A 72,089-nucleotide genomic window follows, 5' to 3' on the forward strand; every position below is an offset into this window, starting at 1 on the left:
AGGTGGATTTTACATCCATCTGAAACACAGGCCAACTTTCCTGTGCTGCTAAAACCAAAACACTGTGAATTGTGGTTAGTCGAGCTATGGGAGCAAAAGTATACTGATAATCAAAACCATGTACCTATGTGAATCCTTTTGCCATGAGCCGAGCCTTGTACTTATCCAACGTGCCATCAGACTTGTACACCCACTTTGTGCCGATTACCTTGCATTTTGGTGGTCGATCTACAAGGTCCCAAGTATTTTTCTTCATTATGGAGCCATACTCTGACTACATAGCCTCCATCCACCTATCATCATCCTGTGCTTCTTCAAGACACGGGTTCTTTAGCACAGATTACCTCTGTCATCAAAGCATAGTTGACCAAGTGTTTCTGCATCCTTCTTTGCTCCTCTAATCTCTCGAACTAGCGGTGTTCGGATGATTCCTCCTCAATGGTTGGAGGTTCTCTATTGTCCAAAAGCTGCTTTACCCACTTCGGGAATGGCCGTTGCCGTTGTGGTTCTACAGAATCTTCTTCCTCTTCTTTATCTTGAATCCTCCCAAGCACCGTTGGGGGAGTTCGGTCCACTGTTGGTGGTGGTACTGGATGGATATCCTGGTCTTGGTTGTCTGGGAGGGAAACATCCTCCTCCAATTGATGCGGCTATTCTGAGAAGACCACATCGGACTTACTATTACCTTCTTGGTAATAGGATTATAGAGACGGTAACCCTTTGCCTCTTCACTGTAGCCCAAGAAAATACACTTCCGGCTCTTCAATTCCCATTTGCTCATGTTAGCATCAGGAACATGCACAAAACAATCACATCCAAAAACTCTAAAATGTGCAGCTAAAGGTTTCTTACTAGAAAAGGCCTATAGTGGAGTCATCCTGTTCACAGCCTTTGTGTAGCTATGATTTAGAATGTAAACTGTCGTGTTACATGCTTCAGCCCAGAAAGTCTTTGGCAAATCTTTCCCTTTCATCATACTCCTGCCCATTTTGCAGATGACATGCATCTTGCACTCTACTACTCCATTTTGTTGTGATGTATGTGGTGGGGGTTTTTGCCTCTTGATCCCGTGACTTTTGCAGTAACTTTCGAATTCACTTGATGTGAACTCGCCACCTCTTTTTGATCTCAACTTCTTCACCTTCCTCCCCATTTCTTTCTCGACCATTACATGCCATTCTTTGAACTTACTAAAAGCCTCATCTTTAGTCTTCAGGAAGTATATCCATATCCTTCTACTGTAGTCGTCAATCAACATCATGAAGTAGTAGGAACCACCCAAAGCTTCCGTCTCCATCTTTTCGCAGAGGTCTGTGTGAACGAGTTCTAGAGGAGCCTTTGCCTTGTTGGCCTCTTTAGGAAAGGGCTGTCGATGCTACTTGCCCATCATACAAGCTTCACATACATCAGGCAAATTTGTAATTTCTTGTAGGTCTACAATCATTCCACTTTTCTACTGGTACTGCTTGCGCACTATTGCTGGACTCTTTCTTTACTTTGTTCTTCTCATTTGTTCTTCTCATCTGCAATCTTCTTCCAGCACTCATTCTGCTTGTGCCCTGCCTTGTTGCAATAGAAGCACTTGATCTTCTTCTTTATCTTTTTATCATCAGAAGAAGATAGATTACCAGAGTCCTTACCCTTACCTTTCTTTGATCTAGTGGAGAAAGCTGAATCTTCTCCAATCCTCATCTTTTGACGCAGCTCCTCCTCCAAAAGCATTGCGCTGAAATCCTCAAAGTTGAGGGGTGGATTTATGTTCTGCGTATTTAGCACCATAACAAGACCATCGTAGTTTGGTGGGAGAATTCATATGCACCTTTGTGCTAGATTCTCGCTGGTGATGGTGATGCCAATTGCAATCATCTGATCGTGCAGATTCTTTACCCTAGTGATGAACTTCTCCGTCGTTTCAAACTCAAACAGTTTCTCGTTCGCGAGTTGAGTCTCCAGATTCTAAATTCGCGTCTAATTTGTGGTCTCGTACTGATTTTTCAAGACCGTCCATGCCTCCTCCGCTGTGGTGACATGTTGAATTAATGCCATGACAAAATCACTTACACTGCAGACAATAGAACACAGTGCATCTACATTTCTTCTTGTCCACACGAGAATCTGATCCGCAGTTGGTAAGATCTGTTGTCTTGCATTGGCTAGATTTGGTCTCACAACCGGCTTCACATCCACCCTAGTAGCAGTATCCTAAAGGTCGTATGAGCTTAGGATGGTCTTCATCTTGAACTTCCAGAGTGGATAGTTAGTGTCGTCCAACTTTATGCTTTCGTCGAACGGTGGGATTCGCAGTCTTGCGGACTGGGCCATCTCTCACAATCTGCTCACAAACAGAAACGCACTACAAATCTTCTTGCTAGAACCCAAGCTCTGATAACATGTAAGAAAACAATACGTATGTGCTCAACAGATAACAAGATCTTGTATGCAAGAGAGAAAAGTAGATAATATGGAGAATCAAAATTTTGATTACTGTAAAACTGATACAATAGATGGCGCTACCTCCCAGCCATGTGTTCCTGTGTGCAAAGCTGCGATGGCATGCTGGAAACATTAGAGGATGGAGGATGGATGGTAAGGAATCAAGGTTGCTATAGCCAGTGATAAATATGGGCTTCACGGGCTTGCTCTTATATAGCCACCAGTCGTAGTCGATTAGACCCAATTGGGAGACCAACCCATTTGGCATAAAACGGTCGACTAAAGGTCTATCTTGAAATAAGCCATTGACCACACATTAGAACCGTGACACAGAATAGAGCAACTAACCTATGGTTACCATTTAGCCTAGAGCCATCCGGGATCATCTAGGGCTCCAAACGGGCCTCGCAACCTGAGAGTGGTGGGCTGCTCAGGAAATGCTCCATCTACCCTCAGTGCGGTTAGTCATGGGATGCCTTCTCTCACTTGCATGTAGCCTAGTTGGCAGTGTGCCAACTCAATCTGAAGCCATCCAACCATTAGGCCACACATGGCCCCCATCTAGTGTCCAAACCAAGACCTACCGGATAACCGAGCTACTCAAATGCCTTCTCCTCATATGGGGGGGCTTACAAGTAGAGTTAGTTGGTTCCCACATAGTTACATAGGAGTGGAGCATTGATATCTAACATGCTCTTCCAAGCTATAGCATAAGCCCATACTTTCCAAGTTGCATCATCAATGAATGTCACATAGTATTTAGCCCCGCCTAATGACCATGTAGGCATGGGACCACATAGTTTGAATGCATGAAATCAAGCTTTTTAGGCTCTTTCTTCCCATAGAGACAATTCTCACAAAATTCAAAGTAAAAAAAACTCAAATGCAATACATAATCCAAATAGCATAAGAGTTTCATTCCATTCTGGCTCATGTGCAATGCCACAAAGAAGAACTTGGCTACTCAATTATTGCAACAACATGATTAGACACATCCCTGATACATGTAAGGGATAGAATGTCCCACACTTGGCACCCATTGCTAAAACCATAGAGCACTTTTGAATTTTCCAACTCTAAAAGCAAAAGGTGGTTTGAAAACCAACATCATCTAGCTAACCCACTGATAGCTTAGGCACATGTCTCACACTTTTCAAAACAAAAGCAGACCCATTTGCAAAAGAAAACTTTGTCACCTACTCCCACTATGTCACATGCATAGTTATTTCCAAGCACTTGTCTTTCCACTGTCATAAGTGGAGAACCATTCCCTATGGGAAGTAAACATTCCAAGCTTGAACATGAAACCAAAAACTATGTGAGCTTATCCTCAACCCAAGGACACATCTAAATGAGAACATTAGGCATGGATTAAAGGGACTTCAGTGTTGTTCTAAAGTGATGCACACCCATTTGAGGGCAAGCTCCATAACTTTTAAATGATTGTTGTTGAATCTTCATCTCTATATGCAATGCTATAAGAAACCATTACTTGCACTATCATTCCAATATTATAGTGTCAATATTACACTTTGTATCCTCAGAGAAGTGATTAACAGGTTTTTCAAACAAAAGTATGTACAATGTCTGTCCAAATACTAGCTAATGTGTACGAGGGATGAACCTGAGTACCCTCCAAAGCCTCTGTGCATCTGGCTCTCCAAATATGCCAAGATGCTATGCTTGCTAGAATCTCCCAAGAAGTATCCACAGAGGCATGTACAACTATAAAAGGAAGGTGTGGTACCACATCCAATGAATAAGACTCAGTCTGATGATGTCGAACCGTGCTATAGAAATATTGATATACATTGATATTCCAATTAGAGGGCCTTACAACTATTAAATTGCATTTCTATTGCATTTCTATGCTAGCACACAACCTTACTATTATACTAGTATTCTTTTTGTTACCACTCAAGCCTTTGCATGGAATCGGTTCCTACTAAAAAAATACTTCAATTCACTACTACAAGAAAGAATTACTTGCATACCAGTAGTATAAATATTAGCATTACACGTTGCATCCTACCACTCATGTATCCTACTAGGATAAGACAAGTATACAATCACATTCCCATTGGAAGACCTTATAATGATCATACGAGCACACGACCTTACCATTATACTAGTATTCTTGTGCTACTACTGTAACCTTAGTAAGGAACTAGTTCTTGATGATGAGTTAAAAAAACTTAAGCTCATGTCACAAGATATACTTACTTGCATGGAGCTAGTATACTGCTATTACACATTGCATCCTACCACCAAAATATCCTACCAACACAGTACTGCTAGAAAACCACTTTTCTAATACACCCCATTCTATTGGAAAGCCACTACTACTGGAAAAATATACCCCATTCTACTATGCAAGTATCCAACCAATACAATAATTTTCTAGAAAATGCTATTGTGCAATTGGGGTGTATGATTGGCTCACACCTTCTTGGATGGAATGGATGGCATGTGAAATGGGATCCTTCTTGTCACCTGTGATGATGGTCCACAGGTTCTTTTCCATAAGAACCATGCAGAACTTTCATTTCTAGAGTCCATAGTTTGGACCTTCAAGTCTTTCAAGGATATGGGAGTTTAGTAGGGCTATAGGGTCTAGGGCCATTGTGAGCAAGGAGATGAATGAGATGTGAGTTGCATGAAGGTCTAGCGAGTGACTGGTTCTAAGAAGACATGTGCAGTAGGGAGGATGAAGGCGATTCATTGGAGGTAGTGGAGTGGGCCCATAACCACTGAGAATGGAATGCGAACATGCAATGGAGGAATGGAGAAAAGGACTCAATGCAAAAGTAGAGAAAACTCAACGAGTGGATGCAGACGCAAGGGTGATCAAGAATTCGATGGATATGCATTATTGATCAAACAGCTAAATAGCTACTTCAAGTACATGATAAAAACAAGGCAGAAGGTGTCTTGGCATCCAAGAGAGCTAAAGAATGGAAGATTCTATAAGAGACGTGTCCCTAGATTGTGCTGAGTCATGAATGAGGCTTGAATTAAAGACACACACACCCCACATCAATTATCAATACACTCCATAGAAGTTAGAACAAGGTGAAGGATATATCAGGCCTGCCCCACTTCACTTTCAAAGTGTTGTGTCTATCCTCAAGGCTATGGAGCTTGGGCATCCTCATCATGGGCTGAGAAAAGTGAAATTGCATAGTGATACAGCTCAACCCAAAACTAGGCAAGTTAGAGCTCCCTAAGATCTGATTCACACAAGGCATCTCAATGTTGGCCTATGAGCACCAATTTGAGAGGCACGATTCAGGTGCATCCTACATGTGATTCATGGATCAGCTGATCACAACAAGGCCGAGAAGAACAAAATGAAAAGAGAAACTAGTTGAATGACTAAGAAGAAGTTCAAACATAGGATTGAATACATTAGTGCCACTCCTATTAAAACTAGATGAACTACAATTATGAGACAGGCTCTCGAAACAGTGTCAAATGCTTTGCGGAAGTCCACAAAGTAATAGTAAACCCTCTGCTTCCGTACCCTCACCTCCTCGAGAATACATCTAAGCGCGAGAATGTGGTCCATGGTCCCATGATCCCACCTAAAACCGACCTGTCCCGCTGCTCTAAGTCGACACTCCACAAATTTGCTGACCTCAGAATCAAGTACTGATGCATAAATATTGGACATGACATGTCCAATCATAATGGTCCTATAGTTCTCCGAGTTCATGGGATCCCCTGCCTTGTGGATGGGTGAGATAGTGTTGATGGTCCAGGTGCATGGAAACCCCAAGCAAACGGCTTCATTAAATAGCTCGGGGCTAGGAGGTTAATCGCATATGCAATGAACTCAGTGCATAGTCCCTCATGATCCTTCACTCGACCATTATGAAGTTTCATTACGGTATCCTTTACCCCCCCTTGTGAAGAGGATGCAGGATGTGGGGCGTGGCATATGTGATACGTTAGGTGCTAGCTGATTTGGGATATCATAGAGCATGCGTGCATAATCAGACCACACATGAGTGTCAGTGAGTGGTGGGGGGGACCGTCCCTCTAGAAATCTCTACCAGAAGTCCTTAGAGTTGTTACTGAATAGAATGTTCAGTAGCTCCTCCTCGTTCCGACACACAAAATCAAGTTTTTTCTTGCGTACCAGATGCGGTACTCGTGTAGCATTGCTAATTCACTCTCGGAAGTCTGTTTTTTGTTTCAAATCTGAGCTGAAGGCATAAAGCCTTAAACTCATCATTGTACCAGCTATTACAAGGTATTGTCCCAGGAGGTCATGGACGGGTGGAGCGGGTGGTGTGGAGAAAGGCGTGAAGAGCAGCCTCGTGTAGTGAGCGTGACTAGGGCAGCATGGTCTTCTAGTAAGGGTATAAAGTTAATGTATGCGAGAAGAATGTACAGATGACCAGAGTAAGTAGGTGAGTGATCGCGATCAAAGCATATATCATGGTAAGTGGAGTAAGAGCTCAACAGGGTAGAAAGTGCTGTGCAGCTGGGGGTAGAAATGCTAAAGAAAAGTTAGGTATGGTCAGCCCCTAGAGGGAGAGGTGCTACGGTAAAGTCAACGATGCGAGATGTGAAGGTAGGGGATCCCATGATGTAGTCCACAACAGTGAAGCCTCCCCCATGTGGAAAGCAAGTGAAGCCACCTGATGCAGGCCATCTATCAAGACCATTATAGATAATGAGATCATGCATCCTGCCAATGTCTAATAGGGCAAGATGTAAGCGGTCCTCATCTATATGCCAAAACTCGTAGCATACTTGCCTCCACAAGGTCAATGTCTGGAAGAGTGGAATCATCCCTGAAGTCGAGGAGTGGTGCCTGACGAGCGCCTGTTCTTGCATTGAAGTCCCCAACTAGGAGGACTTCCTCGTGGCTAGAGAAGTCAATGATGGACTAATAAAGAGCAGCAAATGGGGATGTCTCATCCTCCCCTCGAATATCTCTGGCAAAGTGGGAGGTCTCGGGGGGGAAGTAGCAAACTACAATAAACAAATCTCGGCTATCCATATGTCAGATCCGAATCCAGAGAAACCTGGAGTGTGGATCTCTTTGCTCCACTGAGATGGTCCCCAAAAGTGTGGATCTGTAAAGGATTGCAACTCCTGATCCTCGAACCCATCCTGTATCCCTCGTCTCATCTTTATAGGCAGACTCCCATGTATACCCGCTGACTGCTGGTAGTGGGCGCGTTGGACTCTGATGTGTCTCTGTGTAAAAGACTATGTCGTGATGTGTATAGGATTTCGAGAAGTTCCCTGGTTCTGACCATAAGGTACCATTACAGTTCTAGATGGTACAGGATAGGGTCTCGGATGTCTGAGTCTCATAGGCCCCGCCTCCCTATGCGGGAGGAGAGGTGGGTGCCTGACAGGGGCCTATAAGGAGTCGTCCATCTCATACTACTGCCCACTTCCCCTCTTTGCGGGCCTGATCCCACTGCTATAATAGGAAATTCCTCTCCTCAACCTGTAGTGGAGTGAGGTCCTCGTCCATGGAGATCGTTGGCTAGTCTCATAAGATGAGAAGGGGCTACTCTCGGTTGGGGTCCCTCCCAACCCACCATGCTCTCTCAATCCTATGCTTAGTCACCCCTAGGGTAGTGGTCATGAAGACCTGCGCATCTGTCATTAGGGTAGCCTCAGTGCGAGGAATCCCATGTACTCTGATGTTGAGAGCCTTGCTGGCTCTCTACTGCTGCTCTAGGAGGTTAGCTGAAACGATTACCCTTGCAGGTTCCCGTTTGGCTACATCAACCCATCTGGACGTCTACTCGATGGTAGATTGCATGTTCGCAATCTGTGCCTCCACAACTAGGGAGCTCCCTTGGACTGTATGTACAGTAGCGACCTCCTGTCGAAGCTGTGAGATCTCTTGTCTAAGCCCCTGAATAAGATCACAGATAGCCCCTGACTGCTCCTATATGAGTCGTGCCTACTCTTGGGTGAAGTGTGTCTACTCCTGTGCAAAGTGTGACAGCTCCCTCTCATGCTCTCGAATGCCCTGGACCTCCATCAGCAATACTCCCAAGCCTCTAATGGGTCCTGATAGGATTGTGGCCTGAAAGTGTGAGGAAGAGACTGGAGGCTGGGTGATGACTAGGTAAGATGGGTGCCATATGGGGATGATGAGGCAATCCCAACAGGGTGAGGGAGTGTGGGTTGACTAAGAGGCAGAGGGGAGAGAAAGGTCAAGTACTACGGAACAGTGTACGGCCCCTCCAAAGTAGGTGTCATAATCGGGGAGAGAACTGTAGTGGGAGAAGAAGGGAGAGATGGAAGAGATGGTGTCAGTGACAACCCCTCTATCCTAGGGGAGGATGGGGCAATCGATGTCATGGGTAGGGGTATATCAGAGCCAGTAGCTATAACAATAGCAGCTGTGGGTAGAAGTGGAGGTAAAAGTGGAGCTGGAACTTGAACTGGAGCTGACGCTAAGGTTGGCGCTGAGGCTGAGTATGAGGATGTAGCTAATGTAGCTGAAATCGAAGCTGAGACTGGAACTAGAGCTAAAGCTGAGGCTGTGGTTGAAGCTGAGGCAGAAGTGGGCCCCGTCTTTGCTTTGATGTCCACTCCAAGTCCACTACAATTGTATCGTGTGTTCACATCTTTGAGTTTCAACTGTGTCTATTTTTTCTTGGCGGCTTTATTTGTATCCTTGCCACCTTTTCCCATTTCGTTTTGATTAATCCGTGTTTGGTGCAGGTCTTATTGCAAGAGCGAGAGCAAGAGTGGGAGCAAGAGCACCTCCCCATGATGGGAGTTACCCCCAGGGGGGCTGAAAAGAGGTTGAGGGGTGGTGGGGGGGCTGTAGGCAACAGGCTCAGGCAAGAAGACTAGTAGGGAAAGGGGGGGGTGGCTGAGTGGTAGAGGGAGTAGTTGAGGGGTCACGAGGGGGATGTGGGGCGGGTGGCTGGAGTGGAGGCGGCGGAGTGGAAGGGGAGGAGGGGGCACAGAAGAGGGAGCTATAGTACGCAGGGGGAGCAACAACATGCAGTGGGTGGTTGAGTGGAGGAGGCGGGGTAGAAGGGAGGAGGAGGCTGCGCAGAGGGAGCTACAGCAATCGGGGCAGGAGGGGCGGAGCAAGAGAGGAGGAGGCGATGCAACGAGGAGGAAGCAGGCAGAGGAGGGAGCTAAGGGGAGGAGGCAGCAGGCAGAGGAGGGAGCTGCATGGAGGGGGCTACGCGGAGGGGGGAGCTGAGGGCAGAGGAGGCAGCACAGGGCTGCAGAGTGGAGCAGGGCGGATGTGTGGAGTGGGAGAGGAGGATAACGGGTGGAGCTGTGAGAGGAGGGGGTGGCGCTACAAGCGGCAAGGGCAGAGCAGCCAGGCAGCAGGAGGAGCAGCGAGAGAATGGTGTGTTCTTGTGGAAAATGAGAGAGAGAGAGAGAGAGAGAGAGAGAGAGAGAGAGAGAGAGAGAGGGGGGGGGGGGGGAGGGGGAGAAAATGACGGGACCAAAACACCAACAAGAGAGAAAGGGGAAGGAGAAGAAGGAGAAGAAGAGGAGAGAGAGAGAGAGAGAGAGAGAGAGAGAGAGAGAGAGAGAGAGAGAGAAAATGATGGGATCAAAATAGCAACAAGAGAGAAAGGGGAATGAACAAGCAAAACAACATGAATTTCATTCATGTGGCCTACCTGCTATAGATGTGTGTGGAAAAGGGGTGAATTGCAAGCTAAGAGAGAGAGAGAAGGAGAAGAAGAAGCAAGAGAGAGAGAGAGAAAGGGGGGAGAAAAAAGTGGAGGATTTGAAGTGATGAAGGGGGGGGAGAGAGAGAGAGAGAGAGAGAGAGAGAGAGAGAGAGAGAGAGAGAGAGAGCTAGAAAAATGTGGAGAATTTCATGGGATTCTCATAATGCCAAAAAAAAGTGAACATAAAACAACAAGTTGAATTACGTTCATAAGGCCTGCCTTGTAGGTGAATCTATGTTTGTGTAAATAAAGGAGTGGTTGGACCAGTAGGTGAAGTTAGTTCCTGAAATAGTGTGTGATCTATAATTGAACCATGTACTATTGTTGGTTCTTGGATTAATTGTGTCATGTTGATTTCTTTCATGAATGTTTGGAGTTGTTTGGTTTTATTGTTGAAGTTGTTGTAGTTAATGTTGAAGTCTCCTATCATTGTTGTTGGTGTGTTTGGTTGTATTATGCTTATAACATGTTGTAGGGAATATATTAATGTAGAAGTGGATGTGGAAGGTGAATTGTATATATTGATGATTGCAAAATTGCCCATGTTTTCGTTTGTGAATATTGTTAGCAAGCATTCACAACCTTTGTTTTGTATGTATTTTTCCTTTGACAATTTCATATCTTGTTTATAACATGTAGCAATCCCTATGCCGTTTGTTTTTTGTAGACATGTGAAGTTAGGTAAGGAGAGTTTGTTGTTTGTGTTATGTAATTCTTGCAAACAAAGTATTGTTGCACTTAATAGACTTTGGTCATGGAGTATATTTTGTAAATGTGAGTTTAATGCTTTAGTGTTAAGTGATTGTAGTGTTTTTTGTTGTGTATTTCGATTGGATTCTAATAGATAGCAAGCATGCTTCTATGTCATTAAGATTTGCTGTGTACGTTGTGTGATCTACCATCTTCATGTTTCTAGAAGATAGCAGTGGTAGTTTGTTATTGTTGATGTCTTTATAGCAAATCTAGCAAAGGGACTTACTTAATGTGAGTGAGATTTGCTTATGTTTACACCATTGGTGTGAAGAAATATAAACATTTCTTCTTTGGGTTTTCGTAATTTGGATTTGAATTTCAATGAACCACAACAAACACATGGATAGCTTGGAGTGTCTAAAATCTTTTGTGCATATTGTTGTTGATGGCTCATTTCATTTCTCTTACGCTTGCATTTAGATGTTTGACCATGTAATGCTGAAATTGATGTTGCTATTGTTGTTGGTATAGTAGTACTTGAAAAAACTATCCTCCTCATCTTGTATATTTTGTTTAGAGTAGCTTGCATTTCGTAAGTTTTTTCTAGAACATTAGTATTAAATAACAATGCAATGTCTTTTGTTGATTGAGTTGGATTTTGTAAAACAAGTTTTTCTAATACTTTCTCATCTTTACTTTTCCAAACATTGTATGCACGTTTTTGGTTCAAATGAATCAATAGAATAATAGTAGAAACATCATTCGACTCATCCAAGAGTATGGTTTTTGTAAGAGTTTTCTTTGCTTTGCCTACAATGATTTTATTACACAACTTCATGCCATCATAGCATAGAAAAGTGAATGATGTTCCAAAGAATGCATGGAATCGTTGAAGCATATCTATTGTGAGTGCACAAGAACTTGAGGAATTTTGCACTAAGTTTTCTATGTTATGATTTTTCAACATTGCATCAGAATGGTCTATGGTCAACATATGCCTTGGTGTTTTAATTTCTTTTGGTGTGGATAGAATATTGTCATACATGGTGCTTAGCAATTGTTCATAATTTAGAGAAGGAAAAAAATGGAATATCTGCTAAGTGAATCAATTGCGTGCCCACTTACCAAATCTTCCCCAATCAATAGAAAATCCTCACAGCACACACAAAAATCCGCCGCTGTAACTGACAACAAACCCAACGATGCGCTCGAGGAATTTCCTCCTAAAGACTCCAGAGGATTGAAGTGGTGCATCCTTTAAATGTAGTAATTGCAATACATACTAGGTCACAACTCAGCATTCGTTGCACCAACAGTCCATGCTGAGATCGAATTAGCGAGAAATGGCTTTTCCTTCAAATTTGTATGGATGAGCTCTTTCGTCTAAAAACGTCGAAATCGTTCAACGCTATTCCCTCAGATAAACAAGAAGGTTTTGCTAATATCCGACTGTCAACGCTCGGGCTGGAAAATCAAGGGCTTCACTTGCTCCTCAAAATAGTGTTCGTCTGAAGCGAATAGCGCGGGAAGGGAGGGTGGGAGCGTAGGGGAATGCATGCATGGACTTCAATGAACTGCACACATGGATTTAATACAATACAATCACCACTCGAGGCGTGGCCAACAACTAACGTGCAATGCATATCAACCACAACGATTATATTTGTCATTTTAAGATCAATAAAACTGCATTTTCTGCTTTGCCAAATCTGTGATGATGCTAAGGCTACCTAGAGGGGAAGGCCAAAAATGTAAGCAGAGCGCTACCTGGACGGCAGTGCTAAAAAACTAAATATCTGATTTTTCTCGTTGGAAGCCAAACGACTACTAAGGCCTAAGCATTGAAAAAGTGGAGCCTCAACGAATCAAATTACAAATCTAATTTCGCTACGAACCATCAATAAGGGCAGAGTTGAATAACCAAATCCGCGTTTTGTTTTACAAGTCGAATGTATATTCGGGCGCAAAAAATCCAATCGAAGACCAAACGTACACGGAATCCAAGAAATCCAATCGAAGACCAAACGTACACGGAATCCAAGGGAATCCTAAGGCAGATCTGCTACATGAGGGAAGTATTTTAAGTGCGCGATGAAGACGGTCAGAGTAATGGTCGAGGCTGAACGATGATCTCGATGAAATGCTCGAATTACAACTCAAAATCTGAACTCCCATCAAGTTCTCCATAGCCCCAAAAAAATCTCGTAGATTCTTGGTGTTTAGGAGCTCAATCTAGTTTTTAGAATCCAAGAACCAGCCATGGGAGGAGCTGGTCCTTATTACATCTTCTCCATCCTCCGTAACCAAAGGTGCTTGGATTGCAAATCCAACTTCTACTGTCCCTTGAAAATCACAGTTTTCTGCTTTCTGCTTTCCGCCCTGCTGCTCTACCTCTTCTCTTACTTCTTCTTCTCCTCCTCTATAGACCTTTCTTATCTCGAGGATATCGATGAGATTGTAAGTAGTTTCCTCCAACCTCGGACACTTCTATGCTTTGAGCCAGGTTGTTTGTTTTAACAAGTAGATCATCCTCGCCTACCTTCGCTGCATATCTCCTACCCACAATGACTTACAATCTGAAATGTTTTCTTCCTATTGAAAGCATACTGTTTGACTGAACGGAGCTGATGAAAATTATATATATTGACTCTCAGGAGCCACATGAAGTTGGTCTAGACAGGATCTTGAAGGAGGCTGCCACGCCCAACAAAACTGTCATTATAACAAGCGTAAACGCAGGCTGGACAGGCCAGCCCAATTCACTTCTGGAGCTGTTCTTGGAGAGCTTCCGCATTCTCGATAAAAACACAACGGCACAAGGAGGAGACAGGTTGATGCAGCACTTGGTAATTGCTGCAATGGATGAGACGGCTTATCAACGTTGCTTAGAGCTCCATAGGCATTGCTATGAAGTGAAAACTGAAGGCGTCGACTTCTCTGCGACAAAAGCTTTCATGAGTGAAGACTACAAGAAGATGATGTGGAGGCGCATCCGGTTCCTACGATCAGTTCTGCAAATGGGATACAGCTTTATCTTCACTGTAAGTTTCACATTGTGCTCTATCTCACACAAATGCGTAATACTTTTTTTGGGGGGGGGGGGTAAAATGCCGACTTGTATTAAGGGTTGGCCAGACCCAAACAAAAAGAACCTCCTTTACAAAGGTGGGATTTCTTCCCAGAAAGCTCTGCCTAGCAGTAAAATTCACTCCTAACTTGGCAGAGCCAAAAAAGGTGGGGCATAGACTCAATAGCTCCTCTACAAAGAGAGCAAGCTTCCCAAGCTTGCTATGTACTGATAACTATTGCGTCAGAACTTTCCACATCAGGAAACGGAATCATGGGAAACACTAGCCCTGCCAAAGCCTGATGCATCTCATCCTCCCCGAAATGAGTGGACACCTTAGGAAAGGCATAGAGTCCTGCATAAAACTTTAATAACAGTCGGAAACCCATAATTTACGGAGTTTTTTTCCTTTCCCTACTCTCTGGAATTAATAGCAGTATTCAAAAGCCAGCTGTCTGGGACAGTGAACAAGACCTTATCCAAGAAGATTTGTCAGCAAATGATAGCCTATATCTATCATTCCTTTGTTTTCTAGAGAGCTATGCTACTGCATGTAGGTTGACCCATCTTCTTGTGCCCTTGTTATGCAGGCATCGCTAAAATGCATAGAGTTAGTGGTTCTCCGTTGTAGATGATTACTGAGTTCCACCAAATAGGCATACAAGGCTTGTAACCCCCGCTAAGCCCTGTTCTTCCTTTCCACTTTTACCATGATACAAGTTTTTTCTAAGCCTGGCAGAGGCATGTCATACACTTTCACAAGAAAAGGAGAGGAAAGCTTAAGCTGCCTACTCAAAGCATGTCATCTGCCAACCCCTCTTCCTAAACTTTGATCCAAGAACCATGTGTTTTGGAGAAGAGTAGGCTAATCAGCCATTTGCAAACCCATGAAGCAGATTTCACACCAAAGAGGGGACTCCTAATCCTCCTTTTTCCTTGCTGTTATACCCTTCCATGGCACATAGTGGATCTTCCTGCAACCTGGTTCTTCCATCCACATGAATCTGCTGAACACTTTTTTCCAGCTTGGCCCAATGACCACAAGCTGCCCACATGGACCGTAGAAGAGGCCCGTGCATGTCTCACCACAACAGCCCTTGCATTCCAGCCTAACATCTTCCTGTCCATTTAACCAGGTTCTGATTTACTTTGGACTAGAACCTTTCAAAGTGTTGGGATAGGCAGACATCTACTCCCAGTGGGGCACCCAAATCTCAAAAGTCTGCTAGCAAGGTCGAGCATCTCTGCCCAACCAAGCAGCATTGCTTTTGGAAAGGCTACAAACTGAGCCTGAAGCTGAGCAGAACTTGTTGATTCCCTGCAGAAATTGAAGGCCTTCCATTTCAGATGCAGAGATCTTGAGCCTAGCTGAGCAAAGTAGACATTATGTTGCTCTTTTCAAGTCAAAGTGTCCAACAATACTGCCATTTACCATAACTGCAACTGCAGCATTAGAGAAAAGAGGCCTAATACCATCTAGAAGTCTGCTAGCACATCCCACAGCCTTTAACTTCTGTTCTATGAGGCTCATCTAACCTTGCCATAAGTCTTTGTCTACGCCAAGGTTCAGCAGAAGCCAATGACCTGGTTGGCTGAGAGCAAAATCCATTGCTAATGTGAGGTTTAGAACATTCTTGAACATATCCCTGACCTAAATAAACACATGTTGTTCGGGGCATACAAGTATAGGAATGATCCATTTGAGCCCTGATGCCACCACTTTGGCCATGATGGCCGTGGTCAGCATAGTGAGAGGCCTCCAGTCTCTGACAGACATTTTGTTTGGCCTTTTGGGAATAACTCAAATCACCGCAGATTGACATTACTTTGTGAGCATGCCTCTCTCTGAAGCCGCATTGACCATCTTTGTGAAATCAGTAGGTCTGTCCCAAAGGTGCAGGAAGAACTCCTTAGGTAGGCTGTCTATTCTAGGAATCCAACTTGGTGCGTGTCTGTGAAGGCACATGAGCATAGGCCAAGCATCCAAAAGTCCTCATGTGAGAAATGCGAGGCTTACGACCTATCCAAGCCTCATAAGGTGTGATAGTCTGCAATGCCTTTGTGGGACATCTGTTCAAAATGTAATTAGCACACATGATGGCATCCAACCACAACTTGTTAGGCAAATGTTTGCCTTTAAACATGCACCTGGCCATCTCCATCACTGACCTATTCTTCTGCTCAGCCACGGGATTCTATTGAGGAGTAGAAGGCACCGTGCATCGAGGTCTATGGGCAGGTCTATGGCTTGCAAGCAGGGCTGGCAGGTGGCAGGACAGCAGCAAAGGAGCTGGACCCTGCATGGAACAAAGGGCCAGCAAAGGGCCCTTATATAGGGATGGTTGGGCTGAGCCAACCAGGTCGGTTGGGCCAGCCAACCTCGTCTGTCCAGTCGGCCCAGTCAGGGCAGACTGGTCGGTATTTTTGCCAGGCCTCAGGGCCTATAAAAGGAGAGGCTTCAGGCCTCATTTCTTATCCAGCCTAGCAGCACTTCAGGGAGCAGGAAGGAGCAACAGAGCAGCAGCAGTTGGGCCTATGACCAGGAGGTGAACTGTGCTGAGGTGCTGCAGACTTAGCTCAGGGAGAGGCTGAACCTAGACTGTGTTCTAGGGCAGAAGGTTGCTGAGATCATCATCACTTGGAGCAGCACAAGTACCAGCAGAAAGGAGCAGCAGGAAGCTTGTCTTGGGCCTCATCACTGGAAGAGAAGAGAGCATACAGTAGCTGCAGACTTAGCTGAGGGTGCTGCCCACCTCGGCTGGTGCAAAGACAGCAAGGTGGAAGGGATCTAGACGGAAAGTCTACTTATGCTCGAGGTGGAGCACGCGGGCTCGAGTCTAGAGATAGCCAGCAGATAGGAGAAGGACCTTGTGGTAAGATCAGAGGACCACATCATTGGTGGGACTCTGGATCTGTCTCTTTTGTATTGTGTCCATATTTGAGGACGGAAATATATATTTTGGTGGTTTCTCTATCTGGTTGGTTCATTGTCTATTGATGAGTCTGCACACCTATTGTATGCACATAAGTAAATAAGTTTGTGATTCCACACCCACACCGCACACTGTGTGAGCTCCTGGGCATTACTATAAGTCTTCCGCTGCGTGTACCCTCTGTTGGGTCATTTCTAACAGTTCAAGCTTTAAGTCCTTCAACTGCTTGCGGAGATAGGCAACCCTTGCCTCATTCCGCACCTGATACAAGGACGCAAGCTGATCCCATGCTTGCTTAGCTGTCTTGCAAGATGGGATGTGAGGGATAATAACCCGTTTCACTAAAAGAGCAATCAGGGCATGTGCTTTGGCATCATGACCATCCCACTGAATCTGCTCCTATGTAGGAGGCAAAGTACCTATAATAGTAGCTGCAGGTGCTCTAGAAATAGCATCAGAACCATCGCCTGAAGATCCATCACCGGAAGTAGCACTAGAGACGGCAGGTGTAGCACCAGAAGCGGTATTACGTGGTGGCGTGCATGATGAAGAAGATTGGATCCTGCCTAGAGAACTCATAACCAAATGCGAGGACTTGAGCTCGGGGAGGCTGCTAATGGCTGTAGGGTGAAACCCTGACCTCCTCTGATACCACTGTTGGCTATGGTAGACAATGGAAGTTCAGAAATGAGTGATAGAAGAGCAAAAACGAGCTGCTGTATTGAAAATGCTGTTACAATGAGTGAAGGCTCAAGAGGGAGCCAATATGACAAAACCCTAGGGCTAAATGCCCTTAGTGGACTAAGTGTCCTAATTGACGTAGGTGGTACATGTACTAACTGTACCAATAGTCTGTGGTACATGTACTAACTGTACCAATAGTCCTAACTGACTATAACTAGGCCTACAAGGCACATACCAAGGAACAAGTGGCAGCTATGGATAGCCCATAGAATGGCCTACAATTGTTTCTCTTCAACCTCTTGAAAAAGGTACCAAAAGGAAATCTCTGACTCTAAGCCTTTGCAGCCTCTATCTGGCCCAAAAAGCGTGAGCCTTCTTTAATACTATATCCCTTAATATTTCTTCTGTTTTTCTCAGGAAACGGTCTGATGGGGTTTCTCTAACAGCCATGAGGCAAGAGTGCCAACATCACATCATTGCAGAGGGTCCTCTCTTCCTTGAGTGGGTATCTTCCACTCTTGCTTTATGCCCTCATCGAAATCGGAGTTACCTAAGTGGGAAATGCTGAGTCAAAAGGGGGATGCTAGAGGGCTTGCAAAGCCTCCCCGAAAGACAAAACTGCCAGTAGATGGGCAGGTGATTAGAGATAGCTGTACATGAGGGACTCAATTTTTCAGATTCTGCAGATTGCTGATATTTGTCAGTGATTGGAACATGTGGAGCAATATGCTGATCCCTCCCATCCCAGGAGACAAATCTCTTACTGAATCAGAAGCTTGGCATCAACTTCCTGACAGACTCGATTTCTTTAGGAGTGTTACTTGAAAAGTTTAACCTGGACCAATAAGTAGGATCCTCCCCTTTTCAGAGCTGCCTACATTGACAAATTTTATGTCACTGGAGCAGACTGTTGGATCCACCCCCTGTTTTTGGTTCTACTATTTCTCAGAGCTGATGCCGAGCTTCTGATTCAATGAGAGTTTTGTCTCCCCTTTCAATTAAAAAAAAAAAGAGTTGAGATTGCCCTTGAGACAGGAGCAGGAGCTTCTCAACTATGAGTTGGCTGATGACACTGCTATTTTTATTCAGGCCTCTTCGCAGTCACTTGATTCTTTCCGGACAGCCTTGGATACTTTTTGCTCAGCTGCAGGGGCACACATTAGTTGGCATAAATCCTTTGGCTTTTGGATCAGTGATGAGGACACTCCAGGCTGGGGAGTTGACATTGGCTTTTCTTGGATTCAGAGGGGTGTTCCTATCAGATATTTGGGATGCCAGGTAGGATTGGGCATCTCTCCAGCATAGTAGTTTGCCCCAGTACTAGAAAGTATAATGAAAAAGCTCCTTTTTTGGAGCTCAGCCAAACTTGACCTTGCCTCTAGAGTTGTGGTAGTGAACCAGGTTCTCTTGGCCATCGCCTGGTTTGTGTGTTCTTGCTGGTGCTGGTCTAGGGATTGCATCACTCAACTAATTAGACCAGTCAGGAATTTTTTATGGAGTAGACTTGATGGCACGGTGATACACTAAAACTTGTTTGCTCCTAGCTTGTTACGTTGAATCACGGGCACAGGCACAAGCATTTTCCTCCCAGCCTACCTCGGTGGTAGCAAGCTCTCAAAAAAGATCCCCTTACGTGAAAGCTTCAGCTTGCTTATTCCCAACGAGCCCCAAAATTCCCTAGATGGATCTAGTATGCCACATGTCTTCATTTTAGGGTCCTTCCTTAATGCATCACTTACCCCTCTCTTGGGATATCATTAAAACCATTTGTCCCTTGGCACATTTCATGCATTTAGGTCCCTTAGCCTTAGATCCACCTAGTCTAGTGCCATGTCACCCTCACTAAGGACCTTGACCTTTATTCCTTTTTGATCATTTACATAAAGCCCAAACAAATATAATACAAACATTGATTCTTTAAAGGAAAATGTCGACTGACCCTTCCGAGGTCATGTTACCTTGACTTGAGCGTTAACATTCCTTCCCTCTTCAGGTATCAGCGTCCTCGATGATAAAGTCTGGGAATACTCTCCGTAACTGGTATACGGATTCCCAGGTAGCTTCTGATAGAGGTAGACCATGCCATGCAACCAACACCGTGGGTATCTTCCGATTGCGTACTTGCATTGTTCCTCGGTCCAAGATTCTTGTTGGTTTGCGTCTTGCATTATTCTCTATCTCCTGAAACAAAACAACACTCTCGACTAGTGAGTGGCCTGTATGCAAAAATTTCTTTAAACGAGAAACATGAAACACTGGGTGCACCTTACAACGCTGTGGTAATTCTAATTTATAGACTACCTTGCCTATTCTTTTTAGAATTAACCATGGCCCACAATATCGAGGTGATAACTTAGCACACTCTCCTGCAGTCAAAGAGAGTGCGAAGGAACTCTGAGAAAAACTTTCTCTAGCGGATCAGTTTTCATCCGCATACGCCTTAGCTCTATCCATAGCTTGGCGGATGTTAGCTCTCGCAAGTGCTAGCATCTTCCGCATCTGAACCACAAAGTTCGCGGCACTAGGCACTCTCTAAGGTACTCCAACTGTAGTTGGATTCGCTGGTCTATAACCATAGTTCAGCTCAAAAGGACTGAACCTTGCAGAGGAATGTTTTCTATCATTGTAGGTAAACTCTAACAATGGCAACCACTTGTCCCATGTATGTTGTCTCAATGACACATATGCTCTAAGCATATCCTCTAAAATTTGGTTGATTCTTTCCGTCTGACCATCCGTTTTTGGATGATCCCCACTACTTATTCCCAGCTCAGTCCTTAGTGTCTCAAACACCGCCGTCCAAAAATGACCGGTAAATTTGACATCTCTGTCTGACACTATGGATTTGGGTAATCCATGCAAACGAAATATATGTCTAATAAACAAATCCACCACTTGCAGGGCACTAACTGACTCTCTAGTTGGAATGAAGTGAGCCATCTTGGTAAGACGATCAACCACCACAAGGATAGAACCATATCCCCCTTGTGTCGTAGGCAGACCAACAATAAAGTTCATGGAAATGCTCTCCCACCTACCTAGTGGTATTTCCAAGGGCTGTAAAAGTCCGAGTGGCTTCACCCGCTCCGCCTTACTTACCTGACACGAAAAACAACGTGTTACATATTCATGAATATGCTGTTTCATCTTCGGCCAAAAGAAATCTCGTCTCACGGCATTGTTGAATGACTCTCTGCCTGAGATCATTCTGATTAGATACTACTACCTTGCCATTTCTTTTCAGCATACCATCCCTTATGGCATATCTTGCATAAGTTTGGCCTTTTCTGGATGCCAGGTCATCCTTTTCCCCGGGTTTGAATACATAAGGCTTAGGCCAAAGGCTCTGGACGAACTCGTCCACCTTTTGAGTTTCTCTAATCTCGGTCATTAGAGCACTCTCTAATACCGTGAAACTCATGTTATGCATAATGCGTGACAACGCATCAGCAACTTTATTATCCTTCCCTCTTCGGTACCGAATCGTAAAGTTAAACTGCTGCATGAGTTCTGCCCACCTAGCTTGGCGGCCTCTCAAGTCAGGTTGTTTACAAAAATGTTTCAGAGTATCATGATTAACATCAACATAAAACTCTAACCCATACAAGTAATGTCTCCATGTTTTCAGAGCATGGACAACAGCATACAACTCTAATTCATGAGTTGGCCAATTTCGTTGAGAGGGAGAAAGCTTCTTGCTTTCAAAGGCTACTGGCCTTCCCTCTTGGAGGAGAACTGCTCCTACCGCAATGCCACTTGCATCGGTTTCAAGAAAAAACGGTTTCTGGGGATCAACTATTTTTAACACCGGTCCTGAGACCACAGCTTGTTTTATGGTGTGAAAACTTTTGTCCCCATATAAAATGTACTTTATTTGAGGTCAGATCAGTCAATGGCGATACTATTTCGGAATATCCTTTGATATGCCTTTGATAAAATTGGACAAATCGCAAGAATGATCGCAAAGCGGTCAAACTCTGAGGGATTGGCCAAGTCAGTATCGCAGCCACTTTCTTTGGATCCAATTCTACCCCCTCAGGAGTAATTATGAATCCTAAATATTCAAGTCTTACCATACACAGTATAGTTTTCTTTTTATTTACATAAAGACCAGCTTTCCTCAAAGTACCGAACACTATTCTTAAGTGTTCGTGATGCTCAGTAATACTTTTACTGAATATCAGAATATCGTCAATAAAGTGTACTACAAACTTTCCGATATACGGACGTAGTAAATCGTTCATAAGCATTACGAATGTAGCTGGAGCATTACCAAAAACTTATAATGTCCAAATCTGCTTCTAAAAGCGGTTTTATGCACATCCTCGGCCCTAATACGGATCTGATGGTAGCCACATTTAAGATCTATCTTACTAAAAATTACGGCCCCATGTAATGCATCTAGCAAATCATCGATCCGAGCCATCGGATACCTGTGCTTAATAGTGATATTATTCAATGCTCTGTAATCTATACAGAGGGCGAAGAGTATTATCTTTCTTCTTCTTTAATATCACTGGCGAAGCAAAAGGTGAAAAACTTGGTTGAATCTGTCCCAACTTGAGGTATTCTTCCAGTTGTCTTCGCACCTCCGCCTCTAAAACTCAACCTATAGGGAGGTCTATTTACAGGTTCTGCCCTCGGGATTAGTTCAATCTTATGCTGAACATTCTGCTCTGGAGGTAACCCATAAGGTAACTCATCCCTAAAACAATAAGAGAACTCCTCTGCTATTTGATCAGCTAGCTTGGCCATCTCTCCATTTTGGACAACATCAGTGCTAGCCGAAGAATCATTAATCGGCTCTACCGATGCTGTACAAAGAAACAAAAACTCTTCTTGAGCTTTTCGAATATTCATTACGGAAACCAACGGTCCTTGAGCTATATCTTTTTCACCTCGTAAGACGTACATCACATCATTCATCTTGAATTGATAAATGTGCTTTTTCCAATCTATGGCTGGATTCTTCCTAGAATGCCAAGCCTTACCCAGGGCTATGTTTGCATGAGCAAGCTTAGATTTCAAAATCAAGCTTCTCAGCATAGTTTTGAATTTGAAGCTCCAACTGGGTAACCCTCTGGTCCCATACTTCAGTTGAACTTCCATCTGCCATTCTGACTGTATATGCATAGTCAGATGGGCTAGTCTTTAGTTTCAGCCTCTTTACAAGCTTGGAGATAATTACATTGTGCATTGACGCTGAGTCAAACAACACAATGACATCATGATTAGCTACTTGCCCTTTCATCTTAATTAACTCCGTATCATTAAAGGCTGTATACCCCGTTGTTGCGGGCTTTGACAGGATATTATCAGGTGCACTAGTTACTAACTTAGCAACAGACACACATAACAAAAAAGGTACTGACCTTTGAGAAGATCCTGCTAGCTGAATCTGCATCTGTTCTGCTCCGGGACTTCCCTCCATTTCCACGTCACATTCTGAGACCACCATCTCAGCCATCCGACGATCTTTGTTTCGTGGACAATCTTTCCACTGATGAGGTTGAAGGCATCCAAAACACAAGCCTTCTCTCCTCGCTTTTTCCCTTTGCTCTGGGTTCAAAGAAGACTTCGACCAAGCCCGGGATGCCATTGGTGTTACTTTTCTTTTCATTCCAATGGTGGTACTTGATTTAGGAGTCTCAACTGGTTTCGCTTGCTTGGCTTGACCACTAGGCTGTGAGGCACTCCCTTTGCTAATCCACTTCTTCTTAAACCCAGTTTTCTTCGGGTACCCATACTGAGTCCCAACCTGCACAAACCCACTTGGTCTGTTTTCTTTTGCATCCTCATAGTTCAGGGCTATGGCAATTGCTTCATCTAGCGTGTTCGCATACTTAGCCCGAACTTCCATCTTTATCTGATCATTCAATCCAAAGATAAAATCTTTTACTTGGATTGACTGAGGTAGGGGTTCATCAACCTTCATTACACTTTCTCTTAACTTATTAGTGTATTCCGCCACTGATAAATTTCTCTGACGAAGGTTTCGATACTGATCCCAAGATCGGGATGCTTCGTCAGGAGGTAAGAAGTGTTTTCTAAATTCCTTTTTAAACCCCTCCCAAGTAATGGATGCCACTCCATCTTTCTGCTGCTTTATCCACCACCTATCCGCTACCTCATTAAACATATGTGTGGCCTCGCGGATTTTCTTCATATCATTCCTGATTTCACAAATGGCGAAGGCCTCGTCCCATTTGTGTAACCAGGTCTCAATGATATCGAAACTACGGTCAGACATCCGATCAGAATACTTTTCTAGCCTATAATTGGCAATATTAGGCACCTTAGCCCTCCTAGGCTCGATCGTACGAACACTGGACTCTGGTTCCATTGGAGATTTACCTTTCTCCTCACGAGATGGTCTAGCAGACATACTATGCATGATTGCCCTACATTTGCTTGTAATTGCTGTGCTAAAATCTGTTGCAAGCATCCTCTAACATTGCAATTCTGCCAGATAGTGTATGACCTGCTGGGTGCGACATCTGCGGGGTCGGCCGGACTCCCGACTCTACGGGATCCATCCTAGAAGCTGCTTCTTCTACTTCCATTTAGATCAATGGGTGTTAAAAAACTTTAAAAAATAAATAAAAAAAAAATTAAAACACCACTACAATTCGAAAGTCCAACTTCCAAATTTACAGCTAACCAAGCATATATCACACTGTAATCAAAACCACTTTTCCCTGTACTAGGGAAAACTTCTGCAATCCAAATTGACTGAAACACGGAGGCAAATAAACAAGCATATGCTCTAACAAAGCTTAGAAGGCATAGAAAGCTCCCTGGTCATATTTCTGCTGCATGAAGAGATCAACTAGTCCCTGTAGTCCACTCTAAATCTGCATTTATGACTTGCCTTGTGACCACAAATATACTGTAGTATCTACCCCTTCACGCGAGCTCATAATCAAGCGCAACCAACGAAAGCCTAGCTCTACGGGCTACAAAGTCCAATAGTTGAGTCCACGACTAAACAAACCATATATACTGTCACAAGCCCAAATTTTGCAAAGCAACCATTACGCTCCTGTTTTTTTAAATTTAAAATCAAAACTCCGCCAACCAGTTACTAGTAGGCTTGAAAATCGTCGAATCTGAACTGTGACTCCCTTTCGACAGTATACTCGACGCAATCAACGATGGTCTTTTAAATAGACAAGACGTCGTTCTTTAATTACTGATCATAAACTGATAGAGAAGATCTGTCCGCCTTCTAAATTATGACGATCGCTATGCTTTATCTCGCTTCAGCCTTTGATGTTAACCAATCTCCGCCAGGTAATCACGACGCTCCTTTAATAGACCTTGTGTCTCGTCATAGTAACGTGTGTAACTCTACTGGCTACCTCACCTTCAATTCGTCAACAGCTTTACGTGAACTCGGCCTCTTAGATCTTGTAGATGTTGTTTGAACACATGCCCATGCGGGTGATGGGATAACTCAAGGCAAACCTGTAAGTAATACGTGCACATAGCACTACCAACGCTCAGACGGTCGCCCCACTCTTGGGATACTTTCATGACCTCAGCCCAAAGCCAAATTGCCTTTCTTACCAAATCCTGCGACAGCTAATTCCGTGTGTTGGGATATCTCAAGGTGTATGCCTCAGGCACACCTTATGTTTCTATGTGTGAGTGCTAGAGGCACAGTTAGGTGCCCACAAGCACAGTTAGGTGGTGGAAAAGCCACATAGGATGATTGAGTGAATCTAGGAGCAGATTGAGGAGATGATTGTGGAGCTTTGAGGTCATCAGTGATGTCAGTGACCTTGTATGTCATGTGCACGGATTGGTATCTGACGTGTACTAGGTACATAGAACTAGCTCAGGTTAGCCTGGGGAGGCTTAGAGCTAGGCAGGCTTGATTCTCGGGTTGAGTGGCAAGGGTACGAACTATTTATAGGTCTTCGCTATTTTTGGCGCCGGGGCCCGAGTCTATAAAAGAGGCCCAGGGGGTTCAGTTCTCAGTGTGCAGTTGGGAGCAAGTCTCGTTCCCAGGTGCTAGGTCTGATCCTGGATTGAGTCGCGGACGCGCGCCTGCATCTTAGCGTAGCCCAAGGCCCAGTGGCAGATCCAGGGCTTCACAGCGCCACCTGGTGGTATGGGACACCAGGCTGGTTGGGATCTGATTGGGAGTTCGTGCCAGTAGCTCAGCTCGTGGCTCGGAGGGGACATCTTCTGATTCGGGATCTTATCCCGTAGATGTCACGGTTGGGTGGTGAGCAGCCTGCTCAGTTCTGATGTTGTGTGTGGTTATTTTGCAGATCAGGGGTTTCAGGAGTGCTGGGTCGTGTCAGTTGGTATCAGAGCCAACTCCTGAGGTAGGAACTTCTGATGCGAGAATTTTGACGGATTTCTCTTCCAGGTATGCCCTAAAATTCGAGATTTCCTGCTGCGTTTTTGCTGACTACCTGGGGTAGAAGGGGTGAAGAGATATCTGGAAAAGGAAGAAGAAGAGGAGTGAGATAGAATCAAAATTTCTGAAGGCTACGGAGAGAAGTTTAGAGGGAGGAGAAAGAGAGCAAAGAAGAAGGAGCGATGTGCAGGACAAAGACTGCAAGGGACGAAGGGATGCGGAGCTTAGGAAGGGGCGCAGTAGGCGAGGCAGTAGAGGCGGGACAGCCTGTGTAATAGGCTGTTCACAGCCAGCGCAATAGGCTGTCCACAGCCTGCGTAACAGGCTGCGAACAGCCTGCGCCTAGGGCTGCGTGCAGCCTGCGCAGGAGGAAGGTGCTTTTTCCGAAAAAAGCACCCCTCCAAAGCTGGAGGGGCTCAGGTGCTTTTTTCGAAAAAGCACCCCTCCAAAGCTGGAGGGGCTCAGCCTTTTTTGGAAGCCCAGCTTCCAAATCAGGCAGCCCTGCACCCTATATAGGTGGGGGCTGGGTGCTAGGCTACCCACAAGCAGCCCCAAGATTCGAGATCTTACCTCGAGTTTCGTGCCCAGCCAGCCTCGTCCTACAGCCTGCGCCCTGTTTCGATCAGCTCCCCTGCATCTGCCCTTGCCTGCGTCAGCCCTGCACAGCTCCCGCAGCTTCTGTACCAGTCTGTACAGCTCCAACGACAGCCGTACAGCCTGTACGGACTGTTCCGCCTGCTCCTATACCTGCTGCTGCTCCGAACAGAGGCTGCGCCAGCACCTGCAGTCACCGTACGGCCTGTGTCAGCAGCCGTACAGGCCACGTCAGCAGTCCGCACAGCTTCTACTGCAGCCTGCGCATCCGGTTTGCGGGTTCGGGGAGGCTCCGGGACTTGTGGTCTTCCGATTCGCCAGATTTCAGCATCTCCTTCCGTCAGCTTCATCTGGGACGGTTTTCTTCTGTTCCATCTTCCTCTGTGCTTCGTTTCAGTCAGTTATTTCTCTCCGTTTGTAATCAAATCAGATTTCAGCCATGTCTGATGCTCCAAATCCCGAGTTCACTATGGGAGAGCAGGACTTAGATTACACTCCAGTGGGAGAGGATGATCAGGGTCTCTATGACGACTTGATAACTAAGAAAGCCTTCAGTGAGTTTACGATTGCTCTTGATGGTAAATTTGAGCAGGTCAATGCTAATCAATCGGGGTTGACACAGCAACTCCAGGGGATACAAGCAACTTTGACTCTTCTGGCTAGCACGGTTCAGGCACTCACGCATGTGGATGCCATGGCTTCCGTGCTAGGCCCGAATATCACTCCGGATCCCTTTCCAGGTGATCAAAAATCAAGAACAAAGGAGGTGGTTGACACTTGGTTGCACAAGTGGCAAGTACACTTCCAATTCCACCCCTATCCAGATGAGAAAAAGATTCAGCTTGCAGCAGGGTTTATGTCAGGTAAAGCCTTGCTTTGGTGGAAAGAACTCCAGCCTAAGCCTGATACTTGGACAGAATTTGAGGGTATCTTCAGGAAGGAGTTCCTGAAGAAGGAAGATGACTACGATATCGTCGGCAAGCTCAAGGCCCTCGATATGTCAAAATTGAATTTAACTTTTGAAGTTTATCTTCAAAGATTTAGGGATCTGCAAACCAGGGCCACTAAAATGGATCCTGTAACCTTGTTAGGTTTTTTCGTGGATGGTTTGCCAGACTCCTATAAGTTACAGATTAAGAATAACAAGTGCACAACATTGCAGGAGGCCATGACATATGCGCGCATATATGATGATACCATGGCCGGAACCAAGGCAACCACAGTTACCGAGACGAGCGGAAAGAACAAACGCAAGTTCTTTCAGCATGCGACTAGTATTGAGGAGACGAAGTCTACGGACAACGCCTCCAGGAAAAGCTTAACTCCTGCGAAGAATGGTAAGGCTCATTTCCTTCGCACTCTCAGGCTCAAGAAAGAAGGCCGATGTTTTTATTGCGAGGAGCGGGGCCACACAAAGAATGAGTGTCCTAAGCGGAAGAACCAAAAATTGGTGCTAGGACCGAAGCTCCAGGCAGGTCCACGTACCGCAGCCAAGGGAGCCAACCAAATCACGATGACAGGTATTTCAGTAAATGTCATTACCTGCCCCCTTTCTTGTAATTGTACCTTTAATAATTTGTTGTTTGGTTCCCATGATCTTTTCCGAGTTTATGGAGAAGTTAGGGACCAACAGGTTCACATTCTCTTTGATCCGGGCAGCTCTCACAATTTTGTTAATTACAAATTTGTGCAGAAGATGGGGCTGTCCACACTACCTAGCGACCACACCTACGAGGTGCAGCTTCCAGCTGGGAAGCAGTTTTGGGATCGCAAGGTTGAAGCGCTTCCCATCCGGATTCAAGCCTACACAGGAGCTCTCACATGTTATGTTATGCATCTAGAGCATGTAGACTTGCTGATCGGGATAGAGTGGTTTAAAACCCACAATATCCAGATCGGATGGACGGAGCATACGCTTTCTTTTGTAGACAAGGACACCCAATTTTGTATTCAATGTGATAAGATTCCCCCTTCTCAGGGGCCTATTGTATCTGCGATGCAGCTTCGGAATATATTAAGCTTCGGAATATATTAAGCAATTCTCATTATGATGTCTATCAGTGTGTTTTGATTCCACTTTCTTCATTTGTTGTTTCGGTAATTAACAAGAATGAATTAAGTGTGTTTGAACACCGGGAATTGAGAATGTTGTTAGATAACTTTAAGGACGTATTCCCAGCTCAACTGCCGGAAGGTTTACCTCCAGAAAGGGCAGTAGATCATCGCATAGACTTAGTCCCAGGGGCTCAACCTATCAGTGTACCACCTTATAGGATGAGCCAGGTAGAGGAGGATGAGTTAGCTATCCAGCTTCAGGATTACCTGAATATGGGCTATATACGCCCCAAGTAAATCTCCTTGGGGTGCACCTGTCCTCTTAAGAAAGAAGAAGGATTCTTCTTGGAGAATGTGTATAGATTATAAACGATTAAATAAAGTTACAATTAAGAACCTCTATCCTTTACCTCGTTCTGATGATTTGATAGACCGTTTGGCCGGAGCGAAGTATTTCACTAAGATTGATTTGCGTACGGGTTATCACCAAATCCGTATCTATGCTAAACACATAGATAGGACCGCATTCCGGACTAGGTATGGTCATTACGAGTTCCTTGTATTACCTTTTGGTTTGACCAATGCTCCTTCTACTTTTCAGCAGATGATGAACGATTTGTTCAGGGATTTTCTGAGCAAATTTGTTGTAGTGTTCTTAGATGATATCTTGGTATATAGTAAAACGCTTGAGGATCATATAGGACACCTCCAGGTTGTCTTACTTGTTCTAAGACAGCATAAGCTTTATGCCAAGATGAGTAAATGTGACTTCTTTATGAAGGAGATCATTTACTTGGGACACAAGATTTCTTCTGAAGGTATTAGCATTGATCTGGATCGTATCCAGAAGGTTTTAGAATGGCCTATCCCTCAGACTGTGAAACAACTTCGTTCTTTCCTAGGATTTACGGTATTTCTTCGGAAATCAGTGCGTGATTATTCACATATCACGGCACCCTTGACCAACATATTGAAAGGTCGTGGACGCAGGTCTACTCAGCCGATCCCTTGGAATGATGCAATGAACAAGGCTTTTGAAACCTTGAAGTTATCTATCAAGGAAGCACCCGTTCTTGCATTACCCGATCCTACCCGGCCTTATGTTTTAGAGGCCGATGCGAGCGGTTATGCGATTGGGGCAGCTCTATTCCAAGAGGGCAGACCTGTAGCTTTTGAGAGTAAGAAGCTAGACGACACCCAGTATCGTTGGCCCACACTGGAGAAGGAACTTTATGCAGTAGTGTATGCTCTCAAGGTTTGGAGACACTACTTGTATGGTTCAAAGTTCCTTGTATTGACTGATCACCAGTCAATTAAGTATGTGTGTGATGGATCAGAATTGAGAGGAAGGAAAGCTAGATGGGCAGAGCTAATGCAGGATTTTGATTTCGAAATACGTTATCGTAAGGGTTCGTTGAATAGTGTGGCGGATGCCTTAAGTCGAGTTAAGTTTGTAAATGCTTTGTCATTTACCGAAATATCCTCAGACCTATTTCAATCCTTGAGAGGGCTATACGCAACTGATAGTCATTTCAGTTCTTATTGGCAGAGAGTCCAGGATGGGAGCTCCATGGTTGACCAGGACTCAGGGATTGTGCCACCTAGGATACAGGCGGCGGGAGGTCAGTGGATGATTAGGAATGGCTTGCTGTTCCGGAATGAAAAGATTTGTGTGCCTGATGTTCTGGACCTTAAATCCAAGATTCTCTGGGAGTGTCATGATGCTCCTAGTGCGGGACATTCAGGTATACATAGGACTCTGTCTCTTGTGAAGCATACCTTTTATTGGCCTAAGATGCGTGCATTTATAGAGAACTATGTAGTAGGTTGCCGAGTTTGTCAGGTTACTAAGGCTGAACGCCTTAGAAGCGCGGGCTTATTACAGCCATTACAGATTCCAGGTAATAAATGGGAAAGTATTTCCATGGATTTTATTACTGGTTTACCTCGAACGCGCAAGGGTCATGACTCTATTTGGGTCATAGTCGACCGTTTGACAAAAATGGCTAGATTCTTACCTACAAGAACAACTATTTCAGCTGTTCAGTTGGCTCACGAGTTTGTGGACCACTTGTTCAAGCTGTATGGTTTGCCATCTGACATAGTCAGTGACAGGGACTCAAAGTTTACAAGTAACTTCTGGACACTTGTATTTGAGCAGTTGGACACTACTCTAAGTATGAGTTCCTCGGATCATGCACAATCTGATGGCAGTACAGAAAAGGTCAACCAGTTGGTTGAAGACATGCTTCGGGCATATGTATCTAAGAGACAGTCTTCATGGGAAGATTATCTACCCATGATTGAATTTGCTTACAACAGTGCAAAGCATTCTAGTACAGGTTACAGTCCTTTTATGCTTATGTATGGGTTTCAACCTAAGTCACCAGTTATGGTAGGATTAAAAGGGATTCAAAATGATGCTGCTAAGAACTTCTTGCAAGACATGCAGGAAATGTTGCAGTTTGCCAAGGAGTCTATTAGAAGTGCTCAAGATCGGGACAGATTTTATGCTAATAGACATCGTTCACCAAGAGAGTTCTCTGAAGGAACGATGGTATATTTGAGAATTCCCAAGGAATCCAAGAGCCTAAGTACTGGTTTGGTTCCGAAATTATCCCCCAGATACTGTGGCCCATTCAAGGTCATTAAAAGAATTGGACCAGTTGCATATCGACTAGAATTGCCTCCTGATGTTAAAGTACATCCAGTCTTTCATGTCAGTAGACTGAAAGAAGTATTGGGTGCAGATGATCAACTTGTTTTTTCTCATGAGATTATAGAAGTTACAGATTTGACTTTTATTCCTCACGAACCTGAATCTATTCTTGAATTTCGTGAAAGACAGATTCGAAATCGTACTATCACGGAATACAAGATTAAGTGGAAGGATCGTGTTGAGGAGGATGCAACATGGGAGACATTACAAAACCTCCAAAGAACATTTCCAGATTTCTTAGCGAACTTAGGAGTGAGTTCTTAGAGGAGGGGGAGTATGTCATGTGCACGGATTGGTATTTGACGTGTACTAGGTACACAGAACTAGCTCAAGTTAGCCTGGGGAGGCTTAGAGCTAGGCAGGCTTGATTCTCGGGTTGAGTGGCAAGGGTACGAACTATTTATAGGTCTTCGCTATTTTTGGCGCCGGGGCCCGAGTCTATAAAAGAGGCCCAGGGGGTTCAGTTCTCAGTGTGCAGTTGGGAGCAAGTCTCGTTCCCAGGTGCTAGGTCTGATCCTGGATTGAGTCGCGGACGCGCGCCTGCATCTTAGCGTAGCCCAAGGCCCAGTGGCAGATCCAGGGCTTCACAGCGCCACCTGGTGGTATGGGACACCAGGCTGGTTGGGATCTGATTGGGAGTTCGTGCCAGTAGCTCAGCTCGTGGCTCGGAGGGGACATCTTTTGATTCGGGATCTTATCCCGTAGATGTCACGGTTGGGTGGTGAGCAGCCTGCTCAGTTCTGATGTTGTGTGTGGTTATTTTGCAGATCAGGGGTTTCAGGAGTGCTGGGTCGTGTCATTGTATGAGGTGCCTACTTAAGGACCTCTTTCTTCTTCATTCTATAAGCAAGTATTCTGATTTTGTGTCAACTCTACTCTTTCCTTTCAGTGTTCCAACATGGTATCAGAGCCATTTGATCCCCCTTGAGCCCATTTATGCCACATCATCATCTTCTTCCTCTTCTTCTTCTTCACCATCTCTCCCTCTTCTTCCAAAAATTTGCTTGAGCTTGTTCTCCTCTGATTCTCACCCATTTCCCATGCCCTTTCTGCTGGAGATCCCTCTTGTTGGGGCGAATTTCGGGCTGGAAGGAATTGACGAAATATGCGCTCTGCTGGTCGCCATTGCACGAAAATCGTCGATTCTTCTTCCTGTGATTTCTCTGCGCTTGCTCCGTCTTTGTCTAATTCCTTTCAGGGCAAGCTTCCCCATACCTAGAGCTACCTTGTGCTGAAATCTGAGCAGCAATGGCTGCATATTGAAGGAGAAAACAGAGAAAAACCAGTCGACTTTGTTCAAGAAGGTGAAGGCAACCTGACGCATATTTTCGCCTCTTCTTCCCAGAGGATCTACTGTGGTATACCAGCTTTCTTTTGCCTCAGAAAGCCCCTTTTCTTTTGCTTTGAAGAGTGTGATATGAGCCCTCCAAGTTCAGCTCTCTAGTTTTGACAGTTTTGACATACTTTTGAAAATGATGCTACATAAAATGCTACTCTAGCATTTTTGGTCTTTTGAAGTTTTCAATAACTTCACTACAAGTGTTGCTTCAGTTTTGTTTTGACTTGCTAGACCTGGTTGTGATTGGAAAGTGTTTATTTCATTCACTTCTATGAAGCATGTAAAAGGAAGCATCATTGTTTGAAAACTAGTCACTACTATTTGCTACATCAAGTGCCTATACTTTGGAAGTATTTTAGTTCTTTTTGCCTTGTAAGAGAGATAGACACTGCCCAATATCTGGGTTAGACCCTCTCATGGCTACCTTATATAATCTTGAGAAGTTCAATGGAAAGGGCTTCCATACATGGCAAATGAAGGTAAAATTTGCATTGATGCGGGAGAACTTATGGGGACTTGTCAAACCTACTCCTACCGCTTCTTCTACGGCCTCAAATGCTGGAGAATCTTCAACTCCGACACGACCGGCAAGGGATCCAGCAAGAGAAGAAAAAGCATATGGTATAATTGCTTTAGCTTTGGGTGATGATTACATACGTCATATTTCTGACTTGGAGTCTCCTTCGGAAGCATGGCAGAAGCTAGACTTGATTTTTGGTGCAAGCTCTCACATATCTAAACTATCACTTAAAATCTCTTTCTTTGAATTAAAGATGGCAAGTGATACTACTTTAGCTGCTCATGTCAACTATATGCGGAGTCTTATGACTCAGTTAGCTTCTATCAACTCTCCTATCACCCCTGATGATGCTATGGCAGTGCTACTTAAGAGTATGCCTGAAAGTTTTGATCACATTGTTAGCACTTTGAAGAATCTTCCCTATCCAAACCTTGAAGGCATTATCTCAGCCCTCCAAGAAGAAGAAAGACATATGGAGCTAAGGAAAGGCAATGACACTGCTTATGTTATGAAATTCCAGAAGGGCAAGTATACTCCTTGCAATCACTGTGGAAAGACAAATCACCTTTCAAAGGACTGCTTCAAAGTAAATCCATGCAAGCACTGTGGCAAAAACAACCATAGTAAGAAGTTTTGCAGAGACAAAGCAAAGACAGAAAATGCAAATCTACTTACAGTGAATTTGCCTCCACAAGATGAGGCATCCCATGAAGATTATGCATTTTAAATCATCTCTATGTATGCTCCAGATCTCTCTCTTTATGTCAAGGTACTCAGCCTAGATAGTCCTCCAAAATGAATGAAAATAAACTATTGTGTTTTGTGTGTTTTGTAAACACCTCTGGTCACCTTATGATGTAGACCATGTGTGTGTTTTGTTCCATGGTACCTCCTGTAGACATTGTGTGCATGTACATGTAGGGGAGATAACCATTGGAAGGTCTTTTTGTATCCCTTTTGTTTACCTTACACCCAAGGGAACCCTTGCTAGCATGAGAACCTAGCCATAGATTTATCCTTGACCACCATGAATGGCATGAGAAACTATGAGACTAGATGTATCCTTGACATAGCCTGAGGCATTTCCTTGAGGGGGGGTTTGTTGGGATATCTCAAGGTGTATGCCTCAGGCACACCTTATGTTTCTATGTGTGAGTGCTAGAGGCACAGTTAGGTGCCCACAAGCACAGTTAGGTGGTGGAAAAACCACATAGGATGATTGAGTGAATCTAGGAGCAGATTGAGGAGATGATTGTGGAGCTTTGAGGTCATCAGTGATGTCAGTGACCTTGTATGAGGTGCCTACTTAAGGACCTCTTTCTTCTTCATTCTATAAGCAAGTATTCTGATTTTGTGTCAACTCTACTCTTTCCTTTCAGTGTTCCAACACCGTGACCACACAGTAGCTCTTGTCGTGCGCTGCTCATCAACGCTACCCAGACTGATGAACTGCCAAATTACGATCTATGTAGAATTCGGGCTCCGTATTGTCCGTCGTCAAACGCCCAGCCAGTCCCAGACCTCTCGCGATACCAAATGATACGCGTATCTGGTACGTCTCTGTTATTTTCCAAACTCGATGAGATCCCAAATTTGCACTCTTATACCAAATGATAGCTATAACTTGTTTGCTCCTAGCTTGTTACGTCGAATCACGGGCACAGGCACAAGCATTTTCCTCCCAGCCTACCTCGGTGGTAGCAAGCTCTCAAAAAAGAACCTTGGAAGGATTTCTTTTTTGGACGCATTCAGGCTTGCACACCTACCTTAGGAGATGATTGGGTGGACAGCCCTCGCTGGATTTTTACTTCTGCCCCACTCAGGTCTCCTGCCTCTTCTCTCATGACTGCCATCCTAAAAGCTTGGGGGAGCTTCAGGAACACTCTTCGAAGGGTTCCGCCCTCTATCCTTGAAGAGATTGATAGGCATCTGATCATTTGGAACGATAGTATACTTGATGAGCATGGCAGATCTATGGGCACTTCCCATTATATGCAGTGGTCTGGATGGGAGAGAGGCCCCACCTACACAGTAGGCACTTGGAAGGCTTTTATCAGGCTACCTGAGGATCAGAGGCTACAGTTGGTGAGTCACCTCAGAGGGGTAGCACGCAAGATTCAGTAGATAGATGCAGCCATCTCGGTGGAATGGACAATTGAGATGCCTATTACTTCCACCACTTGGATGGGAGCTTTTTCGAGGACAGCAGTTCCTCTACAGGTGGTCGCTCTTCGAGGCCTCGGGGAAGATGCTCTGGTCTTTGATGTTGGGGATGGAGGTATACTCTCTAGATCCACGGATGATATTCTTCTAGAGGTTGCCTCTCAGCCTGTCAGGATTGCTGGTTTTGTGGACCATGGAGCGGGCTTGCAGTAGTACTTGGACCCCGACCCTCTGCTCTTGGCCCTAGGATCCTGGAGGTTGTGGTTATATGGAGGTGCACGTATCAGGTGCTTGCAGTGGGACCCAGGAGAGTGGGAGTGGATAGATCATGGGCACCGAGAGAGGGGGATTCCCTTCTTTCGTTTCACGGTTGGTAATGCTAGGAGATTCAGCTGAGCAGTAGAGGTTGGGTTCCCTCCAGAGCCCCCCATTGGGATAGCTTCTTCATCACCTCAGATTTGCGTAGGAATTTCTGGAGGAGGCTCTGGAAATCCCTCAGAAATAGAAAGATCACTCTTTTATTTTGGCTTTCTATTCATGAAGGGATTGCAGTGAACCTGTGGAGATCACGATTTGGGGCTGATCCCACTTGCCCTCGTCATTTTGCAGAGGAGTCAGTGCGACATTGCCTTTGGGACTGCAATCAAGCGAGGATTGTTTGGAAAGGAGTTGCTCGGATACTCAGCATTTTTCATACTTCCCCTTTCTTCATGACTTGGGGCTCGGTTGCATGGTTATCCCTTACTGGGCCCCAGGTGTTTTATGAGGGTGAGCCTTCTTCTTGGGCACTCTCGATCTGCCGACAGGTGATAGAGCCCTGCTCTCTTCAGGAGGTACCACATATTCCTTTCAGAGCTTCACATGTTTCAGTGGACACCTCTTGGGAGATTTTGGCTAGCATTTCCTCTTGGCACATTTGGAGAGCCAGATGCACAGAGGCCTTGGATGGCACCTAGATACACCCCATCACAGGTGTTCACGGGTATTTGGAGTGACATGGCTCACACTTTGATAGCCATATGGGCTAACATGCAGGGCCCTTCACGGGAAGCCTCTTCTAGGAGGACTGTATTTCTTGGAGTTTGGAGAGGTTCTCCCTTTTTCTCCGAGGTTGCTACCGGATTGAGATGGCACTATCATCCCCAATGCTTTCTTTTTGGCTCTTGAGCTTTTCATGCATTGCATGGTGTATGCCATATTCCCGTAGGGAGCTTGCTCTAACGGTTTTCTTTAATACTTAATAGAAGTCTCTTTTTTGGAAAAAAAAAAAGAAAAAAGAAAAAGGGATGGGAGCGATCAGCATCTCGCTCCACCATGTTCATTGCAATCACTAACAAATATACTTTTCTCTAGTTTAAGGAACAATAGAAAGACCCAATCTTTTGGGTCGTTCCTCGGATGTTTTGAGTGTATATGTGGGCAATCGAGAAAGAGAATCCTCCAATCGAAACCTAAACAATAAGAATGCTACCCTCGGTCACGGAAGGATACTTGTGTGTTGGACTTGTTGGAGGCTAGAATGGCCACTCCGCTGAGCCTTTGGGAGGGTTGTGCACAAAGACCTGATACTTAGGGAAAGCTATTTTCAACCGGAAATCATCATTATTTTCTATCTTGATCTCTTGAAGACAAATTATATGCGCTTTGAAATTTTCAGAGCCAATGAGCAAGCCCTCTATTTATTCACTCAGCAAAGACCAGAAAGATTCCAGGAAACCATTGAACTGCAATCAGTTTCCCTCTCTTCTCCTTGGCTGGAATGACTGTTCTATGTGCATCTGACATGCAGATTGTCAAGACCAAGCTTACTCAAGCTCATTTTGAAGAATAGAGAAAGGGGTCGCCCTCTTTTGAGATGGCTGAGCAATCTCTTTGATTCTTTTGACTTCCTGTTTAATTCGTCCAAGAATCTGTTTGATTATTCTGATTTCTCGAGGACAACACTAACACTGTTGGCAGATACAGTTTTTCCCCCTAGGGGGGAGACTTGCAAGTGTTCCGTTTCATGATACCTTTCCTCAGGTATTGCGTCTTCATTCCTGGGGGACAGTGAAGGGTGGAAGAAGATGTTTCAACCCCTGCTTGAGGCATTGAGCTCCATCCTCGTTGCTTTTCAGCGAAGCTCCTTTGAGGGCCTTAGTGGGTGTTTCCCAGCCATCCACTGCTTGTTTTCCCTTCACCACAGCTGTGCGAGAGTCAGCTTTAACAAGATGAGGAGAATTCTCAAGACTTGCTTCGATTTCGGCCCCTCCATTAACTCCATTGGTTGTCTTCATGACCCAATTGTTTGCAGAGGTAACATGCATATGGGAATGGTCCAAAAACGACCTTCTGATTCCAGATTGCCACCCTCCCTGCCTTGACGTTGAAGTCATCAGGCAGGATTCAGAGCGATCCAAGCTCGTTTGAGAAGAACATCCTTGGGGCTCTGGGCAACATGCTAAACTGGTCTAAACAGGCTGGTCACCATCACTTTTTGTCCTTCAAGCCACAGAGGGAGTTATGGGAACTCGACCCAAGCTGGACACCCAGCATGCAAGATTTCTGCAATGGAGAATCTGGGAGGCTAGGGGAAGGCCAATACAATCTAAACACCAGTGGTTTGGACAATGCTAGATTGTGGGAGCTCTCTAACCCCGGGTTGACCAAGAGAACCTGCAGGTGGGGGTATGAATCTTAACTCAAAGGTCATACACAATTGACCTTTCCAGCTCGAAGCAGAAAGGAGGTTCGCCAATGAAAAACAGATAGACTGCTATGGAGGCAAGTTGCACCAAGTCACTGCAAGTGGTATCTCTAGGGACTGTTCCAACTTTCTACTAGTCTCATAAGCTCCTTTGATCCACATCCTCTTGCATGTGCTAGCCTTCGTCATAGCTGAGTCTGCCCTTCACCTCCGGAGTGCTGACAGAAACTCAGTACGAAGACTTTGTATAAATGGATGCTCAAGTATGTGTGGGTGTGTGGATTTGTATGTGTGAGAGCATATTTTTATACTATGGTCTACAACCATAGTTGGGCGTTGATGGTGTCAGTGAGCATGTCATAGTAGCTAGTCCTTGCTATGCGTGATGGAGTTTATGGTTTTCAACCTTATGACTGACTATCATGAGATTGAAACTGCACTATGTTGTGTTTTTATAGGATGAGTTTGGGAATGTTCTTGGGTATATACTTCTCTTGCACTTTCCTTGTCAAGGAAAATTCTTCGAGTGCAGTGTGACTCCTGACAAGACTGTTGACTATGTGCAATTCCCAATATACTATAAGGGCTCTGGATTCATGTGTTATACATCACGTTCCATTTTTCTATTCGTATACAGCATTTATTTATCTTCTTCTTTTTTGATCAACTGAATATTGAGGAACACGTGTTTATTGAACAAAAAGCTGGAGGAGACTAGTGTTATGGTACATGAGGTGATATTAGTGACAAAGCATTTCATTATTTAGGTCCTGATTTGAAAATGCTATGTTAGTTTTATTATATCATCCAGTAAATGAGCATGAGAGTGACTATGAAGATTTGTGTAAAGAATAGTCTTGTTCTTCCTACATAACATCAAATGACGTTGGAGGTGATCAATGAAAGCATTCAATATTTAGGTTCTAATTTGAAAATGCTATTTCAAATTTCATTATATTGTCCAATAAATAAGCATGAGAGGGACTATTCAACGTTTTGTGTGAAAACATAGTCTTGTTCTTCCTACATAACATCAAATGAAGTTGGAGGAGATTGGTGTTGTTACGGTACATGAGGGGATATCAGCAAAGAGCATTTCATAATTTAAGAACTGATTTGAAAGTGCTATGTTAAGTTTTATTATATCACCCAACAAATGAGCATTAGAGGACTCGAGATTTGTGTGAAAATAGTCTTGCTCTTCCCACATAACATCGAATGAAACAGAGATGAGTGTAAATGAAGCTGGAGGAGATATTGCTCTTCTTGCATTCATGCTAACTCCTCATAATGTGTTTCTGTTCAGGATTTGGATATTTTATGGTTACGAAATCCCTTTCCTCAATTCTTGCCTAATGGTGACTTTCAAATTGCATGTGATCAATTCTATGGCAATCCAAGGTCAACAAAGAACAAACCAAATGCAGGGTTCTATTTTGCTCAATCCAACTTACAGACAATTCAATTGTTTAAATATTGGGATCGATCCAAATTGATCTATCATGATGAAAATGAGCAAGATGCATTCAAACACATTAGAAAGAATAGACTTGTGGGCAAGATTGGTGTTAAAATTAGATACCTTGACACAAAGTTTTTTGTGAGCTTTTGTTCCTATTTAACATTTGACATACATGTGGCTACAACAATCCATGCGAATTGTTGTAATGGACTTTCAAATAAGGTAATGAATCTTAAATCTATACTTGACGATTGGAAAGCTTTCAAGTTCAACAATTCAAAGCAAGGTTCAAATCAATGGGAAGGGCCTAATTCATGCTCATTAGATTGGATATGAAGGATATTGTACTACTTGAGTACATATTTATTGTAATCCTAGGGAATATTTTCTCCACCTTCTAATGTGATTTCGAGGTTTGACTTACAAGAGAGCCATCAAGTAATTTGTAAAAGTTTGTTATGGTTATGATTGATCTCCAAGGAAAGCATGCTCAAAATAATAGTATATGTCGTTTGATATAAATTTTCCATGGCACATAAACAAATATATGCATGGATAAATACAGTGTACCCATGTGCAAATACCAAAGGACACACACAAGGTAATCACCATACACAAGTGATAGGCGATGATACTTAGTTGATCCTCCTAGCCAACCTATGTGACAACATCTCGTATACCCATCTCTCACGTTATTTCACTTGCATGATGTATACAAAGCCCACAATCCCATAGATGGTTCTACATGTCACATGTCGCATTCCTAGGGCCGGGCTCTCGCAAGTGCTAGCATCCCCCGCATCTAAACCACATAATTCACGATACTATGCACTTTCTAAGCTATTTCAACTGTAGTTGGATTTGTTGGTCTAGAACTGTAGTTCAGCTCGAACGGACTCATTCCTGTAGAGGAATGTTTTCTATCATTGCGAGCAAATTCTAACAGTGCCAACCACTTGTACCACGTACGTTGCCTCAATGAAACATATGCTCGAAGCATATCCTCTAAAATATGGTTCCATCTAACCATCCATTTATTCCCAACTCAATCCTTATTGACTCAAACACTGTGGTTAAAAAATGACTGGTAAATTTAACATCCTTGTTTGATACTATGGATCTAGGTACTCCATGTAGACAAAATTTATGTTTAATAGATAAATCCTCTACTTGCGGGGTACTAACAGACTCCCTAGTCGGAATGAAGTGAGCCATCTTGGTAAGATGATTAGCCACTACAAGGATAGAATCATATCCACCTTGTGTCGTAAACAGACTCACTATAAAGTGCATGGAAATGCTCTCCCACCTACCTAGTGGTATTTCCAAGGGTTGTAATAAAAGTCTAAGTTGCTTCACCCGTTCTGCCTTACTCACATGACGCATATTCATGAATATGTTTTTTCATTTTTTACCAAAAGAAATCTTGCTTTACAAGATCATGTCTTCTTGACACCTAGATGTCTTACACACGGGCTGTCAACTCACATGACACATATTCATGAATATGTTTTTTCATTTTTTACCAAAAGAAATCTTGCTTTACAAGATCATGTCTTCTTGACACCTAGATGTCTTACACACGGGCTGTCATGGCACTATTGAATGACTCTTTGCCTGAGATCATTCTGATTAGGTACTACTACCTTGCCATTTTGTTTCAGCATACCATCCACTATGATATATCTTGCATAAGTTTGGTCTTTTCTGGATGCTAGGTCATCCTTTTCCCCTGGTTCAAGCACAAAAGCCTTAGGCCAAAGATTGTGAGCGAACTCGTCCACCTTCTGAGTTTCTCTAATCTCGGCCATTAGAGCACTCTCAAATACCGTGAAACTCATATTATGCATAAAGCGTGACAACGCGCTAGCAACTTTTTTTCTTTTCCCTCTTCGGCACCGAATTGTCATGTTAAACTCTTGCATGAGTTCTACCCACCTAGCTTGGCCGCCTCTCAAGTCAGGTTGTTTATAAAAATATTTCAGAGTCTCACGGTCAACATTAACATAAAACTATGAACCATATAAATAATGTCTCCATGTCTTCAAAGCATGGACAATGGCATACAACTCTAATTCATGAGTTGGCCAATTTCGTCAAGAGGGAGAAAGCTTCTTGCTTTCAAAGGCTATCGGTCTTCCCTCTTGGAGGAGATCATCTCCTACCGTAATGCCACTTGCATCGATTTCTATGAAAAATGATTTCTGGGGTTCAATTACCTTTAACACCGGTCCTTAGCTTATTTTATGGTATCAAAACTTTCTTGTTGATTATGTGCCCATCAATCGGCTCTATCGATGCTGTATAGAGAAACAAAAACTCTTCTTGAGTTTTTCGAACTTCCATTATGGAAACTGACTGTCTCTGAGGTAAATTCTTTTCACCTTGTAAGACATATAACACATTGTTCATCTTGAACTATAAATGTTCTTTTTCCAATCTATGGCTGGATTCTTCTTAGAATGCCAAGCCTTACCTAGGGCTATATCTACGTGAGCGAGCTTGTTCATTTTGAAATCTAGCTTTTCCACATAGTCCTGAAAATAAAATCCTTTACCTACAACATCTAAGGAAGAGGTTCATAAACCTTCATTACACATTCTCTGAATTTATCAGTGAATACAACCCATTGATAAATTTCTCTGACAAAGGTTTCTATACTGATCCCAAGCTTGGGATGCTTTGTCAAGAGGCAAGAAGTGTCTTTCAGATCCGCATTACAGCTGAGGATGTGCATAAAACCACTTTTGGAAGCAAGTTTGGACACTATGAGTTTTTGGTAATGCCGTTTGGACTTACCAATGCTACAACTACATTCATAATACTTATGAATGAATTACTACGCCTGTACATTGGGAAGCTTGTAGTACATTTTATTGATGATATCCTTGTTTTCAGAAAAAGTATTGCTGAGCATCGTGAATTGTACATGTACAAACACACACAGCCTTTGTGTGTGTGTGCGAACACGCGCGTGTGCATGCATAATGTGTGTGGTTTGGCATGTGAAAGACTATCAAGATGATTCCATCATGATGAAACAGATAACACATCTCGAATCCTCACTCTCTAGCATTAGTTATAAAATCTAGATATGAGTGAGGGAGACAACATCCATGACCATCTGACAAAGGTCAAGGTGGCGAGGGACCAATTTGCTGCAATTGGTTAGAAGGTAGATGTGAGTCAGTTGGCATTGCTGACACTTCACAAGCTACCTAGGAGTTTCAAGAGCTTCGTAACGTTGGTCACTACGGGACAGAGGACCAAGACTCTCACGTTCAAAGAGCTTGGCCCTTTACTATTGTAGGAGGAGGCTCGAGAGAAACTAATCAATCAATCGGATGAGAAAGCACTTATGGTGAATGACAAGCCGGGGCAACGGCAAGTCCAAGGATTCCAAGCTCAACAAGACCAAGGATGCAGAGAAGAAGAAGATGATGAAATGTTTCTACTTCGAAAAGCTTGGTCATTCATCTAAGGAATGCCGGAAGAATAAGGCAGACCTAAATTGAAAGGAGTCCAAAGTGAAGGAGGAGCCAATGGCTGAATTGGCCAATGTCACTACCCACACACTCTTTATCATTATTGACTATTGCTCAGCCTATGCAATGAGCAAAGGCAAGGAAGGCTGGTATGTGGATAGTGGAGCCTCGAAGCACATGTCAAATAAGAAAGATTGATTCAAGACCATGGAAGGTACGTATCCTGACTTCAAAGTAAGTGTGGGGAATAACCGAACATGCCCTGTGAAGGGTGTTGGTAGTATCACATTCATCATAGCTTTGTTGGTACATGGAGACCATGGAAGATCCAAATTACGGCATGAGCAGTTTGGTCACATCAATTATGGCACTTTGGCCGAGATGCAGAAGTCCAAGATGGTCAATGGACTTCCACCAATTGCAGAAAATGATCATGTTTGTAGGGATTGCTTGGAGGGCAAGCAACACAGGGACAAGTTTCCATAGGAGGCCTCATCATGGGACAAGAAATTGCTAGAGTTGGCTCACATTCTGATATATGTGGCCCAATGTCAACAAATTCATTTGCCAGTTCGCGTTATTGTCTTTTATCTGTGGCTTTAGTCGGATAACCTGGATATATTGCCTCGCCAAGAAGTCTCAGGCTTATGAGAAATTTAAGGAATAGAAGGCCCAGGTAGAAAAGGAGACTGAGGAGGCAGTCAAAGCCTTCCGCACAAACAAAGTGGGGTAGTTCAGGTTATTGTCTTTTATCTATGGTTTCAGTTGGATGACTTAGATATATTGCCTCGCCAAGAATTATCAGGCTTATGAGAAATTCAAGGAATAGAAGGCCCAAGTAGAAAAGGAGACCGAGGAGGCAGTCAAAGCCTTCCGCACAGACAAAGTGGGGCAGCTCACTTCTATCGAGTCTAATGGATTTTTCAAGACACAGGATCAAGCGGCAACTTACTGCAGGTTGCACATCTCAATAGAATGGACTTGCTGAGTGGAAGCATAGGACCATCAAAGAGACAGGTTTTACCATGTTGCGAAGGATAATTCTTTTGAAAAGCTTACTAGGGTACAGCATGAAAGCATGGAGTAAGTGACCCTTCTCTTGTTTACTTGAGTTGTAGTTTAATAAGGTCTATCTTAACTATTTAAATTTTATAAATTGTTTAGATTGTAGAGAAAAGCTTGTGTTTATTATAAAGTTGGATATGAGGCAAGGTAGCGAAAGGCCACAAGCTGGAGAGGTTAAGCAATACAATTTTGAAAAAAGCCCTTGAGCATGCCAAAAACATGGAAGTTCAAGAAGATTTTAGTGTTCAGTAACAAAATCACATTTAGAGTGGCTTGCATTTTAACTACCTAAAGAGATACACACTTCTGCTTGAAGGGGGATTTGATAGATCTCCAGTTTCAATTGTCATAGATGCCCAAACCAATGGAGAGTTACTTCATGTGGAAGGATTTAAATCTTTTAGCAATGAGCAGCACATGTCTAGAGACCTTTAAACATTGAAATGCATGTTTGGAGTGGAGATGAGTGCAAATGCAACATACTTGTGCCATTTTTGCATGCACTTTCAATTGCAAGTGAGCAAGGACATAAATACATGACAACATAGAGGTGAAGGGGAAGGAAAGCAAATTAAAAAAGGAAATAATAATGGAAATAGTAAAGTTGTGATGAGAAATTTAGATAATGATATTGTAGATGATGATGCAAAAAACAGATATTGTACGAATGGACCAATGGGATGATGAGCTACAATTAGGAAGTTGTGTCCAGGATACATGAAATTCATGAAAAATGGGATGCAATTTTAAACATTCCATTACAAAGAGTACATTTTTGTGTGTTGCATGTCAAGATGTGTCTCACCAATAAGTTGCTTTATTTGCACATTGTTCATGTATGGAACATGAAACCTAAAGAGAGAGAGATCTATCATGTACTTAGCATGGGACTAGATGGAGGAAATGTGAGCAATGAAAGACAGACCACTCTAAGGAAAATTAGGAAAACTTTTGAGTAAATTGTCCATGGGAGGCATTAAGGAATCATGGAAAATTTTGATTAAATATGCATTTGACATTTTGGAAAGCCTTACACAATTTTGGAAGCTGGCCCTCATGTGAGAAATTTACGAGCACATGTTTTGGAAAGCATTAGATAACATAGTAAAGCGCTTGAGAAATACTTCCATAAATGAGAAGGAAGTTATGTCATTGTGAAAGACTTTTCTAAGGCCATGGTGGATGCATTGATGGGGTGAATCATACAATACTCATCGATGGGGTGAATCATACATTACTCATTATGTGGTAAAGTGTGTCTCCACAGTTCTTCTTTTAAAAATTGTGATTCAAAGTATTTTTTGGGTGTTCACCTCATGTACCTTCCTTATGGCTGCAACACATTATTTATGCTCATGATTCATGGTTCATTCAACAATATGATTCATTGAGACTACGTAGCATGGAGGTAGGACTACTCAAAGTAACACTCTTCACTAAATGTTTGAGTGCTTATATTATGGCATGACTGGGTCCTTCTAATGCAAGGGAAAAGCCTTTTTAATAGAGTTAACCCAAGTAGTTCATCAACCTCAAATGAGTAAAAGTAGGCTTTCATGGAGATATTCAAAAGCTACCCAAAAGCACAAGGGTGGTTACCAACCAGAAGCCATTTATAAACAAAATGTACATTGATGTTGTTAATCCAAACATCATTGGAAATTTTGGTGTTTTATGGAGAATTGTTAGTGCCTTTTATAAGTTGACTATTATTTTTTACAAAAAACATCATACTAGTATTTAGTATACTTTGCATGTTAGCCCATCATTTTAACATTATTCTCTTTTAGAATAATGCACATTTACAATAATACTTGTTTTAAGTGATAAGGGGGCTATAATTATTAAAAATTCTAACATGGGTATAATAAAGCATTAAATATAAACGTGGCTAAAGCTAAACTCTCACTAAACCTTCTTTATTATCTCGATACCTTCAATCAAATGACCTTCTCTTGTCATTTCTCCTTCTATCCCTAGAATTACTAAATATCTCACCTATTGCAACTGCATGGTGAGAATGAAGAAAATGGGAAGGGCAATGGTATGGGGGAGAGTGGTATTTAGAGAAGAATATGAAAGGATTATTGAAGAAAGATGAGGAGAGAAGATGAAAATCCAGACAGTGGCATAATAACAACCTCCTATAGAGATCAAGAGATGAATATCTTGAGAGATCAAGAGACACATCCGATGAGGCTCCTAAAGAGGAACAAGCACCTCTGCAAGACCAAAGACAATTAGAGGACGAGAGACAATTGGAGGCAAGAGGGGGAGGATGAAATTCATAGAAACAATCATTCAGGAAGGAAAATCAGATTGGAGGCATGGAGGAAGCGGCAAGACTTTCCATAAGCAAGGCAAAAAATATTTACCATCAAGGCACGGAAACAGAAGACCTGAAGGAGGTGGTGATGATCGAGGTGGAAGTGGAGGTAAAAATACAAATTAAAATATGTTAAATGATGAATTTCAGTACAACAATTTCAAATCAAATAACATAATTATAAAATACAAATTCACCACATAAAAAGAAATTTAGTTGTTAATGTTAAAACCATGCTCCAAAGTCCAATGCATATTAACACCACCTTGCCATGAAAACTAAAATTCTATATTAACTTATATGTATGTATACAACAAAGGTGTTGTACACTCATAAAGTTTGGTTTTAATTTATCAAAGGTTGTCATTCTTAGCCTAGGCAATCTTTTTGACCATTGCTCCTCTCCTCATGGTTGCCAAGATGATGGCCTATGTGAATGTACCCACAATTTCCATGGCAACACAAACACTAATGCTGGTATCCATAGTAGCATTACCAAAATTATTCCTACAAGCTTTTTTATGAAATTAAAGAGCATGACATCTCGCCTCACCAAAATACATTTTGTGCACTAATGAAGGTAAAGCGATTAGGGACATCAATTTTGATAAATCCCTACAATTTATTAATTCCTCTTTTCCATGAGGTAGAAAGTGGATGCTACACCAGTGTCTACCTTTGGAACATCCACATGGATTGTCCAGCTCATGAGCCAAACCCTATGTTGTGCCCTCAATTAGAAGGTCACATCCCAAAATGGTCAATTTCAATGGAATCTTGGCAATGGCAATAATTAGATCATTAGCCTTTATTTAAAATTGTTAATTAAAGAATTGGTAAAATAAAATTAACTTACAATCTTCTCTCCATGTTTCTCATCAAATCCCTCTTTGTAGAGGTTAATGGAGCTTTTTCTCTCACAAGCCGATAGAGACAGTGCCGTGTATTTCCCTTGTCCAGCACCTTATTTTACCATTTTGGAGCTAGGTTTGCGTCAATAGCTACATTAACCTTTTCTTCTACATCTCTATCATTTTTTAGTGTAGTAGAGGCATCATCTCTCATATTAATCTAGGTGTAAGGGGATCTTCCATATCTAAAATCACTATGTAGTATGTCAATTGTATGGACTAAAAAGGATTCTAATAGACCCCATTCAAAGATCATTTTCCTCCTCACTTGATATTTTTCATTAGTGCTTAGACCTAACACTTTACAAATTCTATACAACTTATGCCTAAATGTGGGATCACTAGGGCATGGAGGATTTGGTCTAGATAGGTGGTAGGCAGCAACCTACATCAAAGGAACTCAAATGGGTTGGAAATAATAGGATTTTTAATGTCCCAATTTGTGTGGAATACCAAAAAGCAATTGTTGACCATCTCAACAAGAAATGTTATAGGAGAGGTTCTGATAGGATCTAATCATCTAGATTTTAGAGAATTTGGTCTAAATGTGGAGAAGCAATCATGCCTATTGTGGTTAGTTATGTATAAAGAAGTGTGGACAACAAGCAAGGCTAGAGTGATAAGTCAGGGGGATGGGAGATGCCTAAGATGTCACAAGATGTAGAAGGATGTACCCAATCTATTTATATAATGTGTGAATTTTGTAAGTGTTTGAAATGTGGTTAGGACTTATACTTTGTAATTTTACGTATATTTTACTTGAAAATGTTCCTACCAGAGAGAAAGGATATTGGACACTAATTTGGAGTTATGCTTTATGGGATGATTGGCTTTACTCTAATCTCTTTTATAGATGCATTTTTGGATGCAGATCACATTTTTCTAACTTGGTGGCTACATACAAGCTTGGTTGATAATTTGGAACGTGTTGATCATTTGGTGCATCAAGTACATGAATTCCTTAATAAGGACGTCATTATCGCTAAAAGAGAGGTTGAACTTGCTGCCTCTACTGGAACCTCCTTGCAAATGTGGTGGAGCTATTTCTAGACCCCCTTACTAAAGTTCACACTCAAAAAGGGACTACTAAATGTACCTAAGAATATCTCAGTCTAGCATACTTCTTCCCCTTCTATTCAAGCTACCATGGCCCAACCAGGCAAAATTATCCAACCAAAATCTCACATGCCTCCCACTCTTTATTATAGCAACCTAAGATTAAGCAAGTTACTCTTCTTCCATTACTCCAATTCCTACTTAGGCTAGCCTAGTTTCTTCTCTACTCTTGCATCTATTACCTCGCAAGTCAAGTACAAGCACCCATATCTTCACCCAAGGTCTTGATGGGCTGGTGGTTCTTCTAAGCATGTTACTCTGCCATAAAATAACTCTCTTCGAATCACTCCTAAGAATGGAATTTTTTTCTCACAAGATGATGGGTATGATTAAGTTGGAGGAAGTGTAGGAGTGTTTGCATCTACATAGTTCATGATTAAGTTATTGGGTATGATTAAGTTGGAGGAAGTGTAGGAGTGCTTGCATCTACATAGTTCATGATTTTTGCTCTTTTACTCCCTCCTTTTGTTTTTTATGTGGGGTTGGTATATAAGAATGTAATCAAAATTTAAAATAATTGTAATTAAATTCATGATTAAGAAATTTCTTTAAAACATGGGTTTTACATTTACAGACAAATCTAATTTTATGTGGTGAATTTGCATTTGTAATTAAGTTATTTGATTTAAATTCATTGTAATCAAATTTAGAAGTAGGTAGTTTCATTGAAATAATCCACATTTTTCTACATATACAGAATTTAGAGGGATATTTATGTCTAAATATTATAAATATTAATATAAACGAGTATATAAATGTGTGTGTGTGCGCGCACACATGCATGCGTGCATGTGTGTGTGTGCACGCAAACCAATTCTCTATACTATTGATCTTTAATTCCAGATAGTGATTCAATACAAATCAAATTCTAAGCATTACTTTGTAAAATAATATAATGCTTCAAATTGTCATGCCATATTTCAAGCGATTTGTAAATTTCTTTTCCTAGTACTGTGTTTGCAAAAAATTTCAAAAGCTAAATATCAACCAAAATAATGCTACTGATATAAATACCCCAGTATACTTGTGGAACTTTGTGAAATTTTGTCATCATTAATTGAAGGAGAGATACTAACATGCCACCATCCAACATAACATTTTGTTAGAACAATAGATGTTATGTTGGGAAGGAAGGTTCAGAATGCATTTCCCCAGTTGTTATCCATGTCACAACTAAATATAGCAAAATTCACATATATTGATGTTATGTCTATGAACATCTATTTGGTTTTGTCTTGCCATTTGCAACAAAGTAATACCAGATATGCCCAAATCTATGCATCATCGAATGTACCTTATCCAATGCCATTTTGTTGTTTGACTTGATGTAGAGGTGGTTGATGAGTGTATTGTCATCACTGAATAAATTGTATTTTCCAATACGACATCAAATTTAATGTTCAGTATGTATTTTGAATGTCTAAAAAATGTTAATTGCTCATATTTAATCATCACTTTGCGTTATACTCCATTATTTTGGGATGATTAGAGCATGCAAACCATAATAAAAAATCAAGGAAAATAAATCTACCAACTATAACTAAATAAATTAAAATAAAACTATAAAATGAAAGAATTAATATCGAAATAGAAATAGAAATGTATATGTATATGTATGTATGTGTGTGTGTGTGCACGCATACGCATGCACGTGTGTGTGCGTGTGTGTGTGTGTGCACACGCATGCATGTGTGCATGTGTGTGTGTGTGTGTGTGTGTGTGTGTGTAAGAGAATAAGAAAGAACATAACTTTTATCTAATATGAATACTTACCAAGACATAATTAAAGAGCCAATAATTGCAAATAAATTAAAGAAAAGACTTTATAAATTTAAACCTAGCCAACAACAACTAATAAGTAATAGTATATCTATAAAAAGGATACAACTACTCCCAAAGAAACTATATATATATAAACAAAGACAACATTATATAGAACTTACAAACAAACCCCACCGAATGCTTTACATAAGACACTAAAATCCAATTCTCATAAAGCATGTTTCATACATTTAACTTAATAAACCAAAGAATCAAATCTATCAAAAAGACAAATATAAACATAAACATATATATATATATATACACATACATACATGCATACATACATATACCCAGATCTCTAACTAAAAGAATCTACAAATATATGTATATATATGTGTGTGTGTATATATATATATATATATATATAATATAAACAACACAAAAATTTTATTAAATAACAGTGAACATACTACACTCAAACACCATGAGCAAATAAAAAAGACTGAAAGAAAAAGAAAAAAGATGTGAAAGGGCTCATTAGAACGCCGGAAACCTAGAGAATAGATAATTAGGAAATAACTTCTCATGCTGAGAACTGCCATGAAACCTCCTGCTCACTAAAAATCAATGAGCTTGACAAACCAAATCTGGCAGCCTAGACATCTAAAACAAAGGAGCAAAACACAACTTGAACTCAGGAAGCCTCTGACCACCTCATGGACGATCAACAGTAAAGCAATGAAACAAGAAGCCAATGAGAACTTCTTTGACCTTCTCATGTATAAGGCAGCGAGCCATCAGAGACTATGCAGTACTATCAGCAACTTAACAACAATAGACTTACGAACAAAATCTAGTAAAGCAATGAGCAAAAACATCACACTAGGGAAGCACCTTCTACCATACCACCTCATGTCCCAGGAGAGACAAATGGATAAAAATCAATCAATAGCCTAGGTGACCCAAACGCAGGAGAAGGTGATTGCTTCCAGAGAGCCTAAGCACCACAAAGAAGCATGAACAAAGACTCACAGAGACAATTGAGAAAAGTAAGAGGAACTAGAAAGGAACGTACCTGAAACAATGGTGCAAAAGGACTTGGACACATTGGATGAGGAAGACGTGAGAACCCATGATCTCGGAGTGAGTCAAAGGACTAACTTAGAGCACCATGATGGTTAAGCTAGGAGAGCATCAGTAAGCCGAGATGACAGCTCATGTGACAAGATCATAGTGGCTTAACGGGCTTCCGCCATCTAGCAAAGCAAAGAATGAATGACACCACCCAGGCGCAGTCATGAGCGAACTTTTGATCCATCATCATTTAGATAGAAAGGTGAGTGCCAGTTATAGCCAACCTCTTGAGATGAATACTAGGAAGTAGGAAGCGACACAACAAGGCAACTCGAAAGGAGAGGTCCACAACATGTCAAGCCTTGATATACTCGAAGTAAAAGAATTTGTCATCCAGAGAAGGTCAAAGAACAAGGTAGAGCCTGCAAGAAGCTAAAAGAATGCGATTTCACCTTTGAACTAAAAAACAAAAGTAGGTGAAAAACAATTGGAGCTAAGGAATCCTCCAACTCATGAAGGATCTAGGTAGAAGGAACTTGTAACGGTTGCCACAAGGAGTAAGGCTCAGTGCACAACACAATCCTCAGCAATAGTTTCGGCTAATGGAGAGAGCTCATGCCATATCCTAGAGAAACAAACGATGCCATAAAAAATACCCTAATGAACCAGACAAAGGCACTAATGCCCATGCAATGCCCAACCAACTAATCCATAGACACAGAGCAATTAGCATACCAACCATCCCCATAGAGGCCATTAATCGACATCTAGTTAAAAACTAGCCTAGAGATAGCCCATGAAACCCATGGTCATAACCCTCTTACATCAAACCATTCCACATCATTCCTTTCTACAAATGCCCATCGACCTAGAATATCAATAGATGAAAACCTTAGACAAGAATATAACGCCCAATCTAGCATTCTAACTTGAAACCCACTCAATACGATGAAAATAGTAATAACAATGACATGTTAATCATCTATCTCAAAGTGACATGAGATTGGAATCAAAATTAATTTTCACAGTTAGAAGATAGAAGCTATATTAAGCATACCATTAGCAATATTGCCACAAAGATAATAAGGAATTTAGCTACCATACCACTTTGTAAAGCTTGAAGAAACCCAAATTAGGAGCATTTATTAACTTCTACTAATACGCTTTAATATTTATGAGGGGGCTTAAATGTATCATTAAACCTACAAACAATTTTTGAAAAAGGCTATTGGAAGGAAATCAATTCCTTGCACGCAAGAAAGGAAGAGCGTAATTCAACATTATTGAAGTAGCATCAAATTTTAAAGGATAAAAAACAAACAAAAAAAAAGTGAAAATTAGGTACATATACCATGAAGCCCACAAAGCCAAAAATTAAGAAGTTAAAGAACTAAACATACATGTAAAGAAATTCAAACAAATTTAAGAGGAAAAAGGACTCAAAACACATGCAAAAAGATGAAATCAAAACAACAAATCTGAGCCACATAGTGTGGATTATTACTCTGGATAAGGAATATGTTTTGTTGATGTATGTTCATTAAAATTGTACTCGAAATGTGATCCATATTAGTCGTTTTGTGGAATGAGCAAAAAGAATTCGTTCACGATGGATGTCATGAGTAATTTATTTGTCATTGATGTAGTAAGCATGAAAGCTCATAGAACTTTGCAAAACTTCATAGGGTGGAGTCTGATCCATCACACCCCATGACACACACTTGGTCATGGTCATTTGTAATTGCATTGCAACCTCCACATTTTTTTTGCATACCATTTTGAAATTAATAGTACCCTGGTATGTCGTTTCAATTTTGATCTTGGCTTGTGTGTATGTGTGTGCATGTGTGTGTGTGCACGTGTGTGTGTATGTGTGTATGCGCACGTGCACGTGTGTGTGTGTACGCGTGTGTGAACATGCGGGTGTGCGAACATGCATGTGTGTGCACATGCATGTGTGTGTGCACGTGCACTCTGTGTGTGTGTGTGTGTGTGTGTGTGTGTGTGTGTGTGTGTGTGAGAGAGAGAGAGAGAGAGAGAGAGAGAGAGAGAGAGAGAGAGAGGGAGGGAGGGAGTGCATTGGGTGTATGTGTATGTGAAATTCTAAGAATGAAATTTTAGAAAAGAGAGCCCTGGTGCCCATGCATGCACGCACACAATTTTGGCCACCAAAATTAGTGAATCACTTTGGCCTAAGAGAAGGATTGACTCTTATCCACCTTACAAGTTGCATGTCTTTGCTCATAACAGTAATGGCATTGGCATGGACTACACATAAGTTTATCTTCTCAAAAGGGAGACGAGCCATTTCACTACCCACTTGCAACTAGAAAGAGCGATGGATTGATGTGGAGGCCATCTTTGAACTCCTTCATTTTTTCTTTCACCAATAGAGCGAATAGAGCTCTCACAATCAAAGGCTTGACACTCCTCTAGTACTTCCTAATTTCAAAGAGTTTCTTCCATTCATAGCCTCCTGTGGTATCTCCTTCCAAGATTTCCACCATTGAGCACCATTTGCACTCCTTTTGCCCCTCCACCTAGATCAAGTCGTATCTCTTGATCCAGGAAGAATTTGAGGGTGCTCCAAAAAGGAAAGTCGCTCGTTTTTTTGTGTTCTACGTGCTCGTCACATCATGTGCACATTTCGGTGCAAGTTACACTCACATTTGAGCCTCGCCGACAAAACCACTTCCTTCATGCACATTTGCCTCTACATCGACGCATCTGACCTAGCACTTAAAAAGAACAAAAGAAAAGGAATTATTTGCTGTTCTTTCATCGATCGACGGTCGGTTTAGATCTAGATCAGAGTAGACTAGATCGCCATAGAGGGGATGCTTTGAATTTCCCCAAGTTGCCAATCTAAGCCATGCCCAAAATTCTCGACTAGTACCTACTCGGAGTCAGTCCATACGCTCACATACGGTTTCACATCATTACATTACCTGAAACCTTACATTCATCAGTTCAGTGAGCAGACTTCAGAGTACAGAGGCATTGCAGATTGATTCAGTGGGCAGATAGCACTTGATTTCACACACACATGCCACCATTGTAAAGCCTATTTGGCTATCTCATGGCATCGTGCACATCATTTCAGCCTTGTAAAGCCTCTTGGCTATTCCCGGCATCATTGCCACAAGCCTTGTAATACAGATCAGATTGTATATACTGCAGTCCTATCTTCACCGACGGTTCAGAGATTTCACTTGGCATATTCAATCTATTTGCAGTTGATTCATACAGAGATTTTCACGACACTTTTGAGTACATTTCTTGCACCATGTCGACTAGCAACCTCAATCTGGAGGCATCTACTAAGTTAGACAACTCCAATTACGGTACATGAAAATACCGAATGGAGACCATTCTTGTACTTCAGGACAAATGGGAGTATGTCGATGGGTCTACACCTAGACCATTAGCCGATCTAGCTACTAGTAGCTCTACTCCATTTGTTGTCACAACACTAGCAACGAAATCTACATCGAGATCTACATCTACACAAACAGTTTTCGCACCAGTAGTAGATCCTGCCATTGCCCGAGCTCAAGCAGAATGGGATAAGAAAGACAAGTATTCCTATCACCTGATCAAGCAGAATGTGTGAGATGTCATGCTAGGACAACTCAACACAGTCAAGACATCAAAAGAAGCATGGGATATGTTTGCAGCTCTCTATGAGTCCAAGAACACATCTAGGATTCTCACCCTGAGAAACCAAATCAACCAAAGTTTTCGCAATAGCAGTGAAACCGGTCATGCTTATGTACTCCGCATAAAAGACTACAACAATCAACTTGCAGCAGCAGGAGAGACTATGAACCCCGCAGAAATGGTTCAAGTAATCCTGAATGGACTAGGAGAGGGATACAAGAATCTAGTCCAGAGTATTACCATCCAACGGCAAATTTCGATGCTGGAAGAACTTCAGTCAATTCTACTTGGTGAAGAACTCAGGACTCAAGCCATTCAAGCACATAAAGGTCATTCTAATGATCAGGCATTCACAGCTTCAAACAGAAGTAGAGGCAAAGGCAGAAGCAGAGGTAGATCATATCAAAAAAGTGGTCATCATCATCAGCAACAAAATCAAAGTCAGAATCAGCATCAACATCAACATCATCCTCAGCAAAATCAGAATCAACAAAGAGGAAATCATTCCAATCGAGGAAGATTTCAAGGACGAGGGAATGCATCCACCAATGTGTCAAACGTTCAGTGCAACTACTATGACAAGTTTGGACACTATGAAAGAGATTGCCGCAAGAAGCAGTATGACCAAGGCGATCAATCCAGCAGTATGTATAGAAGCTCTGCACATGACCTCTGCGATCAGCATGAAAAGTACAACCAACTCTATGACCAGCTAAAAGTGGTTGGGTACCAACCCCAAGAAGAACCAACAATAGAAAAGCCATGGGAGGAGGAGTATGACTGCATCCTATAGGCCTCGATCGACCTTAGAACACACAACCTATAACCACACACAGTGGAAGACACCTTCCACTTTCACTTGAACATTTTTTAAATAACCTCTGCACGATATCACTTAGATATTACTAACCAACTTCTCCCTAGTTATATTCGAGACATCTTCCACCACTAGTCTAAGCATGCAGACCTAATTTTGGCCATGGCTTTTTTAGTGGGTGGCGACCTACAATTCCATTATGACATTGACATTAGACACCTTCCTATCCATCCAAATATCCTTAATTTTAGGAGTTGGTGTCAAAGCATCTAAGAGTCTATCATTTTTCTTGGTGAAGCTGAGATACTAGAGTTGACAAAACCCAACACCCTCCCATTGTGTTTGCAATCCACGTTCTGTGGCCAAAGGCCTCAGGTGGCTACAAGAACATGGCCAAGAGGAGGCTAAAAGAACTAGAAATTATATGTTATGATTCTTAATGTCTCTTATTATCACCCCTCAGGCATCCTCATATTGTATAATAAAGTGTTGGAGGCTATGGAACGAATACTCAAAGTAGGCTTTAGCCGTTTTTGAGACCGAGCATGTTGCATACCCCACACAACTAACTTAGGAGGAATTGGGATATAGCCATAGCTATCTTTAACTCCATAACAAATCCCAACACTTCCCACCTGCAACACACATCCTCTAATATTAAACACCCACATGCTTCCCCTCTAAATACATAACTTACTTTTCTCGCCCCATCCACTCACTCCACTCCACCCACTTCTTCTGCCTCCACATAACCTTTTGCTTCACACAACTCCACAAGCACTCACGTAGGGTCAATGGAGACCCCCACAGGACAAAGTTCTAACCAGCCCACTCAATTCACTCTCGAACAGGTCCAAAGCATACTCCAATGGGCCTTGTTCTCAGATTAACCTCTTCCATAGTAGCCACATCTTATTGAACCAGACCACTTTCCAACAGAGGGGGATGACCAGATTGTAGAAGATAGTCGTATTGAGTACCCCAAGTGGTACCACATTCCCACGAATGCCGGTGGTTAGAAGACATCACAAATCTAAGCCCATGGAAGCAAACGCTACAAAGTTTTGATCTCAAGGTGTCTTATGGAAGTTCGGCCCCTAACCACATTCATTGATAAACCATTTTGACCATGGCAGGCTTCCCATGATAAAGAAACCCAAGGCGGCTATGTAGAGCCCAATCCCCAAGTTGTGCCCATGATTGATGTACATGCTGAGGATACCCTTTTTAAAGTAGCCAAAATACTAGACTATGTACTTCGATGCCAATACTAGGGATCGCCACATTTCAAAAGCTGCAAGTTAGCGACCTGAACATCCTCTACAATTTTCCTTGCTTTGACTTCCTGTATGTGACTACCGCATATGCGCTTACATATCATATGCAGCACTTTATTGATACATAAGTTGAGGTATTAGATCCCGCAGTCATAGCCTCCATTCACTTTTTTTGGCTACTCATTATTCTACTCCACGACATTTGCAAGTGAGCTTGGACAATTGAAGAATGCCATCTGAATATATGGCATGAGCTAGTTTTTGACAAAGATGACAACCCATCATATTGACAAATGATATGCATGTACTTCCAAATCCGAAATCTCCATGCCCATCACATAAGGACTTTTGAGGACATGTACGACACACATTTTTGGTAGCCGCATTACCCTTTCTGTAGGATTTTGCAAAGCTACTCGGTTGCACTCAGTCATCCAAGTAGGCTAGTCTACATTGTGGCTTGCCCAAGGATGGATCAACGACAGGAAGGGGAGCATGTTAACCCCCTTGATTGGCATTATTACATTTTGTGCCTTCTTGTATAATCATGAACTATGCACAATGAGCTTATGGATTTTGTTACGGATTTCCTTGAAGCCATAGCGGGCCAAGATGATTGTAAATTCTAGAAGCACTAGAATTGAGGACATTTACGACACACATTTTTGGTAGCCGCATTACCCTTTCTGTAGGATTTTGCAAAGCTACTCGGTTGCACTCAGTCATCCAAGTAGGCCAGTCTACATTGTGGCTTGCCCAAGGATGGATCAAGGACAGGAAGGGGAGCATGTTAACCCCCTTGATTGGCATTATTACATTTTGTGCCTTCTTGTATAATCTTGTAACTATGCACAATGAGCTTATGGATTTTGTTACGGATTTCCTTGAAGCCATAGCGGGCCAAGATGATTGTAAATTCTAGAAGCACTAGAATAGAGGAACTAGGAAGAGAATGAAAGCATAGGGTTGGCCCTCTCTTCAAAAGTGCTATGTATACAATGTATAAAAGGCCAAAAGTTTGACTTTGGTCTTTAGTTGTTGTATGCAAGTTTTGAGGAACACAAGCTCTCCCTTATTTCCAAGAGTTGTGTCTTGTGTTCTGCTTGCCTCTTGCCTTTAGTGAATGCCACTCATTCCCCTTGCCCTTCTCTTGTCTCTTGACTCCCACCCCCTCTCCCTCTTCTTTTCCCTTGTGCCACCCTCTTTTCCCCCTGGGTACACTCTTCCAACAACTCCGAGAGCCATTTGGGTGACACATTGGACCGTTCATGCTTGCATATCTCCCACAAGGAGTAGCTTGGAGTAGGAGGCTCCATTGGCACAGTTCCAAGGTCCTAATGACACAAGAGTTACCACCAAGGACTACACACATATGTACTTATCTTTCAGTTACTTGGTAACATGCATTGTAGAAATAAATGCTAGACTTTGTTAAGGAGATTATAGAAATAAATACCAAACTTTGTTAAAGGAGATAGGACTTCTCTTTGAGATTAAGGGAAGTGTAACAATAATTAAAGCCAAAAACTCTATATTTGGCATCATCTACGACATAGAAGGATGGTTTCTTTTGCCACATAAATTTTGAGACAACTCAACCTTTGTCAAAGCTATTTGGTGCATGAATTGATGTTGTGCATCACTCAGTCCCAACAAACAATGAACAAAAAGTATATGTGCTTGCTTGCATCCCTTTGTGTGAAGTTGAGACATGTGTAACATGATAACCCTGAAATATTGATGGAGTGTGTCAAACCCTTGGCAAGTGAACTAGTTGTGCAAACATGAAACTCATGCACCTTATTGGCACTAATAGTGCTCTCTCTCAAACTTCTCCATTCTTCTATCAATTCCTTGTTTATCCTCTCTTTGAATTCCTTATTCAATTTATTTCTCCCATGTTGCCAACATTTTATCTTGACAAGATGGTTGAGCATGGCTTGGTGCATTGATTTGTTGAATATGAGAGGTTGTTCAATGATGGAATTTCCATCATTAATCTCAAATAAAAATCCTACTTGCATGCGATTCTCTTTCTCACCCAAATTTAATGATGTCCACGTGCGACCATCCACTCATTACTAGAGAATTTCCTAGAACACCTTTAATGGGAGGATCTACATTCCATGTATGTGTTACTATAGCATTGCAAAACCACACGAAATGCTTTGTGATGCAATTGGAATGTTGCCCTCTTCCCTTACATCATGGGGCCCACACACCATGGCTAGCACTCCTGCTCGATTCATTGGTCATAGCCCCACATCTTCTATGAGTATCTATCAAGTACCCAAAGCATGTGATAATAGTATGGGATTTAGTTATTTTGCATCATGAATACTTGTTTCTCTACAAATAGTCAAGTTTCATGGAGTTCTAAAAATTGGTTGCCTTCTTTTATCTATCACCCTACTTATTGTGTACTCAAACCTTGCTCATGGGTGTGATGGAAACTTGTCAAGTTCTTTTTTCTCCTCATTGATACCAATTGTGTCATCGGTATGTTCGTGTCTAGTGATTGTATCACAAGCTGTTAGATTACTGCATCCATTAGATCAACAAGCTTATTTATGTCTGCTTTACTAGACACTATCACAAATTATTTGTCACAAAGCTTCTAAATTCAGGCCAGTTCCCAAGTGTTGTTGGAGCTAGAGCGTTTGGTTTCTAAAAGATTCAGTATAGAAACAAAGCCAAAATTTTCCTATTGATGCGAAAACATTCACATCACTAATTGACCCTAATACCCCATCAAGCCAACTGCATGTTTAGTGTAGGCAACTCCCCCTCTTGCACATGGGTTGTAGACCAAATGGTTTTCGCTTGCAGTGCTTAGTAGAAGTAGTAGTTGTTGCTTCCTTCCAATTTCTACAATACATCTTTTACTATTGATGGAATTGAGACTTAATACACCTTCAAATATGCTAAACCATGCTCATCTCAAAACGGAAACCACAAGTCCTTCTCTACCATCTATATCATTTAGTGGCCCCATGTAGCTATCCTACTAGCTCTAGATGTATCTAACATAAACCCTCAAAATTGTAAACTTGCATACCCATTCTTTTGCATTTAATCATTTAACATCTTGAGAATGAGTGTCTTCCACCTTGAAATTCACAAATAACTATTGTTAAAAGTGACCTTATGTAAAGGTCATATACATGTGGACCACCCCTTACTTAATGTCCATGGTCTAAAAGCACTTATTGAGTGCCCATTTTACCACTTGGTTGCATGCAATTTACTGAATCAAGACCAAATCCTAGTCCAATGATGGACATTTTAAATATATGCAGCCATTGTTGCTAAACCATCAATTGTCCAAGAAATAAGATGCTTTGCAAAGATGGACATCTACATCTCCTTTTCAATTCAAATAATGCATCCATTCCCCCCTATCGTCCCCTGGCATCATGCCTTGCACTTTGTAGCATTCTTTGAAGTCTTCTCCTTTGTGTCATAGGTGTGATTTTCTCTAGGGCATCCCAAAACTGATGATCATCCACAGTTTCCAATGCAGCCCCCTCCTTTGTGACTAACATGTCCATCACAAGTTCTTGTGTCACACAAGTCTTAATGTTATTCCAATGGATTTGCATCCACCCTTTCTTGCATCGAAACCATCGCTCTCATTCTCATATCATTTGCACGATTGTTGCCTTTTTCAATAGGATCGTAGCAAGCCTAGCTAGCCAACTTATAGACTCAAAAAGCCATTACTTGCGTTCTTATGTGACCAAAATTTTTTAATTGTTAATTTAAACTTTCATCACAAAATGACATTTTTTAACTCGTTTTTACTAGTGTCGCTTTGCAACGTGCCTGGTATGACTTGTTATCTAACATTAATTTTAATTTTAAAATATGTTGATTTGTGTCCAAAATTAAGTTGTTATTAGGGATGTGATTTGAGTCATGACCCCATGAACCTAATCAAAATGCTCACTTTGAGGTCAATGTGAGTTGGAAAGTACTCCACCCATGACACGATTATCATAATACGTCATGTGAAGCTAGGTTGCATTATTTTTTATATGAGTATTGAAGGATTTAAGAAACGTGAGATATTTATTTGAAGAGTGTTTGAACTTGAGCAAAACAATATAGTGCTATGCCACTAATTTTTCATGCCCATGAAGGGGTTTCCATTTCATATGAAATATTTCTCATACAAAATACACAAGTTTGGAGGCTTTTTCTTCTTACAAAATACAAATGATTATTTTTTAACTTTATTTGAAAAAACACTTTTCTTTCAGGGAAAAATTCTTACTATTTTTTATGATTAATTTTATCAAATTCACAAATCATGAATTGATTTGCCTTATTAATGAATTTTGACTAAAGTTTTGAATGTATTTATGATTACTGCAAATAAATGCAATCTAGATGTGAAGCATGAAAAAATAAAAGAAGAAGACGAAAAAAATAAAGAAGACAAAATGACAATGAATATAAGATTTGATGTGGCAACCTGGGGATGCACCAAAAAAGATTTAATCATATGACATAGGTTTAATAGAAGGGGTTTTTTAATTCACAAAGCCATTAATTTTAATTTTCTATAAAGGGAAAGAAATGTAGGATCCATATGTAATTAGGGACCCATATTAAAGTAGGTATTCAGATATTCCCCCTTGAGTAAAACACCTTATATGTAGGGGTTTCTAGTTGTGCACCCCTCACTCTAGTACTTTGTGTTTCCTCTCACAACTCGCTTCAAAGAAAAGCATGGAATAGCCTTTCTAGTAGTGCACCCCCAGGTGTAGCACTTTGTGTTTCCTTTCACACCTCATTTCAAAGAAAATCAAGGAATAACCTTTCACACGTCGTTTAAAAAAATAGCATGGAAAGAAAGAAAGAAATAATATCGTATTTATTTAAAGAACATGGCACATGTACGAATCAAATATTTCCTATTTGATCTCTTTCTTCCTCAATCAAGCTAAGGAAATGAACTTAAAATTGCTATTTGGCACCACCATGCAGTACCTCCATATGTGAAGAATGTGAATTTTGATAAAAAGAAAAAGGTTAAAGTACATTGCCCCAAATGTGTTTGTGCAATCTACATGCTACACTATTGACCTTGACAAAGTGCGTCATGTTTGTGCAATTTAGATGCTACACTATTAACCTTGACAGCCAATGGAAAACTTGTCAAGTGGTCAAATCCTTGGGTTTGTGAGATTCTTAGTTAATGTACTTTTAAATAAATTCTTATTTGCTTGCGATTGAATCATTTCAATGTCACATACAAAAGCTACTAGCAAAATAGCATTTGTAGTAGTTTTTGAAACTAGTTTAAGGAGGAAATTATATGATTTCTCCACCTAGGTGAAACTTTTCAACTTGTACTTTAAGTTATTTATGTTTAATATAGTAATATGGATCCATGAGTTATGAAGCTCCCCAGCTGAAGAAGCATCCCTTAGGCATAGAGAAGCTGTTGAACCATACAATATCATCGACCACATTTTCTTTGAGACTTGTCCAAAGAGCATTAAGCTTGGGCAAGAACGCATATGCAATACTACCAAGGTTACTTAATTGACTAGGGCCTTGAAAGTAGCACAAAATGTAAACTTAATTACCCACCTTGTTTGCATGGGTGGTGATTGACATGTCCACATATGGTTATGGTAGTGTATTCTTTGTAATATAACAATCTCCAAGTCTACTATGCATATAATTCAATGTTGTATGCTTAACCTATCATCATATGATTAAGTGCTCAAACTATGAAGGCGTGACTCAAGAGTTACTCAAGATCGAGCATACTTTAATCAATTCATATGCAATGCATCTGCCATTAGAGGTAGTACAAGACATTGTAGCTTACTTATAGGAAATGATGGTGAATTATTTGTTCCATGTTTAAGCAACTATACTCATGATCCATAATAAAAGGTATGGACCTTCTCACATGAGCATGCATTTGTATCCATAGGCATGCACTTTGAAACTCTATAACAATGTTATTGGGTGTCACATGATTTTACATAAAGAGTATATTATGGTCTTATTATATTTCTTTAACCACTTATTGCTCAAATTTGGTATCAAACAAAAATGGCATAATGACATACATTGACTTTCATCTAAAATAGCTTTCTTATGTGGGTGTTTTCCTCTGTCTCCCCATTCTTGTTGTTGCTGATTGTTGGTTTTTGGTTTCCCCTTCTTGTTTTTATTTATGTACTCAATACATTCCAATGCTATGCACTTGAGTTTGCAATTTCTACAAAAGGAAGTGTTCCATAAACATCTAGCTTCATTGTACATGCTAGCTTTTTAAGGAATACATATCTCTTTCCATAATCAAAGACAACCTCAATATTCTTCTCAGAAAAGATTTACACAACTCTTTATATTTATGGTTTTTGTAAGGCGTGATTAGTGCTTGAGGTGTATCCATTAGGGAAATAGTATGATGGACTACAAGAGGGGGACCCATGGAAGTATGACATAGGTAAAAGTTGCAATAACGAGTGGGAGTAATGCTAGGAGGGAATAATTGCTTGAACAAAGCTTAGTAATAATGAATGTGAAGGATGAGTGAGAAGAGGAACGTAATGCAAAAGATACGCAAGAGGCATGGGTTGTGATTGAAGAAAGCATGCACTTGAGCTATGAACGTGAAAAAAATACACTTATTTAAATAAAATTGGGATTATTGACAAGAGTATGCATGTTAGTCTTGTTCTATGTGACAATGTATTCTTGAGAATGCCAAACGAATTGGTTGGAGTGTATATGAATAGGCCTCTCTTAAACACATCACACCGTTATGTAAATGATGATGGCCTTTAGGCAAAAAAGGACGTATGCTCAATTGATGCAAAACCTTGTAGCAAAAATATCCAAAATATCATGGCATTGTTGGACAAGGCATTGAACCTTCCAAAGAATATGCTCCCTCTCTTCAAAGGCATCTCTATCGAATAATTCACATTGCACACAATATGAACCTTGATAATGAGAAACTTAGTTTTTCACACATGATGAGAGATTGGGAAGGGATATACAATTTGGGTTGGTGTACCATGAACCTAGATTTTTGAAATCCCACAAAGGTGATTAGATTAGAAACAAAATTTGTGTTGGTAAGGCCATGAACCTTTTTTGTTAGAGGCCGCATTCACTTCACAAGAAAAGGCAAAAGGTGATCTTAAAAAAGCATCGAAGTACAATGGGGAGATGAACCTCGGTGGTGCTTGTGCCATTAAGGTCTTTGTTAAAGAACACTTAAAGGGGCATTCTCAATTATTAATCATAAATCAAGCTAAGCACCCCATGGCATGCACTTTTCACTGTATCACTCGTGAGGGTCGAGAAGGTGATGAATTCGAGGCAGGGAGTAAAAGGAGGGGGGAGATATCATAATGTGGGATGCAAGTTGGTGATGGCTGACAGGGGCCCAAGCCAAGACTGAGGTCAGAGGGGATGGCATCGAGAAATGGTGGTGCTGGCATCTCTTAAGTGGGCGAGGCGACTGAGTCAGAAGAGCCAGGGCAAGGATTATGTGGAAGTGGGTGTTCCACTCATCAACAGAGGCACAAGCAAGCAGAGGTGAAGGAGAAGGCATTGATGGATCCACCCATGGAGACACATGTACAAAACCCATCTACAAAACCTATCAACAACCATCTACGACACCCATCTAGACCCATCTACAAAACCCATCACCCATATAGACCCATCTACGAAACCCATGGACACCCATCTGCAAAACATCTACAAAACCACAACACCCATCTACAAAACCCATCTACAAATCAAAAGGAGAAGCTCATGTGCAACCTATGGATGGGAAGACTCAAAACAAAAGGTGAAGGGAACTACTTTGTAAAATAAGAAAGTGAAGGGAACCTTTTGGTGTGGGACTTCCCACCTAATCTCTCAACTGCTTGAAGTCTCCTTTTTCTGTTCCCAAAGAGCACGGGACTCTGGTCTCCCCTGCTTGTGTTTGTGCTCTTCTGCTGGCTTTTGCCTCACCAGCTATGGAGTGTCGATCCCGACGACTTGATTCTTAGCGCCACAATCCTCCCTTGCTTGCCTTCCAGATCCACAATTTTGGTTTTCCCAGACTTCAATTAGCTTTCTGTACCTGGTCGCCTTCGTTGGCATCAGCTAGGGAGGTGCATCCGATCGTGGGTCCCCACGTGAGCCGGTTGACTTCCTCTTCGTCGTGGGAAAACCGGCAGAGTGTTGGGCGCAGGTGGAGGAGGAGAGGCTATGATGAATCGATCATGGAAAATCTGAGCTGCAATTTGCCAAAAAGTGGCATCTGCAGGTACATCAGTCTGGAGATTGCGAGGGGGTTCCGAGTACGCAGCAATTTGTTTGCTGCTACAGCGAGGTTGCTTTTCAGTGCGGGGGTGCAATTTCAATGCGAGCGAGACATGGGGGGAGAGAGAGAGAGAGGAACCGGCTCCCGGCGGTTCCCGGGGATGGGAGGAGAGAGGGGTAACTGGCACCTAGAATTTCCTCGATAGCAATGTGTAAAGGGTGACTGGCACCTAGAGTTTCCTCGATAGAGATCTGCAAAAATGGAATCCTGCAGTTGGGAGAGGAGCAATTCGCTTGCTGCATCGCAATTTGAATGCGAGGGAGGCACCGGCATGCGGGGATGGGACGATTGTGGGGTGACTGGCACCTAGAGTTTCCGCGATAGCGATATGCAATGCAGCACACAGAGAGAGAGAGAGAAAGAGAGAGAGAGAGAGGGAGGGGTGTGAGTGGCCGGGAGATCTGGGATCATGGAGGTCGATTGACTTGCGAGCTTCGCGCACAAGACGTGTGCAAGGCGGGCGTGCAGCGGGACCCGACCTGGAGCCCTTTCCCCATTACCCTTCCCCGTCAGAGCACACAACAGGTAGAGCTCTGTGGGTTCAGCTGACACGGCAGGTGGTCCGATAGAAAACGACCACCTTGCAAGCCAGACAATGGTGGCCCGAACGCCTGCAGCAAAAAAGATACTTCCAAATCCCTGCTGTGAGCCCCGGGGGCAGAGTGATCAGGCGATTGGGAAGAGGGGGGTGTGGATAGGGGACCTTGGGGTGGGTACGACGATGGCTCGTGAAGTGGTCTACGGAAGAGCAGTTGGCGGAACCGTTACTAATGGCGTGGCTGGCAAATTGAGAGCAGCAACAGAGATTGATAGGAAAGCGGGGAGGGGAAGTGGAGCAGCGTTTTTACCAAAAGGTGAGATCGGCATCTGGGGATTGTCTTTTCCCGGAAGAAAGGGTGCATGGATAAGCGTCTGGGCAAGCTGAATTTGGGCATTGGTAGACGTGATTGGGAAAAGCGAACAAAATATAGCAAGGTGGGAGGCGGCAAGAGGAGAGAAAACCGGGGAGCAGAGAGGGTGGGAGCATCTGTGGGGAGCGATTGAGGGGTTGGGGCGGTGGGAGGAGGGGACCATGAGGAGGAAGACGACACAGGGGAGGAGGCCATGACGGGGGCGAGGCAGTGGGCAAGATGGCGCAAGCAAGAGGACGGTGGGGGGGTGGTGGGGCGATGGCGAGGAGAGTCAATTTCGTCAAGGGGCAGACCCCTCCCATCTACTGTTGTTGTGAAAGGAACGTTGATGGCGAACACTGTGCGTCGTGTGCAATGAGGCCATAGACGTCTGTGAGGCGAGCGATCTCGTCAATTCCAAGTCTCTGTGAGCTTCTCTTGCAATTGAAGGAGGGGAAGGAAGAGGCAAAGGTTCTGCGAGCGAGGGAGGGAGAGAGCAGCTCTCGAGTAGCACAGGCAAAGCTGGAGAGAGCTCGAGAGGGGGAGCTAGAGAGAAAGACAGAGGGCGAGGGAGAGAGAGAGAGAGAGGAGAGAAACGCGATAGATCCTCGCAGGGAGGACGACGAGAGAGCCAGAGAGAGTAGCAACAGACACAGAGCTTGAAGCTTTCGAGCTATGGAGCGTAGGGAAGCTCCTTCCTTCCATAGTATTCCAGAAGAAGCACTTCCCCTCATCTTCCCTTTCATAGATGATCCTCGAGATCGCTTCTCCATCTCTTTGGTTTGTAAGAAATGGCATTACGTCGATTGCATCACCCGTAAACAAGTCACTGTTGCCTTCTGCTACTCTGCCACCCCCTCCAGCCTCACCAGACGCTTCAAATTCCTCCAGGGCTTGAAGCTTAAGGGCAAGCCCCGTGCTGCCATGTTCAACTTGATCCCCGAAGACTGGGGTGCCTATGCCGAGCCTTGGGTCCGAGAGCTCGTCTCCTATTGCCCCAGCCTCAAATCTGTTCATTTTCGCAGGATGGTCGTCTCTGACGAGGACTTGCTCACCCTTGGCCAAGAGCGTCGACACTGGCTTCAAGAGCTCCGGCTTGATCGGTGCTCCGGTTTTTCCACGATTGGCTTAGAAGCCGTCACTCGATCTTGCAGGTCCATACATCATTTTTCTCACCTTTTCTCATGTTGGGCTCCTCTCTGTACGACATTTGAAGACTTGCGCCTTTTCGAGTTGAAATTGTGTTTTGGTTTTCTTTTGCTGTTAACATGTACCTGATCTTCCTTTCGTTCGTTTGCTGCCTTTCTAGTTCCCTCCTTTCTTTGCCCCAGGGCTTTTCTGGCATACAGGAAAATTGCCCAGGTCAAATTTTGCCTCCAAATGTGTGCCGCAGTAGTAGTAGTTTTGACAGTCTTTGTTTTTAGTAAGAACTGGCAAGCTGCTACACAGATACGGCACTCCTATTTGTTTTGTAGGCGTTCTGAAGGTGTGCAGGAAATTTCAGTCAAGTCTGTCAAGGGCAATCCGAGTATCCCGCAGTGGCAATGTTAGTTTTATGGTAACTGTTGGTTTTTCCCTTTGTAGCCAGCCAAGGAACGACCCTCATGAAGGTGGGTGTATTAGCGGTTGACATTTTTGCTATTAGTTTAGGTGGGCATACAAGACCCTCAGTTCATGCAGCCTGCATACCTACAGTCTGAACTCGTCATTTTTCTTGAAATTTCATCATGTAATAAAGTTGTGATGTTTCCCCGCCCTCTTTCCTGTACTTACCTTATGAGAGGGTATGAGTCAACCTCGTGGAGGATTGCAACGCCTCCAGGTCGTGGTAGCATTGATGTCGAGACAAGCCTTTCTTTCTTTCTTTCTTCTACGTTAGGCCTAGCTCTTATTTTAATTGGAGGGTGAGGCCTGCGCCCCCCCAGTTTTTGTCAGTGAAGATTGAAAATTATTCCTGGGAGTTTCTAGTGTAGGGTCCATTTATTCTTTTCCATGTATCTGTGATATTTCTGATGTAGGACTGGGCCTCTTGCTGTACCGCCACTAAGCCTACCCCAATTATTTAACTACGGTTGGGCATCGTAGCTTCTGTCTTGCAGTCAATTGCACCATTTGTCTGTGGGGTCCCACCACCGATGCTTGGGCTTGATATATTGATGGGATTGGTGAAAATAAGGCTACTCGTTGGGTAACATGAAAATGAGCTCATTGAGAGTCACATCGACAGAGCTGTTCAATAAAAGTTTGGATATTGGACACAGCACTCTCACAAACTGATGTTTTGGTTTTGTACTCTGTGCTTATTAAGTAGGGCAGTGCTAACTTATATTGACCCTCCACATGATTTGCCCGTGTCTGTTTCATGCCCTTGCTTTGTGACACAAATTTGATTGTAGTAGTAGCCCCTGTCTTCACCCATTTCGATTTCTGATATTCTGTTTCTTGGAATGTCCAGATCACTGAGAGTACTTTTTTTGGATGAAAGCACCATAGATGATCAAAGTGGCACATGGCTACATGAGCTCGCCCTGCACAATTCTTCGCTGGAAGTGCTAAGCTTCTCTGCAACCAACCTGGCCAACTTTGACGTGACTGATTTAGATACACTAGCAGCAAACTGCAGATCCCTGAGCTCCTTGAAGGTGAATGAGGTGGATTTGAACAGACTTACTGGACTCTTGGACAGAGCAAACTCTCTCAAAGAATTAGGAGGAGTAGTGATGTCTGGTGGCGTTAATGACAATGGGAAGTCAGATGAAGTCATCAGTTTGCCAAGGAGTTTAACCTCACTTGTGGGTCTGTTGTATATGGGCGATGATAATGGGGATGACTATGTGAACTCACTAATCCTACCACTGGCTTCTGGTTTAAGGAAACTTGACTTGCAGTTTGCAGGTCTAAGTGTGGAAGGACACTGCCAGCTTCTCCGCCAGTGCTCCAACCTTGAAGTATTAGAGGTATATTCATCCACTCTGTTCTTCCATGATATTCATGTCTGGCTACTTCAACATAGAATGAATGAGTTTTCTTATTGTTGAGCTGATAAAGCTTGTAGGGATTCCATTATAACTAGTTCTTGTCATGAATGATCCTTTTTTCCCTTGGCAAGGTCACCATCATCTTCCTTTTTGGGTTTGGTTATGTTCATATGTGCATATGTAATGTGTATATTAATGGATTTTCTTTCATTCATCCAATTCACAAATCTGTAGTGCTCATTATTTCACAATCAAGGTTCATAGTGTCGTATTTCATTTCTATATTGCTCTGGCACCTACAGGTGCTGAATGGCATTGGAGATGAGGGTCTGGAAGTTGTGGCCAGCCACTGCAAGAGTCTGCGAAGGCTGCGAGTAGAATCGGGCGATAGAGATTTCCAACAAGGTTACATTACACAGAGGGGCTTAATTTCCATCTCTCAGGGCTGCCCAAACCTAGAATACATTGCACTGTATGTATCAGATATCAACAATGCCGCACTTGCTGCTATTGGGGAAGGGTGCCCAAAATTGAAAGATTTTCGCGTAGTTCTGGTGATGGATGACAATTTCAATCCAGAATCCCCTCTGGATCAGGGTGTCCTTGAGTTATTGCGTGGATGTCCTGACCTGACTCGCCTTGGACTTTACCTTAGACCAGGGTCCTTGACAGACACAGGTATGGGTTATGTTGGAAGGTTTGGACGCAAGCTAAGGTGGGCACTATTGGGATTGCTTGGTGAAACAGACAGGGGTTTTGATTTGTTAGCAGATGGCTGCCCTAAACTGGAGAGGTTGGAGATGCGCGACTGTGTGTATACAGAAGCTGGAATTTCAAGATCTGTCATGAAGATGGAATCTCTCAAGTATATTTGGGTACAAGGTTATCAGGCGACAAGTCAGGGTCAGGATTTATTGGCAATGAGGAAACCGTTTTGGAACATAGAGTTTATCCCTGAAAACCATGGTTCCAGGACTGAGCCAGCACAATTTCTTGCGTATCATTCTCTTGCTGGGACAAGGACAGACTCTCCTGAAGCTGTGGTCTGTCTTGTGTAATTCCTTAGCAAGGGGTGTTCTATTCCACCTGAGCTGCATCATTGGATCTGTTAGGAGGCTCTTTGGACTGGAGGGCTTAATATGAGAACATTTCAGCCTTGACCTTCTCCAGTGTAACTTAAAGCCTACGTACAGTATTCTGAGTGTGAGGAGTCCTTCCAGCTGGTAGGCATTACTATTTGATGTCCTTCACCTGTATAGTTGATCTCAACAAGGGGAGTTTCATCCGCAATAGGTTTTGTCCTGTATAGTAGACTTATTTGTAGTTTTATGACTTGAAATTCCTGTTATAGGGTAGAGATGATCAGGTCCAAGATCAGTTCCTTTTCCTGGTTGTTGTAGTCTCTGAGAATAATCTTGTACATACTTCTCCCACCGTAGCTTGATATGCATCTATGGGCATCACATGTTTTGTTAATCAAATAGCAGTATCACTGCATGGTCCTGCTTGGGACCCCTTTGCGAGATTTGTACTACGTTTCGTAATTGAAGTCACTGAGGGCAGAAATTCCAGAGAATAGGTCGTTTATTTGGTCGAGGCCTTTGCTGGAGGCTTGCAGGTTCATTTTCCTTATCTTGACTAGGGTAGACTGTATGAAATTGCAGTACGGAGGACTTATTTTATCTGCCTGCTACTGTAAACCAGAGGCAGCTTTGTATTCTTGTAAGCTCATAAGGGATTTGCCTCTATTGTTTTGCTAAGGGGTGTTCCTGTACTTTTTCCCTGTCACGTCTTATGCTTGTATGTTAGAAATTTGATCATGAGTATTTACATATTTGTGTAATGGTTTGTTCAGCAGTTGAGAAATAATTTTATCATGTTAGTAGCTGTTGTAGGGTTTTATGGGTTTTCTTGCCTTTGCTTTAAGGAACCCCTTTTGTTTCAAAATCGTAGTTGTTAATGTCAAAAAGTCACTCTCTTTGTTTTGTTTGAGTAGTAATTACCAAATATAGACAAGGTATATAGTATGATTTTGGCTGGTTCTTTAGGTGATGGTTATATCTGAAAAACGTTACCTGTATCCACAAGCATGGGGTTATGAAAATGTATGTGCCCATGTTTTATTCCTTCCAACGGTCAGAAATGGCTGCAGCTTTAGTTGAGAATTTTTCATTGCAGTGAAACTCCAGCCTTTCTAATAGTATCAATATGAGTACAGACCAACAATAAGATGATATCACTTTTACAGCTCTTTAAAGAAATGATCAAATGAAAGTTAAAGATTTGTGTAGGAACTTAAATGATGTAAATGTGCTATGAACTTGCCTTTGATTTAACTCGCATCTTTTTCAGAGCCCTTGGAGTTTGGGGAACTGTGTTAAGGTCATTCTTTAAGAGAGTATCCACACAATCAACATTTTGAGATTCCCACAAACCAGGACCAAGATGAATGATTAAAGGCAAACATGGAACAAAAGAACTAGAATACCTGACTGAGACTCAACACAAAGAATGATTTCAGCAGAGTCGAGCTTGAGGTGGGCATGCAGGACAAGGGGGAGATCTCCTGTTTGGCCTTACGCTTGGGTTGAAGAGAACAAGAGACCTCCTTGGTACTGAAGCATGTTTGTAGAAACGATGGTGTTGGAGGCATGGGGAGTCGATGTGGGCATGGGGAGCATAAGGGCGGAGGAAGAGGAAGGGGGCAGCATATTGAGGAAGGATTCGAAAGCGGATTGTTGACGAAGAGTGGATCTAGCTGGTTGGGGTGAACAAATGAGGACTACAGTCACCTGCGACATACTACCCCTGCCTTGAATGGGTAACTCACCAAGTGGTTTTTAAAAGCCTCCGCTCATAATACACAGCTTTTGCATCTTCCCAAATGCACGAGAGAGGAAAAAATTGCAGATAGGCTGTATTGGAGACTTTGCCATCAGCACTCGACATTGTCACGAACTTTA

The 72,089-nt window shown here is 42.5% G+C and overlaps 1 protein-coding gene and 1 pseudogene across 2 annotated transcripts; both read left to right on the forward strand.

Moving 5' to 3' along the window:
- The first annotated feature begins 13,073 nt into the window (after positions 1-13,073).
- On the forward strand, positions 13,074-39,743 carry LOC147888394 (uncharacterized protein At4g15970 pseudogene; annotated as a pseudogene). The gene is made up of 3 exons (XR_015542977.1): positions 13,074-13,271; positions 13,469-13,855; positions 39,252-39,743. The product of XR_015542977.1 is annotated as an uncharacterized protein At4g15970 pseudogene (transcript).
- A 26,688-nt stretch (positions 39,744-66,431) lies between these two features.
- Positions 66,432-70,900, forward strand: LOC147888395 (coronatine-insensitive protein homolog 1b-like). The gene is made up of 3 exons (XM_087392292.1): positions 66,432-67,302; positions 68,604-69,105; positions 69,429-70,900. The coding sequence occupies exons 1-3, from the start codon at positions 66,824-66,826 to the stop codon at positions 70,182-70,184; spliced, it is 1,737 nt and encodes a 578-aa protein (XP_087248418.1). The 5' UTR covers positions 66,432-66,823; the 3' UTR covers positions 70,185-70,900.
- The last annotated feature ends 1,189 nt before the right edge of the window (positions 70,901-72,089 follow it).

This window comes from Dipteris shenzhenensis, chromosome 21, assembly GCF_047967505.1.
Source record: "Dipteris shenzhenensis isolate YYH24624 ecotype China chromosome 21, Dip_SZ_1.0, whole genome shotgun sequence".
Taxonomy (NCBI): domain Eukaryota; kingdom Viridiplantae; phylum Streptophyta; class Polypodiopsida; order Gleicheniales; family Dipteridaceae; genus Dipteris; species Dipteris shenzhenensis.

Excerpts from the sequence above, each read along its gene's own strand:
- LOC147888395 (XM_087392292.1), top strand. The coding sequence starts at position 66,824 with ATGGAGCGTAGGGAAGCTCCTTCCTTCCATAGTATTCCAGAAGAAGCA. Across the intron at positions 67,303-68,603 it reads GCCGTCACTCGATCTTGCAG|ATCACTGAGAGTACTTTTTT; the intron begins GTCCATACATCA and ends TGGAATGTCCAG. Across the intron at positions 69,106-69,428 it reads CCAACCTTGAAGTATTAGAG|GTGCTGAATGGCATTGGAGA; the intron begins GTATATTCATCC and ends TGGCACCTACAG.